This window comes from Lolium perenne, chromosome 4 (assembly GCF_019359855.2).
Source record: "Lolium perenne isolate Kyuss_39 chromosome 4, Kyuss_2.0, whole genome shotgun sequence".
Taxonomy (NCBI): Eukaryota; Viridiplantae; Streptophyta; class Magnoliopsida; order Poales; family Poaceae; genus Lolium; species Lolium perenne.
In genome coordinates, this window is record NC_067247.2 from 42,311,416 (window position 1) to 42,383,504 (window position 72,089).

The following is a 72,089-nucleotide window of genomic DNA, read 5'->3' on the forward strand; positions in this document are numbered from 1 at the left end:
AGCAGTTTCGATGAAGGATTCACTGTAAATGCTCACAGACAAGTATTCAAGGGGTTTTGATGTAACAGATGAATAAAGTACGAGTAAGTAAAGTGCGAGAGTAACAATTGCTGCGAGTGGCCCAATCCTTTTTAGCACAAAGGACAAGCCGGTTTGTTTACTTATAATGACCAAACGTTCTTGAGGACACACGGGATTTTAGTCTAGTGCTTTCGCTACATATAGCTGATTAATCTTCATTGTTTTGATAAGTGTTGTGTGGGTGAACCTATGCTAATGTACCGCCCTTCCTAGGACTAATACATACTTGTGATTATACCCCTTGCAAGCATCCGCAACTACAAGAAAGTAATTAAGAATAAATCTAACCACAGCCTTAAACTCTGAGATCCTGCTATCCCTCCTGCATCGATATACTAACGGGGGTTTAGGTTTCTGTCACTCCGGCAACCCCGCAATTAGCAAACGAGTACAAGATGCATTCCCCTAGGCCCATAAAGGTGAAGTGTCATGTAGTCGACATTCACATGACACCACTAGAAGAATAACACCACAACTTAAATATCATAACATTGAATATTACCCAACATACTTCACTACTAACATTTAGACTTCACCCATGTCCTCAAGAACTAAACGAACTACTCACGAGACATCATATGGAACATGATCAGAGGTGATATGATGATGAATAACAATCTGAACATAAATCTTGGTTCGATGGTTTCACTCAATAGCATTAACAACAAGTAGAAATCAATACCGGGAGAGTTTCCCCTATCAAACAATCAAGATCAAACCCCAAATTGCTACAGCGGTGACGAGGTGCTGTGGTGGAGATGGCGGTGATGATGATGAAGATGATGGTGATGGCGGTGGAGATGATGTCCAGCTCGATGACGGTGATGATGGCGTCGATTTCCCCCTCTCGGGAGGGAATTTCCCCGGCGGATTTCAGCCGCCGGAGAGCTCTTTTCTCCCTGGTGTTCTCCGCCCCGCAGAGGCGGCTGTAACTGTTCGTGAGGTATCCTCTGTGGCTTAGGTCTTCGGGACGAAGGGTTTCGCGAAGAAAAGGAGGCGAAAAGGGCTGTGGGGCCCCCTCACCACCAGGTGGCGCGGCCAGGCCATGGGCCGCGCCGCCCAGTGGTGTGGGCCCACCCTGGGTCTTCTCAGCTCCTCCTTCTAGCTTCCTTCGTCATCTTGAAAAATAGGATTTTTGGTATAATTTCCTTCCACAGTTGATCTTCCGAAATATTGCATTCTGACGGTGCTTTTTCCACCTGAATCCTGGCTCCAGTGCTTGATCCTCCAATGATGATGAAACATGCAAAATAGATGAAATAACATAAGTATTGTGTCCTAATATGAAATATATCAATGAATAACAGCAAATTATGATATAAAATAGTGATGCAAATTGGACGTATCACAAAGCTGGTCAAAGATTCTCCCAGAGCTAGAAGACAAGGATGAGCTAAGCAAAGTGGCTTTAAACGAAGGCCTGACGCCAAAGGAGGAGGATGACGCCAAAAGCAGCCGCAGGACGTCAGCCTCCCTGATTAAAGATACCGGCGCCGCCATTTTAGACTAAAGTGACTTTGTAAAAGTAGTTTGTCTAGTCAAAGATGCCATTAGATGCCATCAGATGCCATTAGATGCCATTAAGGTTTCTTGCCCTGTAAGCCACCTCTCCCCTATATAAGGAGAGGGGGTAGCCCCATTACGGGCACGTATGTTCTTAGGATCGTGTGTAAGCTGTGATGTTGTTGCCATAGACTTGTAAACTTGCTAAGAGCAATAAAGAGAAAGATCTAGAGCGCGGTTCCTCCTTGTGTTCTTCTTCTTGTTTCGCTACCCTTGGGTGTGTTCTTGAGGAAATGATACGTCCAAAACGTATCTACTTTCCCGAACACTTTTGCTATTGTTTTGCCTCTAATTTGTGTATTTTGGATGCAACTAACACGGACTAACGTTGTTTTCAGCAGAACTGCTCTGGTGTCTCATTTTTGTGCAGAAATCCAACTTTCGGGAAAATCCTCGGAATTTATGCAGAAGGCCCTATTTTCCCAGGAAACTAACGGAGCCAGAAGGACAATTGAGGTGGAGGCCCGAGGGCCCCACACCATAGGGCGGCGCGGCCCAGGGGGGGCCCGCGCGGCCCTGTGGTGTGGCCCCCTCGGCCGGCCTCCGACGCCCTCCTTCGGACTACTTATTCGCCTCGACCTAAAAACGCCTGGGGAGAAGTCGAAGTCGCCAGAAACCCTCCAGAACGCCGCCACATCGTGAAACTCCGTCGCGGGAGCCAGAAGTCTCCGTTCTGGCACTCCGCCGGGACGGGGAATTGGAGGAGATCATCACCGCCATCACCGCCAACGCCTCTCCATCAACCAGCAATGTTTCCCCCATCCATGTGTGAGTAATTCCCCCGCTGTAGGCTGAAGGGGATGGTAGGGATTGGATGAGATTGGTCATGTAATAGCATAAGATTGTTAGGGCATAGTGCCTAGTGTCCGTAATTGGTACTTTGATGATATTGTTGCAACTTGTTATGCTTAATGCTTGTCACTAGGGCCCGAGTGCCATGATCTCAGATCTGAACATGTTATTGTTTCATCATGATATTCATTGTTTATGGTCTTACCTATAAGTTGTATACACATGTCGCTGTCCGGAACCAATGGCCCCGAAGTGACAGAAATCGGGACAACCGGAGGGGATGGTAGTGATGTGAGGATCACATGTGTTCACGGAGTGTTAATGCTTTGCTCCGGTACTCTATTAAAAGGAGTACCTTAATATCCAGTAGATTCCCTTGAGGCCCGGCTGCCACCGGCTGGTAGGACAAAAGATGTTGTGCAAGTTTCTCATTGCGAGCACGCACGACTATATATGGAACACATGCCTATTGATTGCTTTGTACTTGGACGCCGTTTTATTATTATCTGCAAATGCCCTGCTATGATTGTTACATGAGTTTCTCTCATCCATGCAACGCCCGTTATCCGTCCCTGTGCCTACAGTATTTTAATCCTGCTGTTTACTAAAATCACTACTGCTGTCTTTGTTACTCGTCGCTGTTATTTCACTACGCCTTTGCTATAAAACTGTTACTACTGATAAACTCTTGCGAGCAAGTCTGTTTCCAGGTGCAGCTGAATTGACAACTCCGTTGTTAAGGCTTCCAAGTGTTCTTTGTCTCCCCTTGTGTCGAATCAATAAATTGGGTTTTACTTCCCTCGAAGACTGTTGCGATCCCCTATACTTGTGGGTCATCAAGACTATTTTCTGGCGCCGTTGCCGGGGAGCATAGCTTTATTTGGAAGTTCACTTGGATTAATATTGTTCGCTGCAAATTCTCCATCATGGGTAAACCTCGCGATACTAAGATCGCCATATTACCATCCACTACAAGAAAAGGTACAATTCTGAATACCTCTGCTGCTCTTGATTCACCATCTGTGATTGATAAACTTGTTTCACCGCCGCATGCTTCACATGCGGGTACTTCTGCTGAATCTGAGAACTCTCATAACATTGATAATGTTTCTGCTGTGCTTGATGATAGTGGTTCTTTGGGATCTTTTTTAGATGCTACAATTGCTAGGTCTAGACAAATTGAAAATACTGAAACTCCTAATGCTACTACGCCTGTTAGTTCACCTGAACTTGATTATTTTAGTGATGATCCTGAAGAAGATTATGTGGAGCTTAATGATGATTTTATTGAAAAATGCAATGCTACTACTGATGCAAGAAAAATTAAAAAGTTGCTTGCAGAACATACTGTTAGATATAAAGCGTCTCCGATCCTAAATTTGCCACATCTCCTATAAACATTAGGGATAAAGATTATGATTTTTCTCTTGATCTATCTCATATAGCTATTGTTGAGAAAACACCTTTTTGTGGTACCGAAAAAGAGAGTGCTGTTGAACACATGACTGAGTTATCTACTCTTAGTAGCTTATTTTCTGATGATGTCAAGATGCGTACCTACTTTGTTGCTAAAATCTTTCCATTCTCATTAAAGGATGACGCTAAAACTTGGTATAATAATTTGCCACCTAATTCTATTAAAAGTCCAAGAGAATTGCTTGATACTTTCTTCCGCAAATACTTTCCTGCTAGTGCTCAACATATTGCTTTGCAGAGAATTTATAATTTTGACCAGGGAGATGAAGAGAAATTGCCTGAGGCTTGGTCGAGATTTTGCTCTCTTATTAGAGCTCGGCCTGAGCATGATTTGGAAAAGCATGATTTACTTGATATATTTTATAGTGGACTAACCATTGAGTCTAGGGCATACCTGGATAGTTGTGCTGGTTGTGTTTTCAGGAAAAGAACTCCGGATGACGCTGAAGAATTATTGGCTAAAATAAGCCGGAATCATGATGATTGGACTATGCCTGAACCAACTCCGACACCAATATTGAAGAAGAGGGGTTTAATTAAATTGAATGATGAAGATATGAGGGAAGCCAAGAAGTCTCTCAAGGAGAAAGGTATTAAATCTGAAGATGTGAAGAATCTACCTCCTATAGAAGATATATGTGAGATAATCCCCCTTCATCCATGATTGAGGTAAACTCCCTTCAACGCTTTACTAGGGAAGATATTCCGTATTCAAAACCTCCTGCACAATGCTTAGATGAGTTTGATAATTATATTGTCAAGCAAGAAAATTTTAATATGAGAGTAGAGAATCATTTAATGGAAAATTCTCGAGCTATTAGTGAATTGCATGGTATTGTAGAGAGAACCTCCAATGATGTTAAGATGCTTGTTAAACATTTTCATATGATCCAAACTCAAATTGATCAACTCACTAAAGTGCAAAATGACTTGTTAGGGAATAATTCTAAAGAGAAACATGCTTATGAAGTAACAACTAGAGGTGGTGTCTCTACCCAGGATCCTCTATATCCTGAAGGGCATCCCAAAAGAATTGAACAAGATTCTCAACGCATTGAACCTAGTGCTCATTCTAGGAAGAAAAAGAAGAAACATAAAAATGTTGTAGAATCCTCTGAACCTGTTAATGATCCTAATAGTATTTCTATTTCTGATGCTGAAACTGAAAGTGGTAATGAACATGATAAAGATAATGATAAGAATGATACTCCTGATAAAGAAGAGGTAGAAGAAGAACCTGAAAAGCATGCTAAAAATAAAAAGTATACTAAAGAAGATTTTATTGCTGAGAAACATGGTAATGAAAGAGAACCTTGGGTGCAAAAGCAAATGCCTTTTCCTGCCAAGAAACTAAAATCAAAGGAAGAAGAACACTATAATAAATTTTGCGATTGGATGAAACCTTTATTCCTGCAAATCCCTTTGACTGATGCTATTAAATTGCCTCCTTATTCAAAGTATATGAAAGATATTGTTACTAACAAAAGGAAAATACCCAATGAGGAAATTTCCACTATGCTTGCTAATTACTCTTTCAATGGCAAAATACCAAAGAAGTTGGGCGACCCAGGTATACCTATTATTCCTTGTTCTATTAAGAATAATTATGTTAAAACTGCTCTATGTGACTTGGGAGCCGGTGTTAGTGTTATGCCTTTTTCTCTTTATAAGAGACTTTACTTAGATAAGTTGATACCTACTGATATATCTTTGCAAATGGCTGATAAATCTACTGCTATTCCTACTGGTATATGTGAGAATGTTCCTGTTCAAGTTACTACTAACTGCTTGATATTAACTGATTTTGTTGTGTTGGAAATGCCTGAAGATGATAATATGTCTATTATTCTTGGGAGACCTTTTCTTAACACCGCAGGGGCTGTTATTGATTGCAATAAAGGAAAGGTTACTTTTAATGTTGATGATAAGGAGCATACCGTCTATTTCCCCAAGAAGATTGATAAAGTATGTGGAGTCAATACTATTACTAATGTGAGAAGTATTAAAGTGGGAACTATTGATTGTCCTATATATGAGCCTAAAGAAGAATATCAAACTCTCGTGATTGGATCCATATCAATACAATTCAAGGTAACATGATTGATTTGAGGTTTATTTCTTATGCTATGTAAAATTTATTTGGTGGCAAGACTTGATCAACCTTGTTAACAAATACCTTTTATATGCATAGAGGAGGTAAACAACATCTCTTTCTTCCTCCACTTGCTCTAGTTGCTGTAGCACTTTTTAATTTGCAAAGTTCCTTAGTTATTTGAAGATTTCAAATTTTTTCCTGGCCAGTAATAATAAACTAAATACCCAGAAATGTTCATTTTTCAAAGTTTTCAAAAATTCACAAAAATTATACCATTGGTTCTATTTTTCGACGAGGCACCTGGGAGCACCAGAGGATGACCTGTGGGGCACCAGAGGGTGCCACACCACAGGCCGGCGCAGCCAAGGAGGTGGCCGCGCCACCATGTGGTGTGGGCCCCCCTTTGCCCCACTTTGTCATCTCTTTCTTCCAGCACCTTCTCTCTCCCGAAAAAACTCGTACCAAGTTCCTCTCACTCGCGTTTTTGCTCCAGAGCTCCAGATTTCTCGATCTCTTTGCTCAGCCCAGATTTCCTGCTGAAATTTGGCACATTTGCTCCTTGGTATGTGACTCCTCCAATGATCCAAGTAGAATTTCGTTTGGTTGAGTATATCTTGATTATTTTGCTGCTGTAGGTAACATGTTTAGTGAGCTTGCATGCTTGTTCTAAGTGGTAGAAATTAGTTTTGATGCATGATTAGTACTCTAGCAAGTTCCTATGGTAGTTTTCCTCAATTATATGTCACCAAATCAAATTTTTATATTGTTTGTTGAAATTTCAGAAAATGGAGTGGAGTAGATATCACTTGAACCAGCAAGAATTGGAAGTCCAACAAGTTATGATAGTCAATCGTGAAGAGGGAGTATACCCCTCTTACTACCCGTGCGCGGATTTCATGAGAAGCGCGGGGATATTTGAAGATGTTCAAACTCTAATTTCTCGTGCAGGGCTGAGTGACTTTGTTGAAGGAGAACCAAGACAATATGTTAAATTAACTATGTCTTTTGTGCAGGACTTCAAGTTCAACTGGTCGCGATCTAACCCCACGGTCCAGTATAAAATTTACAATAAAGCTGTCAACTTGCCATTTAGTGCTTTTTGTGCAGCAATTAGAGTGCCGCAATGGGGGTCATGCGAGAAGATAAGGGGATCGCCGCAAGAACTCTCGGATCTATACAAGATGATTTGCGATGGAAGGAGTTTCTCAGGTGACAATGGTAAAATCACTAATATTCAGCTCCCGGCTATCCGCTACTTTGCCTATTTTATTACCAAATGCGTTCTTGCTAAAAGAATTGGTGGTAAACTTTCTATTTCGGATTTGGCTTTTCTAGCTGCGGCACTTCAAGGTAGTAAGACTTATAATTTGGGGGCATTGATAGCTTATAGACTTGCTACTAACCGTGAGAAAGGTGGAATTTGTGGAGGTCTCATCGCCTCTCGTTTACTAGCTTTTCATAATGTAGAACCTCATCATTTTGATATTCCATTCCCCATAGAAAAACTTGACATAGCCTCTATGATTAAACATGAATTTGTTTCTGATTCCTCCAACTTGGGTAACCTGTATTACAAGATGATATTTTATAAGAAAGTTTGGAGAATAACTAAGAAAACTGAGAAATTAGTAAGATTGCTCGCTACTGTTCTGTCTAACCTTGATTCCAGGGGAGATTGGTCGGTCACAGAAGGTGCACTGGATGCACACATAGAGAGAGGAGGCCAACATGCAAGAGACGACATGGAGATCGAGGAACACCTTGACTCATCATCCGATGCAGCAAGTTCCTCGCATCAACATGGTGGATATGCGGAGCCTCCACGCTTTTCTTCTGCACAGGAACTTCACTATGACTACTCCATGTACGATTCGTCGGCATGGAACCCGGACCCTCGATGGGATTGATCTCCACTTAGGCCAAAAGCCTAAGCTTGGGGGGAGGTATACCGGCATCACTCATTCTTTGCATATTATGGTTGCTGGATACTTGTACATACTTGTCTTGTTCGTTTGAGTGGTTTTCTAATGAGAGGAAGATGATATTTGGGGAAGTGCTGCCTGAAAACAGATTCTGGAACGTTACCGTAAAAATTCTCAAAAATATCCAGAGCGTCATTTTGAGCTGCCAATTTTTGTGCAGGTTCCCCAGGTTGTTATCTAACTTTCATTAGTTGAACACTTTTCGATCTGAGCAACGTAAGATTTTTGTAAAAATCGATTTCTGTACTGCTGTCAGGTTTTGGCAGATTTCTGCCACCTCGCTTTTCTGTGTTTCTTCTAGTTTGCTATTTCTTGTTTTCGCTTTATTTCCTTCCCAAAACACAAAAATACCAAAAATATTTCTGTTATTTCTCTTCATCATTTGTTTGCTTTGGTTTCTTGCATTTGTTTCACTTTATTTGCTATTGCTAGTTTGTTATAAGAAAACCCAAAAAGATTTTGCTTTGTTTGTTTGTTTCCTCTTGTTCTTGTTTCAAATTCGAAAACACAAAAAATATTTGTTGTTCTTCTTTGGTTTGTAAAGTTCTTTATGAGTTCAATGGTCTTCGGTGGCTGGAGCGTGGTTTTCATTTCATATTATCCAAGCTACACAAGTGAAAAGGCAATAATGACGATCTACAACAATTGGATTGTGGTGAGAGGCTGGTATGAACTCTATTTGTTTTCATTTTTGTACATATACTCATCCATGTGAGCATGCTTAGTTGGTTCATGTGAGGTATATGTTATTTGAGAAAGTCTAGTAGTTCATGATCTCTCATGTTCAGCACCAATTTATTAATATGAGTAGCATGTCATGGATGTTTGCTTGCATTGTTTTATTCATAAGTAAGTATGGCATTGTGGTATCCTCCTCTGAATAATTCATTCATATCGACTTGGCACATGCTCACGCATGCATATGACTGAACAAAAAGTCAATTAAGCCTCGATGATCTATATTGCTTCAGAGTTCTTGTATCACTTTTATGCCTCCGTTAATTTATTTTGCCGCAAGCATGATTATGACAGTTACTGCTCTCTTGATTTGTCGCTCCCTAGTCCATTGCTAGCCTTCACTTGTACTGAGCAGGAACGCTGCTCGTGCTTCCAACCACCTGAAACCAAGTTGTTCCAAAGTGTCCACCATAAATACCTATGCATGGCATTTCAAACCATTCCAAGTAAATTCTCATGCGCTACCTTTAAAACCTTCAAAATGCTTCTTAATTTGTGTTTACGTTTCATAGCTCATGAGGAAGTATGTGGTGTTTAGCTTTCAACCTTGTCATTTACTTTTGACGGACTCTCATATGGACTAGTGGCACATCCGCTTATCCAATAATTTTGCAAAAAGAGCTGGCAATGGGATTCCCAAATCCCGTATTAATTAACTTAAATAGACACTCCTCCATGGTTTGTGATTGATGGACGGCACCCGAAGATTCGGTTAGCCATGGCTTGTGTAAGCAAAGGTTGGGGGGAGTGTCATCATCATAATAAAACTAAAATAAAAAGGCACTCCTTCATGGTATGAGATTGTTGGCAGGCACCCGAGGATTCGGTTAGCCATGGTTTGTGAAAGAAAGGTTGGAAGGAGTGCCACATAAATATGCAATAATTCATGGGAGCCGCTCTTGAAAGTCCGGTTGGCGAGGTAGTTAGTGTACCCATTACCATTCGTTGACAACAACAAACACCTCTCAAAATAATTTTACTCCTGTCTTTATAAAAATGAAAAGCTCTAGCGCATGTTAATCCCTGCTTCCCTCTGTGAAGGGTCAATCTTTTACTTTTATGTTGTGTCTCCATCCTTTCTTTGAGCACTATCTTGAGAGCACAACTGTCATTCTTAGTATAATATGCTTGTCTCAAAATATGATTGATTGTGGTATAACTTTGATGCATTTATCTTTTGACAATCACTACTTCTAGTCTTTCTATGAACTTCAGAGGTGCCCGGGCATTTATGTTTTGCCAATCAAATACAGGCAAGCGAGATACCACTTTATCATACTCTCTTATGAACATTACAATCCTGCTTATATACATGATTCATGATGCTTATTATTAATTGTTGGTACCTCTCCATGATTGACATGGCTGTTAGATGATCTTATTTGCATGTATCCCGTTATGAATTGCTTAAGTATTAGCCATAGCATGAGTATATATACATCATATGAGCAAATGTGTTCGTTAAAGTTCTTTTATCGCTCAGTTGTTAACTGAATTGCTTGAGGACAAGCAATAAGCTAAGCTTGGGGGGAGTTGATACGTCCAAAACGTATCTACTTTCCCGAACACTTTTGCTATTGTTTTGCCTCTAATTTGTGTATTTTGGATGCAACTAACACGGACTAACGCTGTTTTCAGCAGAACTGCTCTGGTGTCTCGTTTTTGTGCAGAAATCCAACTTTCGGGAAAATCCTCGGAATTTATGCAGAAGGCCCTATTTTCCCAGGAAACTAACGGAGCCAGAAGGACAATTGAGGTGGAGGTCCGAGGGCCCCACACCATAGGGCGGCGCGGCCCAGGGGGGCCCGCGCGGCCCTGTGGTGTGGCCCCCTCGGCCGGCCTTCGACGCCCTCCTTCGGACTACTTATTCGCCTCGACCTAAAAACGCCTGGGGAGAAGTCGAAGTCGCCAGAAACCCTCCAGAACGCCGCCACATCGCGAAACTCCGTCGCGGGAGCCAGAAGTCTCCGTTCTGGCACTCCGCCGGGACGGGGAATTGGAGGAGATCATCACCGCCAACGCCTCTCCATCAACCAGCAATGTTTCCCCCATCCATGTGTGAGTAATTCCCCCGCTGTAGGCTGAAGGGGATGGTAGGGATTGGATGAGATTGGTCATGTAATAGCATAAGATTGTTAGGGCATAGTGCCTAGTGTCCGTAATTGGTACTTTGATGATATTGTTGCAACTTGTTATGCTTAATGCTTGTCACTAGGGCCCGAGTGCCATGATCTCAGATCTGAACATGTTATTGTTTCATCATGATATTCATTGTTTATGGTCTTACCTATAAGTTGTATACACATGTCGCTGTCCGGAACCAATGGCCCCGAAGTGACAGAAATCGGGACAACCGGAGGGGATGGTAGTGATGTGAGGATCACATGTGTTCACGGAGTGTTAATGCTTTGCTCCGGTACTCTATTAAAAGGAGTACCTTAATATCCAGTAGATTCCCTTGAGGCCCGGCTGCCACCGGCTGGTAGGACAAAAGATGTTGTGCAAGTTTCTCATTGCGAGCACGCACGACTATATATGGAACACATGCCTATTGATTGCTTTGTACTTGGACGCCGTTTTATTATTATCTGCAAATGCCCTGCTATGATTGTTACATGAGTTTCTCTCATCCATGCAACGCCCGTTATCCGTCCCCGTGCCTACAGTATTTTAATCCTGCTGTTTACTAAAATCACTACTGCTGTCTTTGTTACTCTGCTGCTGTTATTTCACTACTGCCACTGCTATAAAACTGTTACTACTGATAAACTCTTGCGAGCAAGTCTGTTTCCAGGTGCAGCTGAATTGACAACTCCGCTGTTAAGGCTTCCAAGTGTTCTTTGTCTCCCCTTGTGTCGAATCAATAAATTGGGTTTTACTTCCCTCGAAGACTGTTGCGATCCCCTATACTTGTGGGTCATCAGGAAAGCATCCGGAAGTTCATCCAATCGTATCACAAACCCTCCCCCGAATCCTCTAGCGCACATTCGGCCCCAACTCAAGCCATCCCATGGCATCTGCTCGTTCACCACGACGACACTATATACACGAAGAAAGTGTCAATTCTGTTGAGCATAACATAATCCCTTTTGACGGAAGCGCCAAGATTCTTCGCCGCCGTTCCTGGGATGCCGAAGCTACCGAAGAAGAAAAAACGGCGACAGAGGCCCTCATGTCCCATATTCACGAGCTTCAAAATACCCGAGGCAAGGAACTGTCGGGTATCCAGATCACAGCCTATTTCCTTAGGATTAGAGTGCAGCCTCTACAGGCTCGCAAAAATCCCCTTTGGACTTACGCTGGTGCAAACGATGCCAATAGGCTCTCCAAGGATCTTTCTGTGAAGGACTTGGAAAAGCTTATTCGAAGAATTTCCTCGCTCAGCAAGAAGGATCCTATTCCATCCTCTTGCCGTGTGGAACCATACAGCGCCACCAATCCTCTCCCCCAGGTATTTTGTCTTCTCGACTTTTTGTCTTCCCCGAACTTTTCCTGCTTTTGTCGACTGCTAAATTTTTATTGACACCTCTGTAATTTTTCTTGTCGCTGTTTTTCTGTAGAACCATCCAATTATAGCTTCCCTTCCTCCTCTTCCTGAAGATGGAGAAGTTGAGGAACAGGTTGTTGTCACTGAAGACAACCAAGGTACTTCTCTCCCTGAGAGTGAAGCTGCAGGTTCTCGCAAATCTGCAATTTCCTCTGAAAAAGTTGAATCTGACGCCAGCGAATCAACACAATCCCTTCCTTCTGCTGTTTCCCCGCGGAACAAAAGAAAAAGGCTTGAAGTTATCGACACTGGCACCTCCAAAGCTGCCGAAGAAGTTGCTCCCACTGAAGAAGGGACAACTTTAAATCCTTATGAAGCTGCCCTTATCAGCTCGTAAGTTTCCTTTTACTATTTTGCTCTCGAAATTTTTACTATATTGTCTCTTTATACTGTAACTTGCTTATTTCAGCGATGAAGAGGAAGATAATCCCGCCATTGACGTGACTGCTCGAACAAGCACGTCTTGTACTTTGGTTGTCTCGGAAGCCCAACTTGATGGAGATGAAACTTCGACACCTCAACAAGGTATCGAGCTTACTGCTCCAGCTGCAAGCCCCCGAGTCCCTTCACCGAAGAGAGCAAGGGTTGAGCCAGTCGAAGAACCCACCCCATTGAGTGGTGGTTTCACGACTTCTTCATTAAATGACGTAAGTTTCTTCCCTTCTTTTTTCTTCGCGCCTCTATTTTGGCTTGTAGCTTTCCAACCCCTTCTTTTTTTGCACTATATTTGATTTTTTTCTCTGGTTCTTTTCTCAGCCTTTGATGAACGAATTTTTTCACCTTGGTACCCAATTCGTCGGGTACCGTGATCTTTCGAACTCACTGAAAGGTACTATCTTGCTATCTTTCTCCTGATTGCATCTTCTGTATCATGATTGTTAATATGACAATTTGTTACTGTCAACTGTTTTTCAGCTGACCTTGCAGAAGCCAACAAACGTGCTGATGCTCTTGCTCTAAAATTAGAGCAGAGCGAAAAGGCTCGCAAAAAGGCTGAATCCAGCGCCGCTGTTGTTGAAGATCTTCGAAAAAGACTTCACAACGCGGAAACCTCTCTGAGTGACCACATCACCCAACAAACTGCTCGAGAAAAAGAAATTATCTCTCGCTTATCGTCGCAGAGTCGACGTTTTGTTAGTAAGTACTCCACCTCTCTTTGTTCAGTGGGTATCGTGCTTTTCTTGGTTTTCCTTTTTTGACAAGCTATATTTTTCGCCAATCAGGGAGGACGCGTCAGCCTTATGAACTTGAGCTTCCTGAAAATGACCCCCTTCTCGACGCACTCTCCCTCCTCGAGATTCACGGAGATGAAGCACGCCAAGGCATGGAAGATGCTGACTCAGGCCTAGCGAAGCTATTTCCGTACTTCTTCTCGAAGAAAGAGGAACCAAAGACATTCGGTGAGCTGGCCAAGTGCTTCAATGTTGAAGAGGATCTTGGGCACAATCTTCGACAAGAAGGCTTGAAGGTTGGTGTCGAAGGTACTATTGCGTTGGTTGCTAGCAGCCAGCAAAACATCGACTGGGCCAAGGTTGGCGATGTGCCAAAAATGGAGACGAAGACATGGGTGTCTTTGATCAAGGCCGCCAAGCCCAATTCGAAGAAAATCCTTGCCTTCCTTGGATTCAAACCGACTCCAGCTCCAAGTTCGTCTAAGCCGAAGGTCAAGTAGACCACTTTTATTTTTTGTTTTGCTGTCGTTCTTTTGAAGTTATCGTTGTAGTAGTTTCTGGTGACAACTATCCCACTTGCGTGTTAGGTATTCTCCTTGTAATAGCCATTGTAACTATCTGGTCTTATCAATGGAGAAATATCTTGCCAAATTATTGATGCCGAAATTTTTTCCCTTTTTCCAGTTAATTTTCGATAACTATACCGAAGTACCGCCACCAGCTGTCTTTCCTTCTGCACCTTGCTCGAAAAAATCTCCTGCTGCCGAGTTTACTAAAAATTCTTCGAGTACTACCCATGACGAAGATTTGGACGAACTTTGTCAACAGCTACAGTCGATGAAGAGACAGGCTCTTATGCTAATGGAGCAATCTCGAAAGTCTTTTGAGAGAGAAAAACTTGCGACTCAGCAAGCTCAAAAAGCCATGACTGCTAAGGAAGCCGCTGTTTCTGAAGCTGAAAAGGCAACCACTCGAGAAAATTTGATGCTCGAATTAATGAATGAAGCCAGTGTGGATATGTCAGGTATGTTTTTTTGAATCCAAACTTCTTCTGTCTTCTTGCTGCATCTTCTTTTTCTTTTGAAATTCTTGTGCCTATTCCAAATAGGTTCCTTTCTTGACGCTGCTGCCGAAGAAGAGAGGGTAAACGCAAGGACAAATCTCCTTGTTAACCTTTCTCTTGACCATGGTTCTTTGTTCTGGGCTACCCCGGAGCGGACCCGACAAATTGTCAGGTTTCAAGACCGCGCCTCTGATAACCCACAAGTATAGGGGATCGCAACAGTCTTCGAGGGAAGTAAAACCCAAATTTATTGATTCGACACAAGGGGAGGTAAAGAATACTTATAAGCCTTAACAACTGAGTTGTCAATTCAGCTGCACCTGGAAAAGCACTAGTAACGATCTTGATGTGAAAGCAAGCAGTAATATGAGAGCAGAGTAATAGTAACACGAGCGTAGCGATAATATGAGAGCAATGGCACGAGAAGATAGTTGATACTACTTCCAATGACATAGAGAACAAGTATATGATAATGAGAGATGGACCGGGGTTCCCAGCTATCTTCACTAGTGGTAACTCTCCAATTAACAAGTGTTGGGTGAACAAATTACAGTTGGGCAATTGATAGGATTGAAATAGCATTAAGACAGAACATCAAGATTATTAATTATGTAGGCATGTTTTCCATATATAGTCATACGTGCTCGCAATGAGAAACTTTTACAACATCTTTTGTCCTACCAGCCGGTGGCAGCCGGGCCTCTAGGGAATCTACTGGAAATTAAGGTACTCCTTTTAATAGAGTACCGGAGCAAAGCATTAACACTCCGTGAAAACATGTGATCCTCATACCTAAGCCTTCCCCTCCAGTTGTCCCAATTTCTGTCACTTTGGGGCCTTTGGTTCCGGACATAGACATGTGCATACAACTTGTAGATACAATCTAAGCAATAAGTATAAAGCTTAAATCTAAGATCATGCCACTCGGGCCCTAGTGACAAGCATTAAACACAACAAGATTGCAGCAACAATAACTTCACAAACTTATATAGATAGACTATTCATAATGTAACAATCCATCGGATCCCGACAAACACAACACCGATTACATCAGATGAATCTCAATCATGTAAGGCAGCTCATGAGATCATTGTATTGAAGTACATGGGAGAGAGAGTACCAACTAGCTACAGCTAGAACCCGTAGTCCATGGGGGAACTACTCACGGAGCATGATGGAGGCGGTGGCGTTGATGGAGATGGCTTCCGGGGGCACTTCCCCGTCCCGGCAGGGTGCCGGAATGTAGACTTCGTCCCCGAATTGGAGTTTCGCGATGGTGGCGGCGCCCCTGGAGTCTTTCTGGAGTTTCGTCAATTGGTACTGCGTTTTTAGGTCGAAAGGGCTTAAATAGGCGAAGAGGCGGCGCAGGAGGGGCGACAGGGTGGCCCCACACCAGGCCGGCGCGGCCAGGGTGTGGCCCCCTGGCTCTCCTCCGACTCTCCTTCGGTGTTCTGGATGCTTCCGGGAAAAATAGGATGTTTGGCGTTGATTTTGTCCAATTCCGAGAATATTGCCCGAACAGCCTTTCTGGAACCAAAAACAGCAGAAAACAGGAACTGGCACTGTGGCATCTTGTTAACAGGTTAGTTCTGGAAAACGCATAAAAACATTATAAAGTGCAAGCAAAACATGTAAGTATTGTTATAAAACAAGCATGGAACATCAGAAATTATGGATACGTTGGAGACGTATCAGCATCCCCAAGCTTAGTTCCTACTCGTCCTCGAGTAGGTAAACGATAAAAAGAATAATTTCTATAGTGACATGCTACTTACATAACCTTGATCATACTATTATAAAGCATATGAGATGAATGAAGTGACTCAAGGCAATGATTTATAGTTGCTAACAAATAGATAACATATAGCAAAACTTTTCATGAAGAGTACTTTCAAGACAAGCATCAAAAGTCTTGCATAAGAGTTAACTCATAAAGCAATAAATTCAAAGTAAAGGTATCGAAGCAACACAAAGGAAGATTTAAGTTTCAGCAATTGCTTTCAACTTTCAACATGTATATCTCATGGATAATTGTCAACACAAAGTAATATGATGAATGCAAATAAGCAAATATGTAAGAATCAATGCACAGTTCACACAAGTGTTTGCTTCTAAGATGGAAGGAAGTAGGTAAACTGACTCAACATAAAAGTAAAGGAAAGGCCCTTCGCAGAGGGAAGCAGGGATTAAATCATGTGCTAGAGCTTTTCAGGTTTTGAAATCATATAGAGAGCATAAAAGTAAAGTTTTGAGAGGTGTTTGTTGTTGTCAACGAATGGTAATGGGTACTCCAACTACCTCGTCAACCAGACTTTCAAGAGCGGCTCCCATGAAGGACGTTATTTCTACCAGCAAGGTAGATCATCCCTCTTCTCTTTTGTTTACACACGTATTTTAGTTTCATTATTGATGACACTCCTCCAAACCTTTTCTTACACAAGCCATGGCTAACTGAATCCTCGGGTGCCTTCCAACAATCTCATACCATGGAGGAGTGTCTATTTGCAAAATTAAGTCGCTTACTGATGAATCAGAGCAAAACATGTGAAGAGAATTATTAATGAAGTTTGATTAATCGAGGCTGGGAACCCCGTTGCCAGCTCTTTTTGCAAAATTATTGGATAAGCGGATGTGCCACTAGTCCATTATGAAAGTCTGTCAAGAGTAAATGACAATGTTGAAAGATAAACACCACATACTTCCTCATGAGCTATAAAACATTGACACAAATTGAGAAGCATTTTGAAGGTTTAAAGGTAGAACATGAAGTATTTACTTGGAATGGCAGGAAATACCACATAGTAGGTAGGTATGGTGGACACACATGGCATAGGTTTTGGCTCAAGGTTTTGGATGCACGAGAAGCATTTCCTCTCAGTACAAGGCTTTGGCTAGCAAGGTTGTTTGAAGCAAACACAAGTATGAACCAAGACAAAGAAAACTTACATAAGAACATATTGCAAGCATTATAAAACTCTACACTGTCTTCCTTGTTGCTCAAACACTTTTACCAGAAAATATCTAGACCTTAGAGAGACCAATCATGCAAACCAATTTCAACAAGCTCTACGGTAATTCTCCACTAATAGGTTTAAACTACATGATGCAAGAGATTAATCATGATCTACTTGAAAGCTCAAAACAATTGCCAAGTGTCAAATTATCCAAGACAATATGAGGCATTTTCTTTTTCCAACCAAATAACCATAACAGCTTCCAACTTTTATCATTGAACATTAAAAGTAAAACGAAGAACAAGTGTTCATATGAAAAAGCGGAGCGTGTCTCTCTCCCAAACAAGGATTGCTAGGATCCGATCTTATTCAAACATAAACAAAACAAAAATAAACACACAGACGCTCCAAGTAAAGCACATAAGATGTGACCGAATAAAAATATAGTTTCAATAGAAGAAACCTGATAAGTTGATGAAGAAGGGGATGCCTTGGGCATCCCCAAGCTTAGACGCTTGAGTCTTCTTGAGATATGCAGGGATGAACCACGGGGGCATTGTGGGGACCCCGGACTAGCTGTCCGAAATTCCCTGTTATGTATACAGTTCACGATCCCATGATCAGTGCGCCGTGAACACATAACCGAATTGATATCAAATTACACCATCCATTACAAAGCGGAATAAGAAAATTACAATAAGGTCTCATGACCATTACTTACATAATAGCCTCGAAGGGCCTAGCTAAACATCAGAGTAGCATCATCACTTCAACAGCGCGGAGCCCAAGTCATCTGCCATAAACCCTACAGGCAACTGACTGGGAAGACGTTCCTAGCTCGCATAGACGTCACCGACTTCTTCTTTATCCGTCGTGTTCCTCCAAGTCTGGCCAAGTAAATAGCCAGGGACAAAGCCGTGAGTACATTTGGAATTGTACTCGCAAACCATCAAGAAGGTACTTTGCAAGAGTGCAAGATAACAAGTGCTAATCTAGATGACAAGAGGGAAGAGATAATTTCTCTTGTGGAAATATCAGGTAGAAGAGAAGTAGTTTCTCTTGTGGGTATAGCATGTAGAAGAGAAGTAGTTTCTCTTGTGGATATAGCATCCCGACATCTTAGAAGAAGGGGATACTCAAGGGGTTCTATGACATCTCTATATCTTTGTTGAAGAAGATACTTCAAAAGAGTTCTACAACATAAAACACTAGGGAGGGGGTAACCCAATTTTTTTTCCTTTCCGACCATCTCCATATGGTCAACCAATCCATTCCCGTACCCTTCCGGTACTCCGAAAACAAGTTCCTTTCTTTCATTTTCCAAACAATTTTTTTTGTAAACCAAAAACTCATCAGGCTAAGCAACAGCCATTCCAACCGTCCATGACCGCGGACACGGCTATTCGAATAGATTTGACTCTGCAGAGTTTGCACACTTTCCCCACAAGATCCGCGAGTTTATCATGTGGGCATCATCCCCGCATATCAACTATGCCATGACAAAAACTCGGACATAGCCTTTCGCCTATTCGACTTAGCACGGGATCCTACCCTATGGAGTATGTACCTCCCCGGCACCGTGGCAGCTCACCTCACTTTGAGCGTGGCTCCACCGCCAAGCCAGGAGACCCATAGTGTCTTCCGGACGGGTCAGCCCCGAAGGCCTCCCGTTATACTATTGTCTCCACCAACGACAATCCGGATTCAGGGGTAACCTTACCCTTATATAGTTGTGCGGTGTCCCATGTTAAGAAGAACAAACTACGAGCTAAGCCCCGTCCCACTCCAGGGTAATGTGGTTGCGCGGGTTAATTGTCACGGGTGAATACTTAGGCGCCAAAGTTTTCGAAAACAATATTTTCTTTCCAACCATCTTTGCCAAGAACCTTTCCTTTCATAAACACACACTTGGGTAAGTCCAACTCACCCAAGGTTTTCAAAAATTCTTTTCAACAAGGTATTTTTCCAAGGGGGTTCCCAACCTATAGTTTTATGAAGGAACTAAGAGTCACAATGTCATGATGCTAGCCATCATACCACTAAGGGGATGATAATTGAGGTGTTAAGGGGATCATACATACTTTAGGATAAGCATGTATAGGGACAACATAATTAAGATGATTCAAACACGGGTCATGATGTTAATCATCATACCACTAAGAAGATGACAACATGGATATGGTCAGGGGGGCATACATGCTTAGGGTAAGCATGCATAACATCAACAAGGTGGTTCACATACTTGGGAGCAAGTATACAAAGCATCAACAAGGGGTTCAACATACTTTGGGAATAAGTATGCATAGAGTAGAGGACCAAAAATCACACATGATACAAGGAACCAAGTATATAGTGGAGCAATGAGCACAACAAGAAGGATAAATAGCAAGAGATCAAAAGATGGCTTGCCTTGGCTTATTTGTCCCTGTACTTCTTCAACTCCATCAATATAAGAATTCCAACAACATATATAAATAAAATCCTCGTCCGATTCCACTTCTTCTTCTTCTTCTCCAGAATTGTTCGCATCTATCGCCGGAAAATATAAAAGGAACACAATCAATCACATTGCAACAACAAGACAACATTCAACAATCAACAACTAATCATGCAGCCAAGGTATAACATACTAAGGACCTATAGATACCACAAAACAACTTTAAGAGTTTTATTTTAGAAAACCCCATTTATTTACCTAGTAAAGGTATGAGTGCATCACAACTTAGCAATTGCCTCTCTCGTTTATCACCAGGGTATCAACCAAATATCCCCTGGTAGATAACATCATAAAGATGACAAGTGCATTAGTTTGGCATAAAAAACATTCACATTATAATTTGAAACATTTTTGAAAAAGCGGGCAATCATTCTCCCTATTTCATAAAGCTTACATAACACTACACAAGAATAGGAAGCAAATGATATGCCCCACCATTTGAAAACTTAAGCAAAACAAAAGAGCTAAAGTTAAATTGCAGAGGTTTTGTTTTGCAAGCATAAAACAAAGGTTGCCCATCTCTACTAAAAAGAGTTGGTCAAGGGTTTTAAATAAACCGAAAAGTTTTGCTTCAACAATGCATGTCACACATAAACATTACTAACAGCAACAAATATGTATGAACAGAGAATAAAAATATTTTTCGTAGATGGCCAGTATTAATACAAGACTAACCCAATTGGAATCACCCAAAAAGGTTAATCCTACTATTTTAGGAATTTCTTTGAATCTGACTGTACAGAAAAGAAGATCTGTAAGCCATAAATCGTAGAAAAATCCTAAAAATATGAGGCCACTTGCATTTGAAAGGTAATTAAACAGAGATGCATACACAATTGGATTTGGGTTCAAATTGTTTCTGAAACTCTCACAAATGGATTTACAAGTTTACTGCATGTTTTCACCATTTGCTTTAACTATGGAGTTTCAGAAAAGATAAAGGTTTGAAACTTGTTTGAGATGATTAAGAAAACATTCAGTAATCCTACAGAAGTGGAATCACTCAATTAGGTTCAAAAATGGATTTTTGATGAATTAAAGGCTAACAGCCATGTCTGCAGAACATACAGAACAAGTTTAATTCATCAAAAATCATATACAAATCATAAAAATATGAGGTCTGCTGCATCTGAAAGGTATTGAATAGGTGGTTCTTATCCAGTTGGTTTCATTCAAAAATTCGTCTCCAAGCTCCTGGTTTAATTCGACAAATTCAGATCTGACCAGATCTTGATCTGTGAACCATTTCAGTTTCAGGAGGCCAATCGAAGTGAAACCACCGCCAAAATGAAGGTATTAAAGAGGGCTTTCACCCACAGTTTATTTTGCTCAAAAAGGTTTGGTAAAACGGGAGAAATCTAACAAACAGTGATTCTGCATGTTTGCAGAACTTTATTTACCATGCCAAATCCGTAACGAATTTGAGGATGAGAGCAACGCCATGTTGTAGATCTTTTCAATACCTATCTGGGGAACTTTGAATCACTCGATTTGGATCTGCACACAAGATTTGGCGGATTTTACAAGTTCGTACCAGAATCTGAAACAGCAAGATGCAGAAATTACTGCAAGGTTTTGGACGAACTTTGCTCAAGAGTTTCAGATCTGAGGATTGCTCAACCTTCTCCATGCTTGGACCAACATGCACCTGCATCAAGATCCAATCTTGTGAGAGGGGAGAAGAGAAAAGGAGCTGGATTCATCAAAGATTAGGGGAGAAGAGAGTGAGAGGGAAGCTCTCATGGTGAGGGGAAGCTTGGGAGAGGAGGGAGCTGCATCTTGGAGTGCTTTTCATGGCCATGGCCGGCCATGCAAGCAAGGAGGAGCAGAAGCTCGTGGGAGAAGGAGGGGAGGGAGTGGGTGAGAGTGGAGAGAGCAAAAATGAGAGCAAAGGGGGAGGTGGTGGCCGGCCAAGGGGGTATTTATAGAGGGAGAGGGGTGGCTGCCTCCTTTTTCATTGGCCAAGGAAGGTGGCTGCCCATTTATTGATTGGAGTAGTTGGGAGGCAATGCTTGCAAGAGAAGAATGTGAGGAGAAACATGGCTGGCCGAATTTCAAGTCATGGCCGGCTCCTTTCTTGTCATGAGCAAGTGAGAAATGAGAGAGAGAGGCACAACATCAATGTGTATAGACCAAGGTATGATGTTGAGAAGATAATATCAATGAGTGACTTTGATAATGATAAAAATAGGGGTAGATACATATATATAAAAATGAGTATGAAGGTGACATGTGCCATGTGCCATGAGAATAATCTTCACCACTTTGGTGGAGACCAACTTATGATGAAGATAGTTCCCAAGGTAGAGTTAATGAATAGAAGTTTTCATTTGAATTCAATCTTGGAAATATTGGGGTTGACCACATGCAACAATGCATGAGCATGTCAAGGTAGATGGGATGGTGATGGTGGCTTAGTCAATGATAGAGCAAGATTAAGAGAGATGGTGAGTGAAGTATTCATATATTCACAAAGATGAATATATTGACATAAATCATCAATTTATGAGGTCAAGGTGATGATGGAAAAGAATAGAGGATTGGGATGGGTATGATGGAATATAAGTTGCTCTTCAAATAAGAGGTCAATTGGGAAGTGATTTGAAAGTATCAAATGATCATCCATATGATCAAAAATTGGAGAATGAGGGGATACCATGTGGCATAATCAAAGATGTGCAGGAGATGCCATTTGAAGTAGAATTCAATTGAAAGGTATATGACACACCTCAATTGTCTAGAGACAATTGGGAATGAACTTAAGTGGAGTGGAATTTGAAATTGTTGAGATAAAACTAATTGGAACATAGGAGTTCAAAATATTCTACCTACTTTCTCAAGTAAGTAGAGTTTTTCTCAAATGTAAAATAAGCAAGAGGAAAAACCAGGAATGGTATAAGTACCATAAACAAGTCTTTTGTTAAAAAGAAGGCAAGATAGAAAATAATGTTTTTAGGAATCAGTACTAGGTAAAAATGGGTGAGAAAACAAAACCCATTTCAGTTCCTTGTTTTCCTTGAAGAAATATCTTGAAAAGATTTTGTAGAATTAGAAGTAGTTTTGTGATCAAAACTAGAGAAGGAAAATCAATAGGATTTTTGGGAGAGAAAACTAATTTAGGGAGAAGTGTTCTCAAGGGTAGATGGTGGCTACAAAATGTACCCATCATTCTACTCTTGGTTTTGTGAAGATTAAACTTGAATAAACACAAGAGGTAAAATTGGAGGAAGTGATCTAGTGTTGAATTATTGAATAGGGTACACGATCAAGTTGAATATATGAGCTGCAAGGATTGACTAGGATATGCAAAACGTGGAGGTTGAAGGGGGTGTTGCATAGATGAGATCCATGCATTGAAGTCAACAATAACTTGATTGTGAGTGCTTAAAGATCAATTGCCAAAGTCTGGACATTTTAAGCCTATCAACACAGATGGTCGACATGGCCTCAAAACCAACAAGGATGAGTGGGTATAAGAGAGGGATGTAGCTAGGGGTAGATGATCCCAAGTTTTGAATTAAGTATGATTGAGCTATCTCGTACCACAAAGAGGAAGATCATGATGGCACACTCATGTTATCATCAGAAGAAGAGCTTGATGTAGTAAGAAGGAAAACAATTCTTCCTAAGCCACACATGTGTTTTATTTGGTGAGTTGCTGGTTTAACCACTAGAGGTGTTGTTCTTTGAGGTGGCTCAAGACAAAACTCAACAAGCAATCAAGACAATACATCTACCAACAAATCAAGGCATTTCATCACAACAAACAGAACAAGGCAATTCATCTAATTAATCTTTTAGAAAAAAAAAATTTGTTCCCCCTAATTTTTGCAATAAGGACAATTAATCAAGGTTGCAAAAGTTGGGGTGTTACAGATCTTCCACCCTTAAAATAATCTCGTCCCGAGATTACTGAGTGTAGAACTAGAGGGGTTGTAAAGTGTAACTAAAGTTAGACTCCATTCTTCTGTCGGCGTGCCGTTGTAGAGAAGGTCGTTGCTTCATCTTCTGGGAGACATGATGGATTTTTGCCGGTGGCGAGCTTCATGAAGAGGTTGACTACTCCATGCAGTTGTTAGACCTATAGCTTCTTAACGACCCTAGTGGAGCTCACGACTCAGAAAATTTAGTGCACTCCAATGGTGCCTTAGCGGGGTTGAAAACTTTTTAGAGTTAGCTTAAATTTAGTGGAAGACGAAGTCTTCCACCCTTAAAATTGTTCACCGGGGAGGGGGCATTAAAAACTGTAAGCTTCGGCCACGGGTCTTGTCGGGCGCTTCTTGGAGAAGTCATTGATCTCCTGTCTTGAGTTGGAAAACATCTTCAGAGGGCGTTGTGTAGTCCATGGCTTCAAGAGGGGTTAGTGCAATCCCAAGTTTTCAACAGTGTTTTATAAAGGTAGAAAATTTTAGGGTTAGCTCCACATTTTAGTGGAAGGCGAAGCCTTCCACCCTTAAGATTTTTCATCGGGCTTTCGGAAAAACTCGGAGCTTCTGCCTTGTGGTCCTATCTCGGGGCTTACGAAGAAGTGGGTCGATCTTCCGTATTCAGTTGTAGAATCTTCGGGGCGACGTGCATACCACATCTTCAAGAGGCACTCACGTGTTAACTAACGGTGAGTTAGTAAGTTGATGAAACACCTAGTTGGTATCCATATGAAGCAGCAACAGAGGTCGTCGAAGACAATCTTCAGCTTGAGGGTCGGTGTTGACCGGTTAAGAAGTGAGCGGGCGGTTTACACTTAATCTCGAGTCTCCCGGTATCTTCATGAGCTTCACTTGATGAGGACCAGATGAACCTTGTGATGTAGCTTGGCTTTGATGCTATTGTCCTCTCAGCTTGTTAGACGGTGTGTTAGAGGGTATTTTCAAGAATATATCCTAGAGGTTAGCGCGATGTATACTTCCAGGTCAGACCAAGTTAGTATGTCTTCTCGCAGGGGTGCAGTCACTCTTGAAGGTAGGGGCTTCTATTTTCTTGGCGTAGTAGAGATGCTTCAGATGACGTTGAAAGTAGTCGGCGTAGATAGGGGTCTGAGTTAGTTTCCCTGACGGTTGAAAAACAACTACTACGGGTTTAGAGTTAGAGCCTTCCGTTAATCTACCCAACTAACTAGCAGTTAGCAATACCTCGGCGAGGCAAACTTTAATCCTGTCATAGCATGTGACACCCATACAACCATAACCAGAGACAAAATACCACTAACAGAGGCTACTGGTATTTTTCCTAGATGCACAGTAACAAAACAATATCAACACAATTGGAATCATTCAAAAATATTTATTTTTCAATTTTTGAGACTCAAAATACTAACCAGAAACAGTGATCAAGTTTTATTTATTAAAAAAAACAAAAATCCTAAAAATACAAAGTCAGTGGCATCGGAAAGATAATTTCATACTGGTTCTAGTGCAATTGGAATCACATCAATCGGAGCTACCAAACTATTTCTATTAGCAAAACAGTACACTGGCAGATTTCCATTTTTTTTTCTGTTTTACAAATTTCAAACAATTAAAAAGAGCGGGAACGTCTAAATAGCAAGACATACATGCACACAACAAATAGATACAAACACTCAAGGCAGCACACTAGGGAACTACAAGCAATCATCAATCCAGACATGGTACTCTAAGTACCCAGAAATTCCTAATGCGCGGGTTTATCTCAATCAAAACGATTGAGTTTGTCCTATCCATCCTATTGGTCTGGGGCTAGTCACATATGTCGACGTCTTCATATCGTCAGCATCGGCTTCAACTTGGATCCTTGTAGCAGTTGGTATTGAAGGGGTCGGGTGTTGAGTCATTGATGTTGAGGCGAAGGAGAAAACATTGTAGAACTTCTAGTCTCGACATCCCGGAAACATGAGGTCTTCGAAGAGGTAGCTGTTGAGGTGCTCCCGAAGTCGATATCTTCTCGTGGCTGGCCTAAAAATTACTAGTCAAGAAACTGAGGACTTGATCCCTGACGCCTGCAAAAAGTGCAAGTCCATGGAGGAACAAGGTCAGCTCCCTGACAGACTTTGGTGACAACCAAAGGCATGACGTTATCATCCCTATATGTGCACACTAAGTCGGCCTCCAATCTTGAATAGTTGTCGTTGGAGATACGTGAGACTTCATAAAAGGTTGCTCCATCTTCGACTTCGAGTCTCCGGTCTGAGTTGGGGACATCGTCCAATATGCATGTTTGAAGTGGATGAGACGATAGAGTAAGAATTTTTGAACTTTTCAATAAAGTGGAGAGATAAGGATTTAGAAGCTTTGAAGAAATAAGAGTAGTAGATGCTATACTTCTGACTAAAGAAACAATTTGTTTCATAAATAGTTTTTCCCCAGTACTTGTTTCCTAACTAACGTCCATGCTAACTAAGGTCTCCTACAGTCAGGATAGCTCTGATACCAGCTCTGTGGGGACCCCGGACTAGCTGTCCGAAATTCCCTGTTATGTATACAGTTCACGATCCCATGATCAGTGCGCCGTGAACACATAACCGAATTGATATCAAATTACACCATCCATTACAAAGCGGAATAAGAAAATTACAATAAGGTCTCATGACCATTACTTACATAATAGCCTCGAAGGGCCTAGCTAAACATCAGAGTAGCATCATCACTTCAACAGCGCGGAGCCCAAGTCATCTGCCATAAACCCTACAGGCAACTGACTGGGAAGACGTTCCTAGCTCGCATAGACGTCACCGACTTCTTCTTTATCCGTCGTGTTCCTCCAAGTCTGGCCAAGTAAATAGCCAGGGACAAAGCCGTGAGTACATTTGGAATTGTACTCGCAAACCATCAAGAAGGTACTTTGCAAGAGTGCAAGATAACAAGTGCTAATCTAGATGACAAGAGGGAAGAGATAATTTCTCTTGTGGAAATATCAGGTAGAAGAGAAGTAGTTTCTCTTGTGGGTATAGCATGTAGAAGAGAAGTAGTTTCTCTTGTGGATATAGCATCCCGACATCTTAGAAGAAGGGGATACTCAAGGGGTTCTATGACATCTCTATATCTTTGTTGAAGAAGATACTTCAAAAGAGTTCTACAACATAAAACACTAGGGAGGGGGTAACCCAATTTGTTTCCTTTCCGACCATCTCCATATGGTCAACCAATCCATTCCCGTACCCTTCCGGTACTCCGAAAACAAGTTCCTTTCTTTCATTTTCCAAACAATTTTTTTTGTAAACCAAAAACTCATCAGGCTAAGCAACAGCCATTCCAACCGTCCATGACCGCGGACACGGCTATTCGAATAGATTTGACTCTGCAGAGTTTGCACACTTTCCCCACAAGATCCGCGAGTTTATCATGTGGGCATCATCCCCGCATATCAACTATGCCATGAAAAAAACTCGGACATAGCCTTTCTCCTATTCGACTTAGCACGGGATCCTACCCTAAGGAGTATGTACCTCCCGGCACCGTGGCAGCTCACCTCACTTTGAGCGTGGCTCCACCGCCAAGCCAGGAGACCCATAGTGTCTTCCGGACGGGTCAGCCCCGAAGGCCTCCCGTTATACTATTGTCTCCACCAACGACAATCCGGATTCAGGGGTAACCTTACCCTTATATAGTTGTGCGGTGTCCCATGTTAAGAAGAACAAACTACGAGCTAAGCCCCGTCCCACTCCAGGTAATGTGGTTGCGCGGGTTAATTGTCACGGGTGAATACTTAGGCGCCAAAGTTTTAAAACAATATTTTCTTTCCAACCATCTTTGCCAAGAACCTTTCCTTTCATAAACACACACTTGGGTAAGTCCAACTCACCCAAGGTTTTCAAAAATTCTTTTCAACAAGGTATTTTTCCAAGGGGTTCCCAACCTAGAGTTTTATGAAGGAACTAAGAGTCACAATGTCATGATGCTAGCCATCATACCACTAAGGGGATGATAATTGAGGTGTTAAGGGGATCATACATACTTTAGGATAAGCATGTATAGGGACAACATAATTAAGATGATTCAAACACGGGTCATGATGTTAATCATCATACCACTAAGAAGATGACAACATGGATATGGTCAGGGGCATACATGCTTAGGGTAAGCATGCATAACATCAACAAGGTGGTTCACATACTTGGGAGCAAGTATACAAAGCATCAACAAGGGGTTCAACATACTTTGGGAATAAGTATGCATAGAGTAGAGGACCAAAAATCACACATGATACAAGGAACCAAGTATATAGTGGAGCAATGAGCACAACAAGAAGGATAAATAGCAAGAGATCAAAAGATGGCTTGCCTTGGCTTATTTGTCCCTGTACTTCTTCAACTCCATCAATATAAGAATTCCAACAACATATATAAATAAAATCATCCTCGTCCGATTCCACTTCTTCTTCTTCTTCTCCGATTGTTCGCATCTATCACCGGAAAATATAAAAGGAACACAATCAATCACATTGCAACAACAAGACAACATTCAACAATCAACAACTAATCATGCAGCCAAGGTATAACATACTAAGGACCTATAGATACCACAAAACAACTTTAAGAGTTTTATTTTAGAAAACCCCATTTATTTACCTAGTAAAGGTATGAGTGCATCACAACTTAGCAATTGCCTCTCTCGTTTATCACCAGGGTATCAACCAAATATCCCCTGGTAGATAACATCATAAAGATGACAAGTGCATTAGTTTGGCATAAAAAACATTCACATTATAATTTGAAACATTTTTGAAAAAGCGGGCAATCATTCTCCCTATTTCATAAAGCTTACATAACACTACACAAGAATAGGAAGCAAATGATATGCCCCACCATTTGAAAACTTAAGCAAAACAAAAGAGCTAAAGTTAAATTGCAGAGGTTTTGTTTTGCAAGCATAAAACAAAGGTTGCCCATCTCTACTAAAAAGAGTTGGTCAAGGGTTTTAAATAAACCGAAAAGTTTTGCTTCAACAATGCATGTCACACATAAACATTACTAACAGCAACAAATATGTATGAACAGAGAATAAAAATATTTTTCCTAGATGGCCAGTATTAATACAAGACTAACCCAATTGGAATCACCCAAAAAGGTTAATCCTACTATTTTAGGAATTTCTTTGAATCTGACTGTACAGAAAAGAAGATCTGTAAGCCATAAATCGTAGAAAATTCCTAAAAATATGAGGCCACTTGCATTTGAAAGGTAATTAAACAGAGATGCATACACAATTGGATTTGGGTTCAAATTGTTTCTGAAACTCTCACAAATGGATTTACAAGTTTACTGCATGTTTTCACCATTTGCTTTAACTATGGAGTTTCAGAAAAGATAAAGGTTTGAAACTTGTTTGAGATGATTAAGAAAACATTCAGTAATCCTACAGAAGTGGAATCACTCAATTAGGTTCAAAAATGGATTTTTGATGAATTAAAGGCTAACAGCCATGTCTGCAGAACATACAGAACAAGTTTAATTCATCAAAAATCATATACAAATCATAAAAATATGAGGTCTTCTGCATCTGAAAGGTATTGAATAGGTGGTTCTTACCCAGTTGGTTTCATTCAAAAATTCGTCTCCAAGCTCCTGGTTTAATTCGACAAATTCAGATCTGACCAGATCTTGATCTGTGAACCATTTCAGTTTCAGGAGGCCAATCGAAGTGAAACCACCGCCAAAATGAAGGTATTGGAGAGGGCTTTCACCCACAGTTTATTTTGCTCAAAAAGGTTTGGTAAAACGGGAGAAATCTAACAAACAGTGATTCTGCATGTTTGCAGAACTTTATTTACCATGCCAAATCCGTAACGAATTTGAGGATGAGAGCAACGCCATGTTGTAGATCTTTTCAATACCTATCTGGGGAACTTTGAATCACTCGATTTGGATCTGCACACAAGATTTGGCGGATTTTACAAGTTCGTACCAGAATCTGAAACAGCAAGATGCAGAAATTACTGCAAGGTTTTGGACGAACTTTGCTCAAGAGTTTCAGATCTGAGGATTGCTCAACCTTCTCCATGCTTGGACCAACATGCACCTGCATCAAGATCCAATCTTGTGAGAGGGGAGAAGAGAAAAGGAGCTGGATTCATCAAAGATTAGGGGAGAAGAGAGTGAGAGGGAAGCTCTCATGGTGAGGGGAAGCTTGGGAGAGGAGGGAGCTGCATCTTGGAGTGCTTTTCATGGCCATGGCCGGCCATGCAAGCAAGGAGGAGCAGAAGCTCGTGGGAGAAGGAGGGGAGGGAGTGGGTGAGAGTGGAGAGAGCAAAAATGAGAGCAAAGGGGGAGGTGGTGGCCGGCCAAGGGGGTATTTATAGAGGGAGAGGGGTGGCTGCCTCCTTTTTCATTGGCCAAGGAAGGTGGCTGCCCATTTATTGATTGGAGTAGTTGGGAGGCAATGCTTGCAAGAGAAGAATGTGAGGAGAAACATGGCTGGCCGAATTTCAAGTCATGGCCGGCTCCTTTCTTGTCATGAGCAAGTGAGAAATGAGAGAGAGAGGCACAACATCAATGTGTATAGACCAAGGTATGATGTTGAGAAGATAATATCAATGAGTGACTTTGATAATGATAAAAATAGGGGTAGATACATATATATAAAAATGAGTATGAAGGTGACATGTGCCATGTGCCATGAGAATAATCTTCACCACTTTGGTGGAGACCAACTTATGATGAAGATAGTTCCCAAGGTAGAGTTAATGAATAGAAGTTTTCATTTGAATTCAATCTTGGAAATATTGGGGTTGACCACATGCAACAATGCATGAGCATGTCAAGGTAGATGGGATGGTGATGGTGGCTTAGTCAATGATAGAGCAAGATTAAGAGAGATGGTGAGTGAAGTATTCATATATTCACAAAGATGAATATATTGACATAAATCATCAATTTATGAGGTCAAGGTGATGATGGAAAAGAATAGAGGATTGGGATGGGTATGATGGAATATAAGTTGCTCTTAAAATAAGAGGTCAATTGGGAAGTGATTTGAAAGTATCAAATGATCATCCATATGATCAAAAATTGGAGAATGAGGGGATACCATGTGGCATAATCAAAGATGTGCAGGAGATGCCATTTGAAGTAGAATTCAATTGAAAGGTATATGACACACCTCAATTGTCTAGAGACAATTGGGAATGAACTTAAGTGGAGTGGAATTTGAAATTGTTGAGATAAAACTAATTGGAACATAGGAGTTCAAAATATTCTACCTACTTTCTCAAGTAAGTAGAGTTTTTCTCAAATGTAAAATAAGCAAGAGGAAAAACCAGGAATGGTATAAGTACCATAAACAAGTCTTTTGTCAAAAAGAAGGCAAGATAGAAAATAATGTTTTTAGGAATCAGTACTAGGTAAAAATGGGTGAGAAAACAAAACCCATTTCAGTTCCTTGTTTTCCTTGAAGAAATATCTTGAAAAGATTTTGTAGAATTAGAAGTAGTTTTGTGATCAAAACTAGAGAAGGAAAATCAATAGGATTTTTGGGAGAGAAAACTAATTTAGGGAGAAGTGTTCTCAAGGGTAGATGGTGGCTACAAAATGTACCCATCATTCTACTCTTGGTTTTGTGAAGATTAAACTTGAATAAACACAAGAGGTAAAATTGGAGGAAGTGATCTAGTGTTGAATTATTGAATAGGGTACACGATCAAGTTGAATATATGAGCTGCAAGGATTGACTAGGATATGCAAAACGTGGAGGTTGAAGGGGGTGTTGCATAGATGAGATCCATGCATTGAAGTCAACAATAACAGTTGTGAGTGCTTAAAGATCAATTGCCAAAGTCTGGACATTTTAAGCCTATCAACACAGATGGTCGACATGGCCTCAAAACCAACAAGGATGAGTGGGTATAAGAGAGGGATGTAGCTAGGGGTAGATGATCCCAAGTTTTGAATTAAGTATGATTGAGCTATCTCGTACCACAAAGAGGAAGATCATGATGGCACACTCATGTTATCATCAGAAGAAGAGCTTGATGTAGTAAGAAGGAAAACAATTCTTCCTAAGCCACACATGTGTTTTATTTGGTGAGTTGCTGGTTTAACCACTAGAGGTGTTGTTCTTTGAGGTGGCTCAAGACAAAACTCAACAAGCAATCAAGACAATACATCTACCAACAAATCAAGGCATTTCATCACAACAAACAGAACAAGGCAATTCATCTAATTAATCTTTTAGAAAAAAAAAATTTGTTCCCCCTAATTTTTGCAATAAGGACAATTAATCAAGGTTGCAAAAGTTGGGGTGTTACAGGCATCCCCAAGGTTTGACTTTTCACTCTTCTTGATCATATATCATCCTCCTCTCTTGACCCTTGAAAACTTCATTCACACCAAACTTCTCATAAACTTCATTAGAGGGGTTAGTACTCAAAAAACTTGAATCCACCTTGGTCCTGTGTGACACATTGCAAGAACTCAATAAAACATTAGCTACAGCTCTCCACGTCTAGAAAACCTCGCTTAAAGTCCACAAGAGACGATGCAAAAAACAGAGACAGAATCTGCCAAAACAGAACAGCCAGTAAAAACGAATTTTAAAGAGGTACTTCCGTTGCTCAAATCAGAAAACTCAAAACTAATGAAAGTTGCGTACATATCTGTGGAACACGCACGTAAATTGGCAGATTTTTCTGAGTTACCTACAGAGAAAACAGCCCAGATTCGTGACAGATAGAAATCTGTTTCTGCGCTGAAATCCAAATCTAGTATCAACCTTCTATTAGAGACTTTACTTGGCACAACAATGCAATAAAATAAAGAAAAGGAGAGGTTGCTACAGTAGTAACAACTTCCAAGACACAACAAAACAGTAGCAAAATAAACACATGGGTTATCTCCCAAGAAGTTCTTTCTTTATAGCCATTAAGATGGGCTCAGCAATTTTAATGATGCACTCGCAAGAAATAAAAGTTGAAGCAAAGGAGAGCATCAAAAAGCAAATTAAAACCACATTTAAGTCTAACCCACTTCCTATGCATAGGAATCTTGTACACAAATAAATTCATGAAGAACAAAGTGACAAGCATAAGAAGATAAAACAAGAGTAACTTCAAAATTTTCAGCATATAGAGAGGTGTTTTAGTACCATGAAAATTTCTACAACCATGTTTTCCTCTCTCATAATAATTTTCAGTAGCTTCATGAGCAAACTCAACAACATAACTATCACATGCAGCATGCTTTTCATGATTCATAAACACATAATTTTTATCAAGCTCAAAAATAATGGGATTAAAACTTTCAAACCCACTTTTATCAATAATATAACAAGATGCTTGATCATTCTCAAAAGATATGGGACTACTAGATAAAGTCAAGACTTCTCCAATCCCATTTTCATTAGTAGTACAATTAATAATATCAAGTAACATAGGACCATCATCTAGAGATTTATCATAAACATTTGCTAAGCAAAATTCTTTAGTACCATGCATTTCAACATCAGGCACAAACAAAGCATTATCATAAGATTTATCAAAGTAGCATGGATTATCATAGATAATAGTAGCATAATTATTCTCACAAGTTTTACTCATAGGTAATATTTCAAGAGAATCCACAGGAACATAACATTCAACCACCTTTGGTAAGCATGGAGGACAATCAAATAGTGTAAGAGATAAAGAGTTACTCTCATTAGAAGGTTGGCATGGGTAGCTAATCCATTCTTCCCTCTTTTGTTCATTACTCTCCTCTTCTTTTTCATCCAATGAGCTTTCAGGTTCATCAATTTCCTCCTCTTTTTCATCCAATGAGCTTTCAGGTTCATCAATTTCTTCTTCCACTGGTTCCTGCAATATGTGAGTGCATTCTTGTGCATTAATGAGTCTCTCTTTATAATCAACGATATAAGGATTATCGCTGTAGCTTTCTATGCAAAAATTAAGAATAGAAGAGACATAATCTTTAAGGTCCTTACAAACAACACAAGTTTCATAATTTTTAACAATGAAGGATTCTATCTCAGAGGCTCCCATAAATAAGACAAATTGTTCTACCTCTTCGAACCCAAAATGAATATAGCTATTACAATTATAGTTCTTAATTAAAAATTCCTCACTAAAGCCACATTGAAATTTAAGATGTTTAGTATCCTGTTGAGAGCAACAGTTTATATCATGGCGTTTAAGCAAGATTTTAGCAATTGTATTCAATTTTTCTATCACAGCACTCATTACTTTGCCAACTCTTGATTCTCTACAATTATTATATAATTCAATAAGCTCCAAATAGGTTGTAGGTTCTCCCATAACAACAGTTTTTAATTTTTCGATTTTTCAATTTTTTTTGGATTTTCAGGTATATGAGGAAAATAAAACAAGACAAAAAGTATCTAGGCAAAAGTAAACTAAGCAAAGTAATACTAGACAGAAATAAACTAAGCACAAATAAACTAGGAAACAGTAAACTAAGTAAAACAAAAACAGAGAGAGAGGTAGAGTGTACTCCCCAGGTGAACTTATGAGTAGAGCTATGCCTCCCCGGCAACGGCGCCAGAAAACAGTCTTGATAACCCACAAGTATAGGGGATCGCAACAGTCTTCGAGGGAAGTAAAACCCAATTTTATTGATTCAACACAAGGGGAGGTAAAGAATACTTATAAGCCTTAACAACTGAGTTGTCAATTCAGCTGCACCTGGAAAAACACTAGTAACAGTGGTGATGTGAAAGCAGCAGTAATATGAGAGCAGTAGTAACAAAGAATACGTGAAGAAAGTAGCAGTAATATGAGAGCAATGGCACGAGAAGATAGTTGATACTACTTCCAATGACATAGAGAACAAGTATATGATAATGAGAGATGGACCGGGGTTCCCAGCTATCTTCACTAGTGGTAACTCTTCAATTAACAAGTGTTGGGTGAACAAATTACAGTTGGGCAATTGATAGGATTGAAATAGCATTAAGACAGAACATCAAGATTATTAATTATGTAGGCATGTTTTCCATATATAGTCATACGTGCTCGCAATGAGAAACTTGTACAACATCTTTTGTCCTACCAGCCGGTGGCAGCCGGGCCTCTAGGGATCTACTGGAAATTAAGGTACTCCTTTTAATAGAGTACCGGAGCAAAGCATTAACACTCCGTGAAAACATGTGATCCTCATACCTAAGCCTTCCCCTCCAGTTGTCCCAATTTCTGTCACTTTGGGGCCTTTGGTTCCGGACATAGACATGTGCATACAACTTGTAGATACAATCTAAGCAATAAGTATAAAGCTTAAATCTAAGATCATGCCACTCGGGCCCTAGTGACAAGCATTAAACACAACAAGATTGCATCAACAATAACTTCACAAACTTATATAGATAGACTATTTATAATGTAACAATCCATCGGATCCTGACAAACACAACACCGATTACATCAGATGAATCTCAATCATGTAAGGCAGCTCATGAGATCATTGTATTGAAGTACATGGGAGAGAGAGTACCAACTAGCTACAACTAGAACCCGTAGTCCATGGGGGAACTACTCACGGAGCATGATGGAGGCGGTGGCGTTGATGGAGATGGCTTCCGGGGGCACTTCCCCGTCCCGGCAGGGTGCCGGAACAGAGACTTCTGTCCCCCGAATTGGAGTTTCGCGATGGTGGCGGCGCCCCTGGAGTCTTTCTGGAGTTTCGTCAATTGGTACTGCGTTTAGGTCGAAAGGGCTTAAATAGGCGAAGAGGCGGCGCAGGAGGGGCGACAGGGTGGCCCCACACCAGGCCGGCGCGGCCAGCTTGTGGCCCGCGCGACCCACACGTGTGGTGGCCCCCTGGCTCTCCTCCGACTCTCCTTCGGTGTTCTGGATGCTTCCGGGAAAAATAGGATGTTTGGCGTTGATTTCGTCCAATTCCGAGAATATTGCCTGAACAGCCTTTCTGGAACCAAAAACAGCAGAAAACAGGAACTGGCACTGTGGCATCTTGTTAATAGGTTAGTTCTGGAAAACGCATAAAAACATTATAAAGTGCAAGCAAAACATGTAAGTATTGTCATAAAACAAGCATGGAACATCAGAAATTATGGATACGTTGGAGACGTATCAGCCTCTCAAGTTCGCGATTTCCTGGATTTCTGTACTAGAACCTTGTCTCTGGTTTACAAGACGATGTTTCCCAGAAACGAGGCACCCGATACTCTGCTTGGTTTGATGGAGAAATTTCGAGATGCTCCTAAAATCCATGGATTTGTTCGAGCACAACTTTCTGCTGGTGCTAGGTTTGCTATGATGATGATCAAAAACTGCCATCCCAAGTTTGACATGAGCCAAATTGTTACCAAGTGCTTGGCTAAGATGGCGAAGAAGAAAAGGGATGTTGGCAAAATTGATGATCATGTGACCCCTGTTGCCGAAGATATGATGGATGAACTTCTTCGGATGGACTCTGGATTCTTCGTGAAGGGCAGCTATGCCGAACACAGTACTCGTACTGTGAATCGATGACCATAGATAATATACTAGGCCATAGTTGATTTTTCCCTTTGAATTTTTCTCAGGACTCGCTTGTATATTGTGAACATGTTCTATATTGTAAAGCCGACAAATTATTTTTCTTCGTTAAGACCTCGAGTGTCTTGGTGGCGAATTTATTTATCGTATGCGCGAGGTTTTTAAACCAAAGCGTCTAAATTATACTGAGCATGCTATATTTGCGGGTACGAGCCCCCGTGCCTTGTTTCTTGATAGCTATCTTGTATCTTGGTTTATTTTGCGAGGTGTTTTTACACCAAGGCGAAATATTTTTGGGAATATATATTGCAAGTCTGAGGCGTGAGCCCCCGAGCCTGTCGAAGAAATGTATATCTCAACTATCTTTACTATATTGCAGCACCGCGAGCCCGCCTCATTAAAAACCTTTCCCGGCCCCACTCGGTGCCCCGAAAAAGGAAAAGAGTGCGTCTGAAAACTCGCGGGCGTTTCAGTACATTGTATTTTTACAAGGACTATATTTCGACTCTAGGCATAAAACCGCCTGAGTTGCGCCACGTTCCAGGGGTTTTGCTCCTCCACCCCTGTTTTCTAGTCTTTTATCCTGTATGCTCCTCCTCCGATTACTTCTGTGACGATGTAAGGGCCAAGCCATGGTGACTCGAGCTTTTCATGACTTTTTTGCGTGAGCCGAAGAACTAGGTCTCCCACCTGAAAGGATCTCGGTCGTAAACGTCGACTGTGGTAATTCTTCAGGTCCTGCTGATATTTGGTTACCCGTGAGAGTACTTCATCTCGAGCTTCGTCGAGTGTGTCGACGTCATCCTCTAGTGCTTTTCTCGACACTTCTTCATCATACTCCGTGACACGTGGAGAATCGTGTTCTATCTCGATTGGCAATACTGCTTCTGCTCCATGGACCAAGAAGAACGGAGTTTCTTGTGTCGCTGTATTTGGTATTGTTCGTATACTCCACAACACACTCGGCAGCTCCTCTGGCCAGGTGTGTCGAGCTTTCTCCAGTGGTGCTAACAAGCGCTTGTTGATGCCATTGCAGATGATGCCATTGGCTTTCTCGACTTGGCCATTGGTTTGCGGGTGCGCAACCGACGCAAAGTGTAGCTTGATACCCACTTCTTCACAGTAATCTTTGAATTCATGGGATGTGAAGTTACTACCATTGTCTGTGACGATGATATGAGGCACTCCGAACCTGAAGACGATGCTTTTTACGAACTTAACGGCAGATGCCCCATCTGGTGAGTTTATCGGCTTTGCTTCTATCCATTTTGTGAATTTGTCGACAGCTACGAGCATGTACTCCTTTCCTCCTGGCCAGGACTTGTGTAGTTTACCCACCATATCGAGGCCCCATTGAGCAAAGGGCCAGGACAATGGTATTGGCATCAGCTCTGCTGCCGGAGAGTGGGGTTTTGCGGCAAATCTCTGACACGCATCGCAAGTTCGTACTATCTCCTTCGCATCCTCTATTGCTGTCAACCAGTAAAATCGAGCTCTGAAGACCTTGCCAGCAATAGCTCGACTGCTCGCGTGGTGACCGCAAATTCCCTCGTGTACATCTTTCAAGATCATCCTTCCTTCCTCCGGTGTGACGCACCTTTGTAATACTCCCGAAATACTTCGTTTGTATAACTCCCCTTTGACCACAGTAAAAGCTTTAGATCGTCTAATAACTCGCCTTGCTTCGACTGGATCGTCGGGTATTTCTTTCTTTAGGATGTATGATATGTACACCTGCATCCATGGTATCTGTACCATCATCACCAGGTCATGTTCCTCTTCCTCTTCTTCCTCTGGTGTTTCTTTGTTAGCCCCCGAGGGTTTTTTGTCCTTCTCCTTCTTTTTTGGTTTTGTCGATTTCGTAGATCTCTCTGCTATCTCTTCCCAAAATACGCCTGGTGGAATTGCAAGGCATTGTGACCCGATATTTGCGAGAACGTAGGCTTCATCATTGCTCAGTCTGCTGATGTGATTTACTTCGCATCCATCGAACAACTTCTCGAGCTCATTGTAAACTTCCTTATATGCTATCATACTATCGTTGGCTGCATCGCATTGGTTCATTTCTTGCTGAGCCACCAACTGCGAGTCGCCAAAGATTTTTAGTTGAGTTGCGCCACAAGCTTTTGCCATCTTCATCCCGTGTATGAGGGCTTCGTATTCTTCCTCATTGTTGGATGCGTTTGGGAACGTCATCCTCAAAACGTACTTTAGCTTGTCGCCTTCAGGTGATATTAGTAACACGCCTGCTCCAGCTCCTTCTAATCTCTTGGACCCGTCAAAGTTCAAAGTCCAAGTTCTCGATAAATCTGGTGGTCCTGTATTTTGTAACTCCATCCACTCTGCGATGAAGTCTGGTAGAATTTGCGACTTTATTGCTTTTCTTTTTTCATACGTGATGTCCCGAGGAGAAAGTTCTATTCCCCAAAGGGAGACACGACCCGTAGCTTCTGGATTGTTGAGTATGTTGGACAAGGGAGCCTCATTGACCATTATTATCGGGTGTGCCGAAAAATAGTGCCGCAATTTTCTTGCGGTTGTAAACACTCCATATGCTAGCTTTTGATACTGAGGGTATCTCTGTTTTGAAGGCGATAAAACTTCGCTGACGAAGTATACTGGCCTCTGCACTCCATGGAGTTTTCCTTCTTCCTCTCTTTCAACGACAAGTACTGTACTTACCACCTGAGGTGTGGCCGCAATATATAACAACAGAGGTTCCTTTTCTTTCGGCGCCACCAAGATTGGGGGTGTCGAAATTTTGCGCTTGAGATCCTCAAAAGCTCTGTCTGCCTCTTCATTCCACTGGAACTTGTCTCCCTGCTTGATCAAGGCGTAAAACGGTAACGCCTTCTCTCCCAACCTGGCGACGAATCTGCTCAAAGCTGTGATGGCGTGTAGACACACGTTCGTTGGGAACCCCAAGAGGAAGGTGTGATGCGCACAACAGCAAGTTTTCCCTCAGAAAGAAACCAAGGTTTATCGAACCAGTAGGAGCCAAGAAGCACGTTGAAGGTTGATGGCGGCGAGATGTAGTGCGGCGCAACACCAGGGATTCCGGCGCCAACGTGGAACCTGCACAACACAACCAAAGTACTTTGCCCCAACGAAACAGTGAGGTTGTCCATCTCACCGGCTTGCTGTAACAAAGGATTAGATGTATAGTGTGGATGATGATTGTTTGCAGAAAACAGTAGAACAAGTATTGCAGTAGATTGTATTCGATTAAAAGAATGGACCGGGGTCCACAGTTCACTAGAGGTGTCTCTCTCATAGGATAAATAGCATGTTGGGTGAAAAAATTACAGTTGGGCAATTGACAAATAGAGAGGGCATGACAATGCACATACATGACATGATGAGTATTGTGAGATCTAATTGGGCATTACGACAAAGTACATAGACCGCTATCCAGCATGCATCTATGCCTAAAAAGTCCACTTTCAGGTTATCATCCGAACCCCTTCCAGTATTAAGTTGCAAACAACAGACAATTGCATTAAGTATGGTGCGTAATGTAATCAATAACTACATCCTCGGACATAGCATCAATGTTTTATCCCTAGTGGCAACAGCACATCCACAACCTTAGAACTTTCTGTCACTGTCCCAGATTTAATGGAGGCATGAACCCACTATCGAGCATAAATACTCCCTCTTGGAGTTAAGAGTAAAAACTTGGCCAGAGCCTCTACTAATAACGGAGAGCATGCAAGATCATAAACAACACATAGGTAATAGATTGATAATCAACATAACATAGTATTCTCTATCCATCGGATCCCAACAAACACAACATATAGCATTACAGATAGATGATCTTGATCATGTTAGGCAGCTCACAAGATCCGACAATGAAGCACATGAGGAGAAGACAACCATCTAGCTACTTCTATGGACCCATAGTCCAGGGGTGAACTACTCACTCATCAATCTGGAGGCGACCATGGCGGTGTAGAGTCCTCCGGGAGATGATTCCCCTCTCCGGCAGGGTGCCGGAGGCGATCTCCTGAATCCCCCGAGATGGGATTGGCGGCGGCGGCGTCTCTGGAAGGTTTTTCGTATTGTGGCTCTCGGTACTGGGGGTTTCGCGACGAAGACTATTTGTAGGCGGAAGGGCAGGTCAGGGGGCCACACAAGGGCCCCACACAGTAGGTCGGCGCGGCCAAGGCTTGGGCCACGCCTGGCAAGGTATTAACTTGTCAATGCCTACGAATAGTAGACTAGGGTTTCGTGTAATGTAGAGGGCAAGTAGATCTCGAAGGTTATCAGCCGAATAATACTTGACAAAATAAAACTAGGGTTTGCTCAACAATGATTCAATGATCTTTCTCGTCCCTCGACTCCCCCTTATATATGAGGCGGAGCCGAGGGATTCGTATTGTACAAGTTACAGAGTCCGGGGAGGTTTCTAACTCGTCCCGCAAGATTACATACAACACTTCTTATTACAACTCTAGCTTTCCTTAACAACATCTTTGGGCTTCCGAGTCTTCTTATTCTTCGGGTATTGGGCCTTCAGTAAACCCCGGGTACTATCTTTGGCAGGCCCAGTGGGGATGCCTATGTCAGTAGCCCCCGAGATTTTGCTTGAATCGTAGAGTCAGGGAAAATCTCCCCTGTTTATTTTTACTCGACAACTTTAACTTGTCCATATTTCTTCACATGAATTTCTATATTGAACAGGGATAACGGTAGTTGAGGCTAGTTCATCTGACGGATCAGGTACTAGTTAACTGCTCTAGTGGCAATCCGCAAAAACCTACTTCAAGATCACGTCCCTGGACATGATCTCGGTGATACTGGTGTAAACTTCGACAGGTGCCGCTTAAGGTCTTACCATTCTGTCGAGTCCCAGTCATTTTTATCGAGTCCACAGCGCGTCCGGTGGGATATTTCTTCACATCTGTTGATGTGGAAAAAAAGTAGCAGAGCGCAGTCTTCGGCGATGCCACGCCGCACAGAACGGATCTGGGGTCTTACCTTCGCAATGTTTTGCGGCATTCAGAATTTAGTCGCAACTTTTGGCGTTCTGAGAATATATTGTCGAGTATTATCGAGTCAATTTATCGAGTCAATTTTTGACTTATGTTGCTCTCCCGATGGGAGTATATGTAGAGTTATCTTTATAACTCGAAATATGCTCCTTCTTTCTTCTTTTTCTTTCTTTCTTTCTCTTTTTTCTTCTTGATAATTTTCATCGGGCACGCGAACAGCGTTCCCGATGGGAGTAGCCCCCGAGGCTACAGCCAAGGACTTGTGTTTGGTTGTAGGCTCAACATTCTAGTGCACCTTGTCGCTATTTTGTCATTCTTTTCTCAATATTCTCTTCTTTTTATCTCTCGGGTGCGCGATCAGCGCTCCCGATGGGAGTAGCCCCCGAGGCTATGAACAAAAGCTTGCGTTTGATCATAGGCTCCCGCAATTTCTATATTGACATACTCAATATTTTATTTTTTCGAAGTAGCCCCCGAGCATTTGGGCAAAAACTTGTATTTGATCAAAAGCTCCCGAAGTATTCAATAACTTCTCCTGTCGTCAATCCTCTTTTAGTTTTCTTGTCGTAATTTCTATCTTTGCCGAAGTTATTTCATCGCTATTAACAGTCGTATTTTTTTCCTGCCTTGTGGGTCCCCTGTTTCCACCACGTTGACACGTCGTGCGAGTGGGGGACACACGTCCTCCGCTTTTTCTGGCACACGTACCATAACTCCTCCACTGTAAAATACTGTTTTACCCTTGCTCCTACGTGGCTATCATCTGCTGCACAATTTTTCCATCGAACGGTCCGCCGTTTCGCCGCCCCTCTATATAAGATCCCCTTCTTCTTCGTTGAACACTTCCGCTTGCGCCATTGCTGTACACCCTTCTGCAAATCCTCCTGCGCTCCCCCCATTCTCTGAGCTCTGCACTCCTGCGCCGTTGTGAATGCCTCCGCGCCGCTTGACCAGACACAGCACACCGGAATCCTCCATGGCCGCCACGGATCTGGGAACCGCGGAGTGGGAAAGATCCAAACTTTCCGCTCAGGACATCAACCTCCTCAAGAAGCTAGGGCTCAACAAGAAGCCCAATGCACTGCGCTTTCCTCATGAGGAGAGCTACCCAACCCCTCCAATGGGGTACCGAGTAAGTTTCATCGACCATCTCATCCGCGGTCTTTCCGCCCCCATTCATCCTTTTCTCCGTGGACTCCTTTTCGTTTACGGTTTGCAGCTTCACCACTTGACCCCCAATTCTATCCTCCATATTTCCATCTTCATCACCCTCTGCGAAGCCTTCCTTGGCGTCCAGCCTAACTGGGCGCTATGGAAGCGCATTTTCTTCTGTCGCCGCAATGGCTCTCCCAACGTCACCTACAATATAGGCGGCGTTGTAATTTCTGTTCGCCCCACTGTCGACTACTTCGACGTCAAGCTTCCTGATTCAGTTCAAGGATGGCGCAAGAAGTGGTTGTATATTCAAGAGGAAAACAACGGGTGTGCTGAAGACAACATCCCTCCTTTTGATGGTGCCGAAAGAATTCTTCGCCGCCGCTCCTGGGACGCAGAGGCTACCGAAGAAGAAAGAACTGCGACTGAAGCCCTGATGGCTCGCATCCACGAATTGCAAAATACTCGTGGCAAAGAATTATCAGGCATCCAAATCACAGCCTATTTTCTAAGGACCAGAGTGCAGCCTCTCCAAGCTCGCAAACACCCTCTCTGGAAGTATTCTGGCGACACAGACTCTGATCGGTTGTCGACGGATTTAGAGGTCAAGGATTTAGAAAAACTTGTCCGAAAAATCTCGTCTCTCAGCAAAAAAGATCCTGTCCCTTCTTCTTGCCGCGTGAAACCATTCAGTGCCACCAATCCACTTCCCAAGGTTATCTTCGTCGCTTGGTTTGCTATTGGTTTGCTGTCTATATTTTTTCCTTGTCGACTTTTTAACATCCTCCTCTGCTTTTTTCCCTTTATAGAACCATCCAAACCTCGTCTCGCTCCCTCCCCTTCCTGAAGGTGGAGAAGTCGAGGAAAGGGCTATCCTCACCGATGACAACCAAGACGCCCCCTCTTTTGTAAATGAACCCGTGGATGCTCGAAAATCTGCGGGTTCCTCTGAAAAGGAAGCTGCCTCCGAGGGTACTACGTCGGCACAATCTCCTCCTCCTGCTGTTTCTCCAAGGAACAAAAGGAAAAGGACTGACGCTGGAGATTCCGGCACTTCCAAAGCCGAAGACGTTGATCCTTCACGTCAGAAGGCAGGTTATGATCCGTACCTTGGATCCCTCATCAGCTCGTAAGTTTTTTATTTCTCCTTATCTTTGTACTCGAAGTTTTTTGTCTATCTTGCTTTTTATGCTGTCGCCCTTTATTCGTAGTGATGATGAGGAAGAACCACCAACTCTTGACGTGGCTGCTCGAACGAGCTCGTCACGTACTTTAGTTGTTTCGGAGACGCCAGCTGAAGGAGAGAAATCCTCGCCTCCTCAACTGAATGTTGGCGCTCCTACTCCACCTTCGAGCCCTCTTGTCCCTTCACCAAAAAGGACAAGGGTAGAAACGATCGTGGAGCCTACCCTTGAATTGGGTAGCTCCTCCAATTCTTTCTTGGATGACGTAAGTTCTGAATTTGCTCATCTATATTTCCTCTTGGTTCCTTCTTCTGTGTTTTTATATTTTCTCATACCGACGTTTTCTTTCTTTGTCTTTCTTTGACAGCCTATGGTCAAAGAACTTCTTCGTATTGGTGCCCAATTTGTTGGGTACCGTGAATATGCTAACAAGGCTGAAGGTAACATTTGTTTTGAGTGACACCTGCTTTATGACTTCTTCTCACTGGTTTATCGTAATTTTGACAGATCTTTCTTATTTTGACAGAAAAACTTGCAGAAGCCAACAAGCTTGTCGACACTCTTGCTCAAAAACTGGAGCAGAGTGAAATGGCTCGTAAGAAGGCTGATCTTGATGCTAGTCAAGCTAAAGCAGAGGCTGAGGAAGCTGTAGCCAAGGCTGCTGGTGTCGAAGATCTGCAAAAGAAGCTGGCTGACGCCGAATCTGCTTTAAATGACCACAAAGCTTCCCAAGCTTCTCGAGAAAAGGCGATCACCAAGCGTTTGGTCGCGCAGAACCGGCGCTTTGTCAGTAATTTTTCATACCCTTCTATCTTTTCTTTTTCTAGGGTTAATTTTTCCTTCTTGTTGTCGACCAATATATATTTTCCTCGGCAGCCAAAACAAACCAAGAGTTTGAGCTTGAAGATCCTGACGATGATCCTCTTCTAGACGCACTCTCTTTCCTGAAATTTCATGGAACTGAAGTTCGCGAAGGCATGGATCATGCTGACGCGGGTTTCTCGAAGTTGTTCCCCTACTTCTTCCCCAGGAAAGAGGAGCCCAAGACTTTCCTTGCCCTTGCCAAGGAATTTGACTCGTCAGAAGATCTTGGACTAAAGATGCGCCAGGAAAACATGAAGGTTGCCGTTGAGAGCACTATCGCCTTGGTCGCGGACAGCCAACAAACTGTTGACTGGACGAAAGTTGGTGCCACCGAACAGATCGAACAAACGAAATGGCGTTCGTTGATCAAGGCGGCCAAACCCAACGCGAAGAAAATCCTGGCCTATCTCGGGATTAAGCCAGCTTCGACTCCTAGCTCATCAAGGCCGGAGGTCTAGTCGAAAGCTTCTTCTTTTATTTTTCTTTTGCTTTTGATGCTATCGCCGAAGTAGCTGTTTGACGACACCTATCTCGCTAGCTCAACTTGTAATGCCTTGTAAATATGTTGAATGATCAATGAAAACTCTATCTTGCTGGTTGATTGATGTCGACTTTTTTGTTAAATTTCAGTTGGTGTTTGATAACTATACTCTGTCTCCTGCTCCTCCCAATATCTTGCCTTCTCCTTCTTGCTCGAGGAAAAATCTTGCTGATACTGGAACTATCGAAGATTCCTTGCCGCAAGAATTGGAAGAACTTCGGCAACAACTTCAGTATGCGAAGAAGCAAACACTTGTGATGATGGAGCAATTTCGCAAGGCCGCTGAAGCCGAAAAAATTGCACTTCAGCAAACTCAGGACGCCATGGCTGCTAAGGAAACCGCCATTGCTGAAGCTGAAAAAGTGACCGCTCGAGAAAATCTTATGCTCGAGTTGATGAATGAAGCCAGCGCAGATATGTCGGGTATGTTTGCCGCATCTTTTTATACGTTCGTGACGCCTTCTGTCTTCTCGCCGTATCTTCTATTCTTGTCTTTAAAACTCGTGCACCGTTTCTTGATAGGTTCCTTTCTTGATGCTGCTGCTGAGGAAGAAAGGGTGAATACTAGGATGAACCTCCTTGTTAACCTTTCCCTTGACCATGGTTCTCTGTTCTGGGCTACCCCAGAACGGACCCGACAAATTGTCAGGTTTCAGGACCGCGCCTCTCAGGTTCGCGATTTCTTGGATTTCTGCACTAGGACCTTGTCTCTTGTTTACAAGACAATGTTTCCTCGCAACGAAGCGCCTGATACACTTCTTGGTTTGATGGAGAAATTTCGAGATGCTCCTAAAATCCATGGATTTGTTCGGGCGCAACTTTCTGCTGGTGCTAGATTTGCTATGATGATGATCAAGATCTGCCATCCCAAATTTGACATGAGCCAAATTGTTTCCAAGTGTTTGGCCAAGATGGCGAAGAAGAAACGGGATGTCGGTAAAATTGATGATCATGTGACTCCCGTTGCCGAAGATATGATGGATGAACTTCTTCGGATGGACTCCGAATTCTTCGTTAAGGGCAGTTATGCTGAGCATAGTACTCGTCCTGTAAATCGGATGACCATAGATAACATACTGGGCCATCATTAATTTTTTCTTGATTTTTTCTCAGAACTTTCTTGTATATTGAGATCACTTTATTGATGGATAAACTGTTCTTTCTTCGTTGATACCTCAAGCATCTTGGTGTCGACTTTATTTATTGTATGCGCGAGGTTTTTAAACCAAAGCGTCGGAATTTGTATTGAGCATGCTATATTTGCGGGTACTAGCCCCCGTGCCTTGCTTGATTGCTATTTTGTGTCTTTGTTTGTTTCGCGAGGAATTTTATACCAAGGCGAAAATATTGTCGGGAATATATTTTGCAAGTCTGAGGCGTAAGCCCCCGAGCATGCCGAAGAAATGTATGTCTCAACTATCTTTACTATATTGCAGCACCGCGAGCCCGCCTCATTAAAAACCTTTCCCGGCCCCACTCGGTGCCCCGAAAAAGGAAAAGAGTGCGTCTGAAAACTCGCGGGCGTTTCAGTACATTGAAGTATTACAAGGACTATATTTCGACTCTAGGCGTAGAACCGCCTGAGTTGCGCCACGTTCCAGGGATTTGGCTCCTCCACCCCTGTCTTCTTGTCCTTTATCCTGTACGCTCCTCCTCCGATTACTTCTGTGACGATGTAGGGTCCAAACCATGGTGACTCGAGCTTTTCATGGCTTTTCTGCGTGAGCCGAAGGACTAGATCTCCCACCTGAAAGGATCTTGGCCGCAAACGTCGACTGTGGTAAATCTTCAAGTCATGTTGATATTTTGTTACTCGGGAGAGTACCTCATCTCTAGCCTCGTCGAGTGCATCGACGTCATCCTCTAGTGCTTTTCTCGACACCTCTTCGTCATATTCCATGACTCGTGGAGAATCGTGCTCTACCTCGATTGGTAGTACTGCTTCCGCTCCATGGACCAAGAAGAACGGAGTTTCTTGTGTCGCTGTGTTTGGTGTTGTTCGTATGCTCCATAATACACTGGGCAGCTCCTCTGGCCAAGTGTATCGAGCTTTCTCCAGTGGTGCTAGTAAGCGTTTCTTGATTCCGTTGCAGATTATTCCATTGACTTTCTCGACTTGACCGTTGGTTTGCGGGTGTGCAACCGACGCAAAGTTTAGCTTGATACCCACTTCTTCGCAATAATCCTTGAACTCATTGGATGTGAAGTTACTGCCGTTGTCCGTGACGATGCTGTGAGGCACTCCAAACCTGAAGACGAGACTTTTTACGAATTTAACTGCGGATGCTCCGTCTGGTGAGTTTATCGGCTTCGCTTCTATCCACTTTGTGAATTTGTCGACAGCTACCAGCATATACTCTTTTCCTCCTGGCCAAGACTTGTGTAACTTGCCCACCATATCAAGGCCCCATTGAGCAAAAGGCCAAGACAAAGGTATTGGCATCGCTTCGCTGGCTGGAGAGTGAGGTTTTGCGGCAAACCTCTGGCACGCATCACAGGTTCGTACTATCTCCTTTGCGTCCTCTATCGTTGTCAACCAGTAAAATCCAGCTCGAAAGACTTTTGCAGCAATAGCTCGGCTACTCGCGTGGTGACCGCAAATTCCTTCGTGTACATCCTTCAAGATCATCCTTCCTTCCTCGGGTGTGACGCACCTTTGTAGTACTCCCGAAATACTTCGCTTGTATAGCTCCCTTTTGACCACAGTAAAAGCTTTTGATCGTCTAATAACTCGCCTTGCTTCAACTGGATCATCGGGTATTTCCTTCTTTATGATGTATGCTATGTACGTCTGCATCCATGGTACCTGTATCATCATGACCAAGTCCTGATCCTCTTCTTCTTCCTCTTGCTCTTCCTTGGTAGCCCCCGTGGGTTTCTTCTCCTTCTTTTTTGGTTTTGTCGACTTCGTAGATCTCTCTGCTATTTCTTCCCAAAATACGCCTGGCGGGACTGCAAGGCATTGCGATCCGATGTTTGCAAGAACGTCGGCTTCGTCATTGCTCAATCTGCTGATATGATTTACTTCGCATCCATCGAACAGCTTCTCGAGCTCGTTGTAGACTTCCTTGTATGCTATCATACTATCGTTGACTGCGTTGCATTGGTTCATGACTTGTTGAGCTACCAACTGCGAGTCGCCAAAGATTTTTAGTCGAGTTGCACTGCAAGCTTTCGCCATCTTCATCCCGTGTATGAGGGCTTCGTATTCTGCCTCATTGTTAGACGCGTTTGGGAACGTCATCCTCAGAACGTACTTCAGCTTGTCGCCTTCTGGTGATATTAATATCACGCCTGCGCCCGCTCCTTCTAGTCTCTTGGATCCGTCGAAGTTCATAGTCCAAGTTCTCGATAAATCTGGTGGTCCTGTGTTTTGCAGTTCCATCCACTCTGCGATGAAGTCTGGCAAAATCTGCGACTTGATTGCTTTTCTTTTTTCATACGTGATGTCCCAAGGGGAAAGTTCTATTCCCCAAAGGGAGACACGGCCTGTGGCTTCTGGATTGTTGAGTATATTTGAGAGGGGAGCTTCATTGACCACTATGATCGGGTGTGCCGAAAAATAGTGGCGCAATTTTCGTGCTGTTGTGAACACTCCGTATGCTAGCTTTTGGTACTGAGGGTACCTTTGTTTTGAGGGCGACAAAACTTCGCTGACGAAGTATACTGGCCTTTGTACTCCGTGGAGTTTTCCTTCTTCCTCTCTTTCGACGACAAGTACCGTGCTTACCACCTGGGGTGTGGCTGCGATATACAGCAACAGCGGCTCCTTTTCTTTTGGCGCCACCAAGATTGGGGGTGTCGAGATTTTGCGCTTAAGGTCCTCAAAAGCTCTGTCCGCTTCGTTGTTCCATTGGAACTTGTCTCCCTGTTTGATCAAGGCGTAAAATGGTAACGCCTTTTCTGCCAGCCTGGCGACGAATCTGCTTAAAGCTGCGACTCGCCCGGTTAGCTGTTGTACTTCTTTCAACTTTGTTGGCTTCCTCATTGTTACGATGGCCTGTATTTTCTCGGGGTTTGCTTCAATCCCTCTTGCTGATACTAGGAACCCGAGAAGTTCCCCTGCAGGAACGCCGAAAGAGCACTTTGTCGGGTTCAGCTTAAGGCAGAATTTGTCGAGGTTGTCGAAAGTTTCCTTCAGGTCCTCAATTAGGGTGTCGCCTTTTTGGATGTTATGACAACATCGTCGATGTATACTTGTACATTTTTCCCTCTCTGCTCTGCTAGGCACTTCTGCATCATCCGCTGATACGTTGCTCCCGCGTTTTTCAACCCGAAGGGCATTGTTCGAATAGCAGAACACGCCGTAAGGGGTGATGAACGCTGTTTTCACCTCATCATCTTCTTTCAATCTGATCTGGTTATAACCAGAATAAGCATCCAGGAAGGAAAGACGTTCACATCCTGCCGTGGAGTCGATGATTTGATCGATCCTTGGGAGGGGAAAGTGATCCTTTGGACAGTGTTTATTAAGACACGTGAAGTCGACGCACATGCGAAGGACCTTCGTGTTTTTCTTCGGCACCAACACTGGGTTAGCTACCCATGTGGCCTCTGTATGTATTTCTTTGATAAAACCTGCTTCTCTGAGTCTGTTAATTTCCGACAGCATAGCCTTGCGGTTTGGTTCCGAAAAACGCCGCAAAGGTTGTTTGATTGGTTTCGCGATTGGATCCAAGTGTAGGTGGTGCTCGGCAAGTTCCCTGGGTACTCCTGGCATGTCAGCTGGACACCATGCGAAGATTTTCCAGTGCTTACGGAGGAACTCGACGAGCGCGATTTCCTATGCGAGGTCCATGTTATTTGCGATGGATGTCGTTTTCTTCGGGTCTGTCGGGTGGATCTGTACTTCCTTGGAATCCTTTGCTGTGTTGAAGGTTGACTCCTTGCTATGCCTCCCCACATCTGGTAGTACGTCGTAGTCTGTCGTGAGCTTTGACTCCATATATTCTGCTTGCATCCCGAAGGTTTCTGATAGTCGATGAAAATCCTTATCGCATTTACCGGCAAGCGAAAAACTTCCTTTAATCGTGATTGGCCCCTTTGGTCCAGGCATCCTCCACAACAGGTATGTGTAGTGTGGTACTGCCATGAACCTAGCGTATGCTGGGCGTCCCAACAGAGCATGGTACTGTGATGGGAAATCCACGACTTCGAACTCCAGCCTCTCGATCCTGTAATTTTCTCGGGTGCCAAACTGAACGTCGAGATTGATCTTCCCCAATGGGTAACTTGGCTTGTCTGGTGTGATGCCGTGAAAACGTGTATCCGTTGGCTTGAGGTTTGCCAAGGATATGTTCATCTTCCTTAGTGTATCTGCATACATAAGGTTTAGACTGCTTCCTCCATCGATGAAAACTCGAGACACGTCGAATCCTGCAATTACTGCGGGCAAAATAAGTGCTGACTGCCCTGGTCGAGGAACTTGCTGCGGGTGATCCGCAATTGTGAAACCGATGTCCTGTCCCGACCAATTGAGATACTCGACTGTTGGTGGAGGCATCTTCTCTGCCATGAACACCTGTCGCGAGATTACCTTCTGAGCTCTATTGGATGGTCTTCCTTTCTGAATCATCGAGACCGCTCCATGTGAGTTGGGATCAACATATGGTGGTGGTGCTGGTGCTGCCGCAATTCTGAGCTGGTGCCGATTTTCTTCTGTAATTGCGGGAGGAGGTGGTAGGTGGATCTCACTCCTAGGTCCTTGGGGGTTTCGACTTGCTGCCTGAGCGTGGGCTTGCGCGGCAACCCTCATCATTGCTTGAAAATTTCGACAGTCCTTCTGTAGATGTCCTGACTACCTTACTCCATTGTTGTCGACGAAGAAGTGCATCTGGCATGGGCCGTTCATCATATCCTCATGGGTCACAAAGGGCCTCCTAGGTCCATTGTTTGGTCTGTTATTCCGTGGATCATCTCTGTTGTCACTTCGCTGCTCACTGCTTCGTTGGTAATTGTCTCTGTTGCTTCCTCCAGCACCCGATCGAAACCCAGCCGAAATTTGACCAGGTGGATCATAACTCGAGAATCGAGAGAATCGTCGCCTGCCCTGATAGTTTCGGCTGTGGTCCTCCTCTGGTGACCTGTGTCGCTTATTGTGCACAGCGTCTTCACCATCTGCCCACTTGTTTGCTATCTCCATCAACGCTGATACTGTTTTTGGGTTGGTTCTTCCCAGATCCTCCACGAAATCTCCTCGCCGGACTCCTGCAACGAACGCGTCTATGGCTCTCTCGTCAGATATGTTTTCTGCCGAGTTTTTGATAATATTCCATCTTTGGATATACTTTCTCATTGATTCATCATGTTTCTGTCGGCATGATCTCAACTCCTCGAGTGCCGCAGGCTTTTTGCAGGTAGACCAAAAATTCTTGATGAATATCTCCTCGAAATCAGTCCAGTTGTCGATGGAACCTACTGGAAGCTTCTTTATCCAAGATCTTGCGGCTCCACTCAAGTGCACTTGAATGCTCTGCATTGCTGTTGCCCTTGTGCCGCCAATTAGTTTCACTGTCTCGAGGTAATCTACCAGCCAATCCTCAGGATCCTGCAATCCGTCGAATTTCTTGAAATTATCGGGTAGCTTAAACCCTGAAGGCACCCGAGTTTTTCGGACCCTTCTAGTAAAGCATGGTAGTCCACACATATCCTCTTCGGCTAAGTCTGGAGAGTGTCGATGTTCCCTTCGATGTTGTCGTGCCCTGTCTACCCTTGCCTGAGTTTCTGCGTCCCTTGCTTCACCTGCTCTCTCGGGAGCTGCTACTGCAACCGCAGGTCGTGGACTATTTTGCCTTGCTGATCCTTCAGGAGGCGTTGATACGAACGCTGTTCCCATGGCTCCAACACCTGCCATGGCCATGTTATACAGCGCTTCCCTTGGATCTCCAGGAGGTGGCCTAGATGCGAGGATAAAGGCTTGTGTCGCCATGTACCCAGCTTCCGGTGTTTTGGGAATAATGTTTCCTCTCGTATCTATTGACATAAAGGACATGTCGAGGTTTTGAACTAGATTCTCTCTTTCTGCTTCTGGTATGTTTTGCAGCCTTGACCTTGCCCTGTTCCGAGCTTCTCTGTGACTATCTCCCGAAGTTCCTGAGTGTCGACTGAGGTCTGCCCTTCGCCTGCTTGACGCGGAAGCTGCCTCCCTTCTTTTGTTCAAAACCTCTGTTTGTTTTTCTAATTCCCTTCCAGCTCGAGCAAGTCTATATTGGTATGCCTGCAATTCCTCGACCATGGCGGTTGTCGCCATTGGTTCTGAACCATCCATAGCTCTTGCGGCTCTGTCCCATGCTGCTTGCGGCAACTGAACTCTCAGGCGTGGTGTAGGCCCGACGTATTTGTTGCCTAACCCTCGCCTTAAATCAGAGGGATCGACGTATGGATTTCCCACATCATCGAAAGCCTCCGATGTTTGATCCTGTTCACGACTTGCTTCTCCGATGACGTAGATTTGGTGATAGTTAGAATTCTGCGCCTTGCTGGATTCAGTGACACCATCATAGAGATTGGTGAAGACCTTTCCAATGGTGATAGATTTGTCGATGAAGTCGAAGATGTCGACGCTTTCAGAATCGCTGCTTATATAGGAGTCCGCAGACGACTCGAAAGACATGTCGCTGAAGATCTTGGCGAGTTTTTCGCTTGCCTTGATGCTGACGAAGCGTGGCGAAGATGTTTCTTCGTCGCCTGACTCGACCGATGATGCCGAGCTCGAAGATTCAGTATGTTCCACAAAAAACTTCGGGAAGGTCGGAATTTCGAGACGATAACTTCCTTCCTTCCCGACGCGAAAGTGGAACCTCCCGAACGTCATCTCCATGGGCTCCTCCGGATATGTATATGCATCCAAATGGGAGGGCGGGTGAGGCACAAAATCAACGAGACCAGTTTCGATCTGTTTACCTCTGTCCAAGATGTTGCTTGTTGCCGATGAAGTCGACGATCCTGAACGTGCCATCGAGATCAGCTCCTTGTCGCCTCTAAATCCCACAGACGGCGCCAATTGACAAGGTATTAACTTGTCAATGCCTACGAATAGTAGACTAGGGTTTCGTGTAATGTAGAGGGCAAGTAGATCTCGAAGGTTATCAGCCGAATAATACTCGACGAAATAAAACTAGGGTTTGCTCAACAATGATTCAATGATCTTTCTCGTCCCTCGACTCCCCCTTATATATGAGGCGGAGCCGAGGGATTCGTATTGTACAAGTTACAGAGTCCGGGGTGGTTTCTAACTCGTCCCGCAAGATTACATACAACACTTCTTATTACAACTCTAGCTTTCCTTAACAACATCTTTGGGCTTCCGAGTCTTCTTATTCTTCGGGTATTGGGCCTTCAGTAAACCCCGGGTACTATCTTTGGCAGGCCCATTGGGGATGCCTATGTCAGCGCCGCCCTGGTGTCTGGGCACCTCGTTGAAAGGATACGGATGTCGCCTAGAGGGGGGGTGAATAGGCGATTTAAAACTTTTACGAGATGGGCTTAACAAATGCGGAATAAAACTAGCGTTTACTTTGTCAAGCCCAAAGCCTATATACTATGGTTCACCTATGTGCACCAACAACTTATGCTAAGCAATACAAGCAAGTATGATAGCAAGATATATATAACTTCAAGCACGATGGCTATCACAAGGTAAAGTGCATAAGTAAAGAGCTCGGGTATAGAGATAACCGAGGCACGCGGGAGACGATGATTTATCCCGGAGTTCACACTCTTGCGAGTGCTAATCTCCGGTGGAGAGGTGCGGTTGCTTAGTGCTCCCGAACGCCACAAGAGGCTCACCTTGAGGTGTGGTTGCTCGATGCACACCAACGCCACAAAGGACTCACCCCAAGATGCGGTACTCACACCACACACCGAACGCCACGAAGGCGCCTCACCTAAATCTCCGGTGACCCTCGCCACAAAGGCCTAGGTCACGGTTCCACTAAGGGATTTCCTTCGAGGCGGAAACCGGGCCTTACACAAAGATTGGGGCACACATCCACAACTTAATTGGAGGCTCCCAACAAATCGCCACAAAGGCCTAGAATCCGTCTAGGGTTCCAAGAACCCAAGAGTAACAACCTTCTTGCTTTCACCACCACGAATCACCGTGGAGAACTCAACCCTATGCACCAAATGCAATGGCAAGAACACCACAAAGATGCTCAAGTCCTTCTCTCTCAAATTCCAACAAAGCTACAAAAGCTATTGGGGGAATAAGAGAGGAAGAACAAAGGAATTCACAAAGAATACCAAGATCAAGATCTAGAGAGTTCCACTCACAAAGAGATGGATTTGATTGGTAGAAATGTAGATCTAGATCTCCTCTCTCTTTTCCCTCAAATGGGGGCAAGAATCATGGAGGGATTGAGAGATGGAGCAAGCTTCTCTAGTTCAACAATGGAGGAGAGAGAGAGTGAGAGAAGCCCCAGCCCAAGGAGGAAGAAGGGGGTATTTATACCCCCCAAGAAAATCGAGCCGTTGGGCAAAACCAGGACCGGATAATCCGGCCTAAGTAAGGGCCGGATAATCCGGGGGGGCGGATTATCCGGCCTCAAGGACAAAACCTGGTCAAAATCCGGCCAAAAATCCGGCCCCTGTCCTGAGCTGCTTTTTTTCAGGTCCTTAGCCGATTTCGGGGGGGCCGGATATTTCCGAAATATCCGGCCCGGATAATCCGGCCCGGATATTTCCGAAAAATCCGGCCTGGCAAACTGCAGAAACACCAAAACTAAAACGGGCATAACTTTAGCATCCGGACTCCGATTTTGATGATCTTGGGCTTGTTTTGAAGCTAGGAACAAGCTCTACAAGATCATGCAGGAAACCATCATAGTCCAACATGGGAGGATAGAAACAAATGATAAAAGGTTTGACCTATCTAAAAAAGACATACCGCTAAAACCTCCAATCTTGAAAATGCAACAAGTTGCCCGTGCAAAAACCATTCTTGATGAACTAGAGCTTGTCATGAGAATAAGCACAAGCTCTAAATCATCACATGGATAAGATCCAAATAATAACCAAGAAAGATGATGAACCAAACTCGAAAACGCAACAAGTGATCTATGCAAAATCCGTTTTTGATGAACTAGAGCTTGTCATGAGAATAAGCACAAGCTCTAAAAAATCACATGGATAAGGTCCAAATAACAACCAAGAAAGATGATGCAAGGATGCAAAGGTTTGAGCTCTCTCCGAACGATACGATCGAGTTACTCACTCGAGAGCCCTCTTGATAGTACGGCACCTAAACTATAAACCGGTCTCCAACTACACTATGAGACCGGTGAGAAAGAAACCCTATCAAGAGCAAACCTTATACTTGCGCATTCCACTTGAGCTTGATGACGACGATCTTGACCTCAACAAGATGGAACGCCTTTCTTGCTTGTGCTTTCTTGACGAAGTCTTATGGATTGCTCCCCCATAATCCACCATGGGAGAGCTTCTTCTTCGGCGCATCTTCACATAACCATGACCACCATGTGGATTGCTCCCCCATAATCCACCATGGGAGAGCTTCTTCTTCGGCGCATCTTCACATATCCATGATCACCATATGGGTGGCAAGACTCAAGCAAAGGATCTCTTCGAGATTGCTCATCTTGAACTTGCACTTCATTTTTCCATGGCAAGCTTCAAGCTTATGAACTCTTCGAGTTGGCTCATCTTGAACTTGCACTTCATTTCTTCATTCTTCATCATGTTGATGTCTTGAAGTAACTTGAGGGCTCACTTCATCTTCATCTTCAAGACATACTTGACACTTGATATCCTTCATCAAATTCTTCTTATTGCAACCTTGAAGCCAACATATGGTTCAAGAATTGCCTATGGACAACTCCTACAAATATAACTCAATGCAAACATTAGTCCATAGGGATTGTCATTAATTACCAAAACCACACATGGGGGCTCCATGCACTTTCAATCTCCCCCATTTTGGTAATTGATGACAATCTCTTTGAGAGGGTTTATATAAGGAATTGAAGTAGCAAGCAAGTTGAATATATAGAGCAAACTCCCCCATAATATATGCGTGTGTGAAAGATCTTGACTTTCATTGCATATATTGGCATTCAAAGCCTAGTGAAGTTTCCTCTAACTATTCAACTATGCAAAGCAACAAGATGCAATGCAATAAAGGCACATGCTTAAGCACAAAGCAAAGACATAACCAAATTCCCTTAAACCCTCCAAACTTCTCCCCCATTGGCACCAATTGCCGAAATGGGTGAAAAATTTAGAAGGTCAATATAGTGAGAGTTCCTCCATAGCGTGTGCATTTCTCATAATTTGAGTGGAATCAAATGCACGTACCCAATGACGAATATTCGGAAGGAATCACACTATAGATAGGATCAAAGATTGTAAAAAGATAACAAAGTCTAGGAGCTTCAACAAATGAAGCAAGCAACCAAATGAACCACAAAGAAGATACCAAAAGAAAGATAGATATTATGATAAGATCAAGAAGAATACTCTAAATAATATGAGGAAGCTCCCCAAGGTTTGTGCACAAAACTAGACAATTTGCATTGGAGTATAAAGTGCACAAACATGGAATCATCACTCCCATAAAATCATTAAAAAACAAAAGATACCAAGTGAGTCAAAATCTAATGATCACCAAAAGATAGTGCTCTAAATCAAATGAGGAAGCTCCCCAAGGTACATGCATAAATTAAAATGTTGTATTTGAATACAATATGCATAACATGGAATCCTCACTCCCTCATTTAAAACACAAACATTTGTAATAGATCATAGATAGAAAGGTAAGCTAAACACTTGCAACAAACAAATAGTTGAGCAACAAGTAAGAGGCACCATAATAAAAAGGCTCAACCAAGAGGATATGTGAAAGGCATGATAAAGCATATTATAAGACTATTACAAGGATGAGCAAGAAGCATCATCATAGTCTTCAATGAATTATATTGCTTAGCATGACCAATCAACACGCAATAAATAAATAAGATATCAAAAAGAGATGTATCATCTCTTATGTGTATAAGTTTCTCTAAGTGGGCAATATCACAAAGATATTTATCCACAAAGAAACATGCACACACAAAATAGATACGCAAGAAATATAGCATGATATCCAAGACGAAGTCATGCAATATACCAATAAGAATTTTTGCTTAATAACATGGCCAAAGGCTCAATTTTATCTTATTGTACATTTATGAACTTCAACCACAAACACATCAAAGATATCACAAATATCAACAAGGGAAAGAAGATAGTTGGGATACTTTGAGAGGAGCAACAAGTATCACAAAGAAAGGATACCACAACAAATAACTCAATTTGCACTTTCATCGATATTGCACATGTGTGAGCCTTGAGGAATTGATATGCAATAAAATTGCTAGATAGGCATAGTTGGGATGGATGAATCATGAGCATGATTTAGTATACTTCCCAACAAATGCACTCATCTCAAATTACTCACATTCACAATAAAGAGGTTTCATTAAGACTTTTTTCAAAAAGCACAATATTTGCAAATCAAGAGATTCATGCCAAGATGCAACCATAAGGTTGGATACAAGAAAAGTATGCATGAGAAGATACTTGTTACCAAGATAGCATTGGTGTGGATGTAGTAGATATGTGTTCGTTGACCATCCTAGCTTGCCTCAAGTTACCATTGAGTCACCACTTCTTTCCAAGAGTGAGACAAGCATCCAATGCATATCCATTGTACCTAACACAAAGGTAAGTAAAAAGTGGTCCCCAAACTAATTGGGTCCGAAGTAGTTAGACACACTACAACATATAGAACAAACTCCACAATTCTATGTGCATATAGATATGAAAATGAATTTCATGCACATCTTAATCAAATTAGGATTTGATGGAGTTTACCCTATATATTGGATCAAAGAAAGTAACACATGCCTTAAGATATACATATATTAAATGTGCATGCATAATACTTTCAAGAACCAAAGAAAGATATAATTTGTACAAAACACCAAATAAATTAAGAGACAATGGTTGTCCAAATTATATCAACGAATCAAATCAACACAAGATTGACTCCAAAGAATTATCTCATTATAAGAAGCTAATTAAACCTAAACACAAAGGAATGAGATAACCAACTCCCAAGAGAGCAAGGTTCCAACACATAAACCAAACCCTCGACACTTTTTATGATGGCACAAAGTACCAAAAAGAAAATTTTATATCTCCCAAAACCAAATTTTTGATAAAGATCAAGAGATGTTAAGCATTCTAACAAATATAGAAGAGCTCCCCCAAGATTAGTGCATTATCTAGGATTTTTCATATGAAGACAAAATTCACAAAACTAGGATCATCACGCTACCTATATATACTAAAATGCTAAGAAAGTTGAATAGACAAATTAGATCCATAAGATACAAGGAAGACATATGGGAGTCAAAGCAAAACAAATTCATGGCAATAAATAAGGCAATTTGAATCAAAAGAGCCAATGTAAATATGATCAATAAAAATCTACCTCATAATAGATTACCAATTGTCCTAGGACAAGAGGTATTTAGGAAATATTTCCCGGTAGTAGTTTGTAAGTATACGAAAGATCATATTTACAATGAATAAAGCATATGGTAAAAGATAAGAGTTAACCATCATGCAAAGATAGTTTCTTGATAGCTTCATTTAGTCATACCAACATGCAAAGCAATTAATAGTATTCATACCAACATGCAAAGCAATTAATAGTATTCATACCAACATGCAAAGCAATTAATAGTATTCATACCAACATGCAAAGCAATTAATAGTATGACTTGAAGCACAAGGTTTTCCAAAAATGTATTGAGGGACACGTTGTGAAAAACAATGTCAAGAAAAACTTTCACAAATAAGATCCACAAAGATATTAGCAATGAAGCCATTTAAGCAAATTGGAGCTTGTTTGAGCAAACATGCCACATAGGAGAGAGATAATATACGGTATCAATTCTATGTGACACAACCACAAATGTTCACATTTTCTAGGCTTGTAATATGCACAAAGCTTATTACTCCCCCATAATGTGATAAGGAATTTATTTTCACAAGAGGCAATAAGATCCAAGTAGAGATATTAATGGACATTAGAATTTGAATTTCTCATGAAGATGACATACCACATAGCGACTAGATAATCTCGCAATATCAATTCTAAGTGATATTCCTCATGTACACACATTGTTTAGGATCATGAAATTCCCAAAGGAATATCACTCCCCCAAAATGGGATTGTCCATTAATCGCTCATAAGAGCCATATAAGATACAACAAGATGCAAAGAGGCTCCAACACAAACACAAATACATGGTGTGCAACCCAACATGCATAGACTTGATTTCTCAAGCAAAACTATTAGGAAGCATAACATATACAAACACATGTTAGGAACAAAACTAACACATGCAAAGGGGCGAGTAACTTTCAATATAAATGAGTTGAGAACATGTTACCGCAAGGAGGAACATTGGATATATGATAGTAGCAAGATAATCAAAAGACTTGGCTTGATATAATATAAATGATGAAGATCCCTTAATTCTTCATGATGTAGCCAAGTCTCCAATGCCCTCCAACAAGCACCTATTGATCAAGTTTTGGATTGTTGGTCCCCAACTAAGTTGGGTCCTAAGAGGTTAGTCACAATAGGCTTGGCAACCCAAATGGTTCTTTACTTAACACCACTTTGAGCACCAACAAATTTGGCAAACACATTGCCACCTTCATCCTTACGAAGAGAATAAACATCATCAATGGTGATAGAGTTGGATGAGGTACCAATAGTGCTAAAGGAGGAGATGTGACCCTTCTCACGGCATATGTAGCAAGTTCTTTTCTTCTCCTTCTTCTCACTAGATTTCTCCACAATGGGAGCATTGGCTTGATTCTTCTTGGGAAGTGGCATTTCTTCAACTTGAGGTTGAATATGAGTTTGAGCTTGAGGCCGCTTCCCTTTTTGCTTCTTCTTCAAAGGGCAAGATCTAACATGATGCCCTTCAATTTTGCACTTGAAGCAAACAATCTTGGCCGGGTCTTTGACTTGTAATTGGCCCTTCTTAATCTTGTTGTTCTTGGACTTGTTCTTGTTGTTGGAGTTGAATCCAAGTCCACTCTTGTCATTGGGGGATTGTTGCACACTCAACATCTTGTCAAGTTTGCATTTCCCTTCATGACCCTTTACCAAGTCGTTCTTCAAAGAAGAGACTTGGGCCTTGAGCTCGTTGATTTCCTCTACATGGTTAGTAACAACACAAGTACTAGAGGAAGCAGAACCTTCATTGGTAGAGCAACAAGGCAAGGAAGATAATTCATCACAAGATTTAGTAATATTATGAGTGGATGAATTACAAGGACTAGCACATGGCAATGTAACATTTTGAGTAGTAGTGCTAGTACCCACATGAGGCTCACAAGGTGTTGCCTTAGATATTATAGCCTCATGAGCTAACTTTAGCCTATCATGGGAGGCTAGAAGATCCTCATGGGAGCTAGAAAGCTTTCCATGATTTTCTTCCAACTTCCCATAATTGCTAGTTAGCAATTCAAGTTGAGCCCTTAGCTCAACATTATCCTTCAAGATAGATGCTTCACAAGAAGTAGAGTTAGTAGCACAAGCATCATCACAAGACATATTAAGAAGAGATGGTAACATAGCATGCTCTTTTAAATAGGAAGCTTGAAGTTGCTCATGGGACTTGGTGAGGATAGAGTGTTCGCTCTCCAAGACCTTGTGGGCCTTGTCTAGATCATCTAGATCCTTAACAAGTTTATCATGACCAACACCAACTTTGGAATTTTCCTTTTTAAGCATTTTTACTTGAGCTTTAGCATGGTCTCTTTCCTTAGTGAGTTTAGAAACTATTTCATTTTGAGACACTTCAAGGGTTTCAAGTTTCTCTTCAAGAGAGGCTACGGTCTCTTGTTCTTCTTCAAGATCATTCTTTAGGGATGCTACATCATTGGCATACTCTCGTTCAAGAGCACCCTTTTTATCAATGGTGTTCTCATGCATCCAAATAAGTTTTTGGCTCTCAATAGCGGTAGTCAAGATTTCAAAGAAGTGAGAGCTAGCAATTTTATCTTTGCAAAGAACCTTGAATACACTCTTACCCTTATCGCGTAGAGAGACAACCCAATCCTCTTCTTCATATTCATCCTCATCCTTATCACCACGAGACATATTAGGTTCCATGGTAGGAGGTACCGTGGAACCCTTGGCCATAAGGCATATATGAGGACCGTGAGATAAAGATGAGGAGTTACTTGAGGCTCCTTTCAAGATCTTGTCTTGACCAATAGAATCTTTGGTTTCCTCTACATTGTTAGACACACAACAACTAGAGGAAATAGAAGCATTTTTATCAAGGCCACAAGACAATGCAAGCATATCATCATTAGATTTTTTCACGCAACTTACACATGATATGCAAGGACTATCAACACAAGCATGTAAATCATTTCTAGTGCTAGATGTGTTTGAGTCCGTAGATGAAGCATCGCAATGAGATAGAGATGAAGAATCATCAATAGTAAGCTCAATATCAGCATTGCAATTTTCATCACCACTCACCATATCATTACCTTGTGTCTTGACACACTTTTTTGAAGTGGATGAAGATGAGAACTCATCACGGCCGGAAGTGGAAGCAATGCAATCATCCTCAATAATATTGGACACATCATATTTATCTTGAATTTTTGTCCATAACTCATGAGCGCTCCAAAAAGGCAAGTATGGAAAAAGACCTACATCTCGCAAAGCATTCATAAGAACATAAGAAGCTTGAGAATTGAGATATAAATTTTTCTCATCCTCTAAAGATAGATTTTGAGAATCCATAGGAGGAGAAAAACCTATATCTACAATTTTCTCCATATGAGGGTCAATGTCCCGAAAATGACTAAGCATGCAAATTTTCCAAACATCATAATTTGTGCCATCTAATATAAGAGTGTTATCGTGCACTAATCCTCTAGCCGACATCTTTACTCTCAAGGCGGTGAAGCCTAAGAATGAGAGACCTTGCTCTGATACCAATTGAAAGGATACGGATGTCGCCTAGAGGGGGGGTGAATAGGCGATTTAAAACTTTTACGAGATGGGCTTAACAAATGCGGAATAAAACTAGCGTTTACTTTGTCAAGCCCAAAGCCTATATACTATGGTTCACCTATGTGCACCAACAACTTATGCTAAGCAATACAAGCAAGTATGATAGCAAGATATATATAACTTCAAGCACGATGGCTATCACAAGGTAAAGTGCATAAGTAAAGAGCTCGGGTATAGAGATAACCGAGGCACGCGGGAGACGATGATTTATCCCGGAGTTCACACTCTTGCGAGTGCTAATATCCGGTGGAGAGGTGCGGTTGCTTAGTGCTCCCGAACGCCACAAGAGGCTCACCTTGAGGTGTGGTTGCTCGATGCACACCAATGCCACAAAGGCCTCACCCCAAGATGCGGTACTCACACCACACACCGAACGCCACGAAGGCGCCTCACCTAAATCTCCGGTGACCCTCGCCACAAAGGCCTAGGTCACGGTTCCACTAAGGGATTTCCTTCGAGGCGGAAACCGGGCCTTACACAAAGATTGGGGCACACATCCACAACTTAATTGGAGGCTCCCAACAAATCGCCACAAAGGCCTAGAATCCGTCTAGGGTTCCAAGAACCCAAGAGTAACAACCTTCTTGCTTTCACCACCACGAATCACCGTGGAGAACTCAACCCTATGCACCAAATGCAATGGCAAGAACACCACAAAGATGCTCAAGTCCTTCTCTCTCAAATTCCAACAAAGCTACAAAAGCTATTGGGGGAATAAGAGAGGAAGAACAAAGGAATTCACAAAGAACACCAAGATCAAGATCTAGAGAGTTCCACTCACAAAGAGATGGATTTGATTGGTAGAAATGTAGATCTAGATCTCCTCTCTCTTTTCCCTCAAATGTGGGCAGAGATGGAGCAAGCTTCTCTAGTTCAACAATGGAGGAGAGAGAGAGTGAGAGAAGCCCCAGCCCAAGGAGGAAGAAGGGGGGTATTTATACCCCCCAAGAAAATCGAGCCGTTGGGCAAAACCAGGACCGGATAATCCAGCCTAAGTAAGGGCCGGATAATCCGGGGGGGGGGGGCGGATTATCCGGCCTCAAGGACAAAACCTGGTCAAAATCCGGCCAAAAATCCGGCCCCTGTCCTGAGCTGCTTTTCTTCAGGTCCTTAGCCGATTTCGGGGGGGGCGGATATTTCTGAAATATCCGGCCCGGATATTTCCGAAAAATCCGGCCTGGCAAACTGCAGAAACACCAAAACTAAAACGGGCATAACTTTAGCATCCGACTCCGATTTTGATGATCTTGGGCTTGTTTTGAAGCTAGGAACAAGCTCTACAAGATCATGCAGGAAACCATCATAGTCCAACATGGGAGGATAGAAACAAATGATGAAAGGTTTGACCTATCTAAAAAAGACATACCGGTAAAACCTCCAATCTTGAAAATGCAACAAGTTGCCCGTGCAAAAACCATTCTTGATGAACTAGAGCTTGTCATGAGAATAAGCACAAGCTCTAAATCATCACATGGATAAGATCCAAATAATAACCAAGAAAGATGATGAACCAAACTCGAAAACGCAACAAGTGATCTATGCAAAATCCGTTTTCGATGAACTAGAGCTTGTCATGAGAATAAGCACAAGCTCTAAAACATCACATGGATAAGGTCCAAATAACAACCAAGAAATATGATGCAAGGATGCAAAGGTTTGAGCTCTCTCCGAACGATACGATCGAGTTACTCACTCGAGAGCCCTCTTGATAGTACGGCACCTAAACTATAAACCGGTCTCCAACTACACTATGAGACCGGTGAGAAAGAAACCCTATCAAGAGCAAACCTTATACTTGCGCATTCCACTTGAGCTTGATGACGACGATCTTGACCTCAACAAGATGGAACGCCTTTCTTGCTTGTGCTTTCTTGACGAAGTCTTGTGGATTGCTCCCCCATAATCCACCATGGGAGAGCTTCTTCTTCGACGCATCTTCACATAACCATGACCACCATGTGGATTGCTCCCCCATAATCCACCATGGGAGAGCTTCTTCTTCGGCGCATCTTCACATATCCATGATCACCATATGGGTGGCAAGACTCAAGCAAAGGATCTCTTCGAGATTGCTCATCTTGAACTTGCACTTCATTTTTCCATGGCAAGCTTCAAGCTTATGAACTCTTCGAGTTGGCTCATCTTGAACTTGCACTTCATTTCTTCATTCTTCATCATGTTGATGTCTTGAAGTAACTTGAGGGCTCACTTCATCTTCATCTTCAAGACATACTTGACACTTGATATCCTTCATCAAATTCTTCTTATTGCAACCTTGAAGCCAACATATGGTTCAAGAATTGCCTATGGACAACTCCTACAAATATAACTCAATGCAAACATTAGTCCATAGGGATTGTCATTAATTACCAAAACCACACATGGGGGCTCCATGCACTTTCACTCGTGGCCCCACTTCGTGACTCCTTCGGTCTTCTGGAAGCTTCGTGGAAAAATAGGCCCCTGGGCGTTGATTTCGTCCAATTCCGAGAATATTTCCTTACTAGGATTTCTGAAACCAAAAACAGCAGAAAACAAAGAATCGGCTCTTCGGCATCTCGTTAATAGGTTAGTGCCGGAAAATGCATAAATATGACATAAAGTATGCATAAAACATGTAGATATCATCAATAATGTGGCATGAAACATAAGAAATTATCGATACGTCGGAGACGTATCAGCATCCCCAAGCTTAGTTCATGCTCGTCCCGAGCAGGTAAACGATAACAAAGATAATTTCTGGAGTGACATGCCATCATAACCTTGATCATACTATTGTAAGCATATGTAATAAATGCAGCGATCAAAACAATGTAAATGACACGAGTAAACAATTAAATCATAAAGCAAAGACTTTTCATGAATAGTACTTCAAGACAAGCATCAATAAGTCTTGCATAAGAGTTAACTCATAAAGCAATAATTCAAAGTAAAGGTATTGAAGCAACACAAAGGAAGATGAAGTTTCAGCGGTTGCTTTCAACTTGTAACATGTATATCTCATGGATATTGTCAACATAGAGTAATATAACAAGTGCAATATGCAAGTATGTAGGAATCAATGCACAGTTCACACAAGTGTTTGCTTCTTGAGGTGGAGAGAGATAGGTGAACTGACTCAACATAAAAGTAAAAGAAAGGTCCTTCAAAGAGGAAAGCATTGATTGCTATATTTGTGCTAGAGCTTTGGTTTTGAAAACAAGAAACAATTTTGTCAACGGTAGTAATAAAGCATATGTATCATGTAAATTATATCTTACAAGTTGCAAGCCTCATGCATAGTATACTAATAGTGCCCGCACCTTGTCCTAATTAGCTTGGATTTACATGGATTATCATAGCATAGCACATGTTTCAACCAAGTGTCGCAAAGGGGTACCTCTATGCCGCATGTACAAAGGTCTAAGGAGAAAGCTCGCATTGGATTTCTCGCTTTTGATTATTCTCAACTTAGACATCCATACCGGGACACATAGACAACAGATAATGGATGATACGTCTCAAACGTATCTATAATTTCTTATGTTCCATGCTACTTTTATGATGATACTCACATGTTTTATACACATTATATGTCATTATTATGCTTTTTCCGGCACTAACCTATTAACGAGATGCCGAAGAGCCAGTTGCTGTTTTCTGCTGTTTTTGGTTTCAGAAATCCTAGTAAGGAAATATTCTCGGAATTGGACGAAATCAACGCCCAGGTCCATATTTTTCCACGAAGCTTCCAGAAGTCCTAGGGAGAGACGAAGTGGGGCCACGAGGTGGCCACACCATAGGGCGGCGCGGCCCAGGCCCTGGCCGCGCCGCCTGGTGGTGTGGGCCCCACGGGCGCCCCCTGACCTAATTCCTTCGCCTACTTAAAGCCTTCGTGGCGAAACTTCCAGTACCGAGAGCCACGATACGAGAAAACATACTGAGACGCCACCGCCGCCAATCCCATCTCGGGGGATTCTGGAGATCACCTCCGGCACCCTGCCGGAGAGGGGAATCATCTCCCGGAGGACTCTACACCGCCATGGTCGCCTCCGGATTGATGAGTGAGTAGTTCACCCCTGGACTATGGGTCCATAGCAGTAGCTAGATGGTTGTCTTCTCCCCATTGTGCTTCATTGTCTGATCTTGTGAGATGCCTATCATGATCAAGATCATCTATTTGTAATGCTACATGTGTGTTTGTTGGGATCCGATGAATAGAGAATACTATGTTATGTTGATTATCAATCTATCTATGTGTTGTTTATGATCTTGCATGCTCTCCGTTGCTAGTAGAGGCTCTGGCCAAGTCATTGCTTGTAACTCCAAGAGGGAGTATTTATGCTCGATAGTGGGTTCATGCCTGCATTGACACCTGGGACAGTGACAGAAAGTTCTAAGGTTGTGTTGTGCTGTTGCCACTAGGGATAAAACATTGATGCTATGTCCGAGGATGTAGTTATTGATTACATTACGCACCATACTTAATGCAATTGTCTGTTGTTTACAACTTAATACCGGAAGGGGTTCGGATGATAACCTGAAAGTGGACTTTTTAGGCATAGATGCATGCTGGATAGCGGTCTATGTACTTTGTCGTAATGCCCAATTAAATCTCACAATACTCATCATGTCATGTATGTGCATTGTCATGCCCTCTCTATTTGTCAATTGCCCAACTGTAATTTGTTTACCCAATATGCTATTTCTTATGGGAGAGACACCTCTAGTGAACTGTGGACCCCGGTCCATTCTTTTACATCGAATACAATCTCTTGCCAATCTTTGTTTCTCTTGTTTTCTGCAAACAATCATCATCCACACTATACATCTAATCCTTTGTTACAGCAAGCCGGTGAGATTGACAACCTCACTGATTCGTTGGGGCAAAGTACTTTGGTTGTGTTGTGCAGGTTCCACGTTGGCGCCGGAATCCCTAGTGTTGCGCCGCACTACATCTCGCCGCCATCAACCTTCAACGTGCTTCTTGGCTCCTACTGGTTCGATAAACCTTGGTTTCTTTCTGAGGGAAAACTTGCTGCTGTGCGCATCATACCTTCCTCTTGGGGTTCCCAACGAACGTGTGAGTTACATGCCATCAAGCTCTTTTTCTGGCGCCGTTGCCGGGGAACGAAGAAAAATTACACCACAGAGATCTCTAACTCCCACGTCAACTACGCGCCAGCAAATCTTTTTCTGGCCCCGTTGCCGGGGAGATCAAGACACGCTGCAAGGGGAGTCTCCACATCGCAATCTCTTTACTTTGTTTTTGTCTTGCTTTATTTACTACTTTGTTTGCTGCATCATATCAAAACACAAAAAAAATAGTTGCTAGTTTTACTTTATTTACTGTCTTGCACTCTATATTAAAAACACAAAAAAATTAGTTACTTGCATTTACTTTATCTAGTTTACTTTATTTACTATCGTTAAAATGGCTACTCCTGAAAATACTAAGTTGTGTGACTTCACTACCACAAATAATAATGATTTCTTATGCACACCTATTGCTCCACCTGCTACTACAACGGAATTCTTTGAAATTAAACCTGCTTTACTGAATCTTGTTATGCGAGAGCAATTTTCTGGTGTTAGTTCTGATGATGCTGCTGCCCATCTCAATAATTTTGTTGAACTTTGTGAAATGCAAAAGTATAAAGATGTAGATGGTGACATAATAAAATTAAAATTGTTCCCTTTCTCATTAAGAGGAAGAGCTAAAGATTGGTTGCTATCTCTGCCTAAGAATAGTATTGATTCATGGACTAAATGCAAGGATGCTTTTATTGGTAGATATTATCCCCCTGCTAAAATTATATCTTTGAGGAGTAGCATAATGAATTTTAAACAATTAGATACTGAGCATGTTGCACAAGCATGGGAAAGAATGAAATCTTTGGTTAAAAATTGCCCAACCCATGGAATGACTACTTGGATGATCATCCAAACCTTTTATGCAGGACTGAATTTTTCTTCGCGGAACCTATTGGATTCAGCTGCTGGAGGTACCTTTATGTCCATCACTCTTGGTGAAGCAACAAAGCTTCTTGATAATATGATGATTAATTACTCTGAATGGCACATGGAAAGAGCTCCACAAGGTAAGAAGGTAAATTCTGTCGAAGAAACCTCTTCCTTGAGTGATAAGATTGATGCTATTATGTCTATGCTTGTGAATGATAGGACAAATGTTGATCCTAATAATGTTCCGTTAGCTTCATTGGTTGCACAAGAAGAACATGTTGATGTAAACTACATTAAAAATAATAATTCCAACAACAATGCTTACCGGAACAATTCTAGTAACAACTATAGACCATATCCTTATAATAATGGCAACGGCTATGGTAATTCTTATGGGAATTCTTACAACAATAATAGGAATACACCCTCTGGTCTTGAAGCCATGCTTAAAGAATTTATTAGTACACAAACTGCTTTTAATAAGTCTGTTGAAGAAAAACTTGGAAAAATTGATATGCTTGCCTCTAAAGTTGATAGTCTTGTTGCTGATGTTGATCTTTTGAAATTGAAAGTTATGCCTAATAGGGATAATGAAAATAAAATTGTTACTACAGCAAATACCATACAAGTTAGAATTAATGAGAATATAAGATTAATGGCTGAACTGCATGCTAGGTGGGAAAGAGAAGAAAATGAAAAACTAGCTAAAGAAAATAATGTAGCTAAAGTTTGGACTATTACCACCACTAGCAATGCAAATGCTCCACATGTTGCTGCACCTCCTACTATCAATGGTAAAATAATTGGTGTTAGCAATGTTTCCACTCCTAATGCAAAGCGAGCAAAACTGCCTAAAACTGCTAAAACTGCCGAAACTGCCTGTGATAAAACTGCTGAATTTTTTTCCAACATTGGGGACAATGATCCCATTGCTTTAGATCATAATGGTTTAGATTTTGATGATTGTCATATCTCTGAAGTTATAAAGTTCTTACAAAAACTTGCTAAAAGTCCTAATGCTAGTGCTATAAATTTGGCTTTCACAAAACATATTACAAATGCTCTCATAAAAGCTAGAGAAGAGAAATTAGAAGCCGAAACTTCTATTCCTAGGAAGCTAGAAGATGGTTGGGAGCCCATCATTAAGATGAAGGTTAATGACTTTGGTTGTAATGCTTTATGTGATCTTGGTGCAAGTATTTCTGTTATGCCTAAGAAAATCTATAATATGCTTGACTTGCCACCATTGAAAAATTGTTATTTGGATGTTAATCTTGCTGATAACTCTACAAAGAAACCTTTGGGGAAAGTTGATAATGTTCGCATTACCGTTAACAATAACCTTGTCCCCGTTGATTTTGTTGTCTTGGATATTGAATGCAATGCATCTTGTCCCATTATATTGGGAAGACCTTTTCTTCGAACTGTTGGTGCTACCATTGATATGAAGGAAGGTAATATTAAATATCAATTTCCTCTCAAGAAAGGTATGGAACACTTCCCTAGAAAGAGAATGAAGTTACCTTTTGATTCTATTATTAGAACAAATTATGATGTTGATGCTTCGTCTCTTGATGTTACTTGATACACACTTTCTGCGCCTAGCTGAAAGGCGTTAAAGAAAAGCGCTTATGGGAGACAACCCATGTTTTTACTACAGTATTTTGTTTTATATTTGAGTCTTGGAAGTTGTTTACTACTGTAGCAACCTCTCCTTATCTTAGTTTTATTGAATTGTTGTGCCAAGTAAAGTCTCTAATAGAAGTATGATACTAGATTTGGATTACTGCGCAGAAACAGTTTTCTTTGCTGTCACGAATCTGGGTCCAATTCTCTGTAGGAAACACAGAAAATTATGCCAATTTACGTGAGTGATCCTCAGATATGTACGCAACTTTCATTAGTTTTAAGTTTTTTCATTTGAGCAAGTCTGGTGCCTGTTAGAAATTCGTCTTTACGAACTGTTCTGTTTTGACAGATTCTGCCTTTTATTTTGCATTGCCTGTTTTGCTATGTTAGATGGATTTCTTTATTCCATTGACTTTCAGTAGCTTTGTGCAATGTCCAGAAGTATAAAGAATGATTGTGTCACCTCTGAATATGTGAATTTTAATTGTGCACTAACCCTCTAATGAGTTGCTTTAAGTTTGGTGTGGAGGAAGTTTTCAAGGATCAAGAGAGGAGGATGATACAACATGATCAAGGAGAGTGAAAGCTCTAAGCTTGGGGATGCCCCGGTGGTTCACCCCTGCATATATCAAGAAGACTCAAGCGTCTAAGCTTGGGGATGCCCAAGGCATCCCCTTCTTCATCGACAACATTATCAGGTTCCTCCCCTGAAACTATATTTTTATTCCGTCACATCTTATGTACTTTACTTGGAGCGTCTGTTTGTTTTTGTTTTTGTTTTTGTTTTGTTTGAATAAAATGGATCCTAGCATTCATTGTATGGGAGATAAACACGCTCCGCTGTTGCATATGGACAAATATGTCCTTGGCTTTACTCATAGTATTCATGGCGAAGTTTCTTCTTCGTTAAATTGTTATATGGTTGGAATTGGAAAATGATATATGTGGTAATTGGTATAACATCTTGAATAATGTGATACTTGGCAATTGTTGTGCTCATGTTTAAGCTCTTGCATCATATACTCTGCACTTATTAATGAAGAAATACATAGAGCATGCTAAAATCTGATTTGCATGTTTGGTTTCTCTAAGGTCTAGATAATTTCTAGTATTGAGTTTGAACAACAAGGAAGACGGTATAGAGTCTTATAATGTTTACAATATGTCTTTTATGTGAGTTTCGCTGTACCGGTTCATCCTTGTGTTTGTTTCAAATAACCTTGCTAGCCTAAACCTTGTATCGAGAGGGAATACTTCTCATGCATCCAAAATCCTTGAGCCAACCACTATGTCATTTGTGTCCACCATACCTACCTACCACATGGTATTTTTCCGCCATTCCAAAGTAAATTGCTTGAGTGCTACCTTTAAAATTTCCATTCTCTACCTTTACAATATAGCTCATGGGACAAATAGCTTAAAAACTATCGTGGTATTGAATATGTACTTATGCACTTTATCTCTTATTAAGTTGCTTGTTGTGCGATAACCATGTTTCTGGGGACGCCATCAACTATTTCTTTGTTGAATATCATGTGAGTTGCTATGCATGTTCGTCTTGTCTGAAGTAAGAGTGATTTATCATGATCAAATGGTTTGAGTATGCATATTGTTAGAGAAGAACATTGGGCCGCTAACTAAAGCCATGATCCATGGTGGAAGTTTCAGTTTGGACAACAAACCTCAATCTCTTATGAGAATATTATTTGTTGTTGAATGCTTATGCATTAAAGAGGAGTCCATTATCTGTTGTCTATGTTGTCCCGGTATGGATGTCTAAGTTGAGAATAACCAAAAGCGAGAAATCCAATGCGAGCTTTCTCCTTAGACCTTTGTACAGGCGGCATAGAGGTACCCCTTTGTGACACTTGGTTGAAACATGTGCTATGCTATGATAATCCATGTAAATCCAAGCTAATTAGGACAAGGTGCGGGCACTATTAGTATACTATGCATGAGGCTTGCAACTTGTAGGATATAATTTACATAACTCATATGCTTTATTACTACCGTTGACAAAATTGTTTCTTGTTTTCAAAATAAAAGCTCTAGCACAAATATAGCAATCGATGCTTTCCTCTTTGGAGGACCATTCTTTTACTTTTATGTTGAGTCAGTTCACCTATTTCTCTCCACCTTAAGAAGCAAACACTTGTGTGAACTGTGCATTGATTCTTACATACTTGCATATTGCACTTGTTATATTACTCTATGTTGACAATATCCATGAGATATACATGTTACAAGTTGAAAGCAACCGCTGAAACTTTATCTTCCTTTGTGT

At 42.0% G+C, this 72,089-nt stretch overlaps 3 long non-coding RNA genes across 3 annotated transcripts; all 3 read right to left on the minus strand.

Moving 5' to 3' along the window:
- Positions 1–18,040: 18,040 nt before the first annotated feature.
- On the minus strand, positions 18,041–20,236 carry LOC139830834 (uncharacterized). Its single transcript, XR_011744323.1, has 2 exons — positions 20,159–20,236; positions 18,041–19,992 (listed from the first exon to the last, which is right to left on the minus strand). It is a non-coding gene; the product is annotated as an uncharacterized lncRNA (long non-coding RNA).
- An 880-nt stretch (positions 20,237–21,116) lies between these two features.
- On the minus strand, positions 21,117–21,840 carry LOC139830835 (uncharacterized). The gene is made up of 3 exons (XR_011744324.1): positions 21,546–21,840; positions 21,361–21,457; positions 21,117–21,195 (listed from the first exon to the last, which is right to left on the minus strand). It is a non-coding gene; the product is annotated as an uncharacterized lncRNA (long non-coding RNA).
- A 7,621-nt stretch (positions 21,841–29,461) lies between these two features.
- Positions 29,462–30,184, minus strand: LOC139830837 (uncharacterized). The gene is made up of 3 exons (XR_011744325.1): positions 29,890–30,184; positions 29,705–29,801; positions 29,462–29,539 (listed from the first exon to the last, which is right to left on the minus strand). It is a non-coding gene; the product is annotated as an uncharacterized lncRNA (long non-coding RNA).
- Positions 30,185–72,089: the final 41,905 nt, after the last annotated feature.